Here is a 71,788-nt window from a genome sequence, read left to right as displayed (position 1 = left end):
ATACAAAAAAAATTAATATTTAATTTCAAGGTTTAAAACCTAGTAAATAGAAAAAGAGTGAATAACTTAGTCTAAATTGTTTCATCTTGCGAGGGACTAGTACTAATGAATTTTTGTTTAGTCCTACTTATTTGTTTATTTATTTTTGAATTTGCTGACTTCATGATTAGATATTTATTATAAATTGGTTGGCTAAATCGTCAAAGTTCTCCAAGATCATCTGTAGCCCAAAGTACAGCTGTTAAATAAACACACATCTGAACATGGTAATTTTCCTAAAATGTGCAAATTCACATGAACGATATTTCACCTCAAATCCAGCAGCATCATATTGTCGTCTTTTTTCTGGATCTGACAAAATGGTGTAGGAAAAAGTGACTTCCTTAAACATTTCAGCAGCTTTGGGATCGTTTGCATTCTTGTCAGGATGATACCTGGTTTTAGAATTAGAGTTTCATGATCTATCAACATATTTAGTAAAAGAGGATTAAAAACCAAAAAATTTATGAAGACCACCTTGATATAATAACATGTGGCATGAAGCAATACTAAAAAGAGCCATAATTTACCATTATAGGATGTAACATATCACACTGTAAGCATGCTTATATTACCTGATAGAGTTTCATCACTCATTATGCAAGGAACAGATTAACTAACGAGCACATTGGTGCATCACAAGAAAGAAGAGATAATGGGTTTCACAGGAAATTGTAATCAAGAATCAACGGATATGATACTTCATAAATGATATTCCACGCAAGAATTATTTTAAGCATAGAAAACTGGTTTGGGTGATCTGGAATAACAATGGTGATTAAACTATCATAAAAGTTGCTTGAACGTACAACAGATGAAATTCACTACTTTCTTTTGGAAATTCTTGATACTTCCTAGGCAAGCTATCAAGACAAGGAAAGATTATATTAGTGTTCTGATAATTTCAGACATTTCTGGACTATAATATAAGCCCAATCTACTTTGAGGATGCTAATTGTATAAACACCATCACCTTGTATATGACAATTGTATGATAAAATTAAGATTTTCCATTGCTACTAATCCCCCTAACTTGACAACCTCGGGCTGAAAGTCTAACCAAGAATTAACAAGGAATTCTTAAGATTGTTAGCACTCATTCCCACTTGTGTTGGGAGGGGCAGAATAAGCAATTCACAGTGCTACAGTTAGGTGTCGGTAAGTCACAAACCGATGCTCTGCCGTTTTGTAAAGGGTTAAAGTGCAGTAGTTGGGGAACAATCTAAATATGACTTTACATGAAATCCTATCCTACCGGAAAAAACAATAATACCCTTCCATGTCTCCTGAGAATAAAGCTTAGGAAAATTGATAGCAAACGAACTCAATGTTCCAATATGAAAGTGCTCTTTATAGCCATAAAAAAATTGAAGAAAACAGAGGTAAAACATTTGATATTTAGAACGTACTTGAGAGCCAATTTTCTGTAAGCGCTCTTGATTTCCTGGTCCGTGGAGTTCCTGGAGACACCGAGTAAATCATACGCATCTCGACGGTGCAACACCGCCGCATCTGGTTTCTCAGATTTGGATCCGTGCACCGGCATTATTAGGAACGATAGAATTCTCCTTGAAGAATAAGAAGACGAAAAAAAAAAAACCCTAAAACCGTCTGAAGCTGGGATTTCTTTCAGATTCAAACAGGAGCTCGCAACAGCAATTTGACCATGGAATTTGTTCTCAAACGACGCAAACAACGTCAGCTCGTGTTAACAGAGAACAAATCCATGGACATTGAGCCAAAGCTGTTGGCCTCTGAATCAAATAGCAGGAGGAGAGAGAGAGAGAGAGAGAGAGAGAGAGGAGAGAGGAGGGGGGAGATTAGGTGTCGGATCGTGCTTGCTTCGGTAATCGACAAAATGAAATTTGGAAGTTCAAACCATTTGTGACAGTGCGAAGTGCGGCATTCTTTGTCTGATTCAGTTTCAGAGAGCACCGCCCGCTACGCTATTAGCCACAAGCTTCACTGCCTCCACAATCATAGGACTAACCACGGAATGTTCAAAATTTTTGTACCCCCAATACGGAATGTTCAAACTTTCTTAAATTACCATTATACCCTTCTCCATTTTAAAAATTATTTTTTATTTTTTTCTTTTTTTTATTTCATATCTAATAAATCAATAAATTTTAAAAATAATTAAAATTTATTTCACACTTTTTATTTTTATTTTTGTGTATCTAACCCTATCCATTTTTATTTTTATTTTTATTTTTATTTTTATTTTTAATAGAGGTAAAAGGTTAGTTTATAAAACATTTGTTTATTTATTTTTAAATATTTAATTAAATTTTACGGAATGAATATAGTAATTAAATAATAATTGTATCGTACCCAAAAATGCATTTTTTAAACTTAACCATAAATTCGGGTTAGTTCTGTTCAATCCAATTTAATTTTAAGAGAACACGTGAACCAACTTAGTCCTTTATTTGAACCAAATTCAACTCAAATCGTACAAGTTGGGTTGATTGAATTTTTTGTATCATCGAATCTTTTGAACACCTTTACTAAATAGTCATAGATGTATCAATTAAAATTCTAAATAAATAATTGTATTAATTTAAATTCTAAACTTTTACGAGCGAATGTAACGTTAATTCACATGCCTACAAACTTATAAAATTTCATTTGAACTCTCAAATTAAAAATTATTGATGCATAGGGGTGTACATTCAACCTGACAATCCAGACTCACCCAACCCGAACTATAAAGGTTGGGTTGGGTTGGATTGGATTAGTTTTTCGAGTTGGTTTTGGTTCATTTTCCTGAACACGAACTGACTCAGTTTGATTCCGGGTTCATGACAAAACCCTCGAGTTGACTCGAGTCAAATAAAAATACATAAAATATACTAAAAAAATTTACATTAATGAGTTTTGTGGTACTTCCTCACACTTACACCCAATTTTGACCAATTTTTTTATTATGGTAGGATTGAGACAAGTAATTCTAGTTTTTTTGTTGGTGAATTTTTAATTATTTTTTTTATTTAAAATTTATTAAAAAATATATAAAAGGTGGATAAATAAAAAAATAAAATAAAAATAATTTTTTTTGAACCACCGGAATCCAACCCAAAAATAGAGGGTTGGGTTGGGGTGTGACAATTTTTTGGTTGGGTTACCAATTTAACTAATCTGTACTTTTGAGTTGGGTAAAAAAAAAATCTCTCAACCCGACCCAATCTTGACTATGTACACTCAATTGATGCATCAATTCTCACACGTTTTTCAATTTAAAATATGAAAAATGCACGTGGAACAATAATTGTTTTTAATGGAAACAATGAGACATGTGAACACCTTTCTCCAACCCCAAAAACATTTATTATTATTATTATTATTATTATTATAATAATAACATTATTGTATTGGGTAGCCTCCCTATTAGGACTTGGTACTCACCCAAATAATAATAGTATTAATTGCTTTAATTACTCCTAAATTCATTGTATGTTTTGAGATTTTATTTAAGACATGGTTTGGTTTAAAAATGAAGGTTCGAAAATGAGATGTTTGGAAATCATATAATTGTGTTTGGTATGGTAGGAAAAATGTTATCACAATACTTTTGATACTTATACTATACTACTTTAATGTTCTGTTTATGAAAAAGAAAAGAAAAGTGGTCGTCGGAGCTCGAGAATTCTAGTGAGGTGCTGGAGTTCTCGGGCAATGCACTGGAGAAGCGCATGCACGCTCCACGAATCGCCAAACGAACACCCATGCTCCAACCAACCCTCACAGCATTCCTGCATGAGAGAAAGCGAGAGAGAGATTCGGCGAAGTTTTCTGGCAAAGATCAAACTCACAAAACGAAAGGACCACGACACGAAATTGATCATCGACATCTGTATGCACACCAAAGGTACGTCTTTGGAAAACGAAATTTGAGTTTTGAGTTTTTGAGGATCTCATGAGTTGTTGTTTTAGGCACCTACAAGTCATAAAACTTCGTGGAAGGGAAGAAGAGAGGCTAACATAGAGGTAGAGGAAGAAAAAGGACGAGAAACGGCGTTGGAAACGATGTACAGAGGAGAGACAAACATAATCGGAAAATGCAAGAAGTTGGGCAAGGAAGACGAATCTGTCAAATCCGGATTCGGGTTGGATTTAACCCACAACCTGTAACGCAACCAGCCTCGCCCTAGAGTCCACAACAAACCAATCCAACCCGTGATGCCTACAGTCTGAGAGTCATTCCAGCCCACGCCTGCCGCAACTGTGACCCGCGCGCCCATTTCATCTGACCAGAACCAGCGCCTCAACTTGAGAGATAAGTCGCAATGTGTCCCTCTCCCATTGCGCCACGTTTCGGCTTGAATCGGCTCGACTCGGCTCCAACCTTACGTGCAAAAAACCTGTTATTTAGTTCGGGTTGTACAAAATTACACCAATCCTTACGTTTTTTACCTTTTCGAAGCTAATTTTGATCCTTATGAAGGTAATAGAGGTATTATAATGTCTTATTTCACAAATTTAAATTGCATTATATTAGGATTGTGAAATACTAACAAAAAGCGATGAACGACATAATAGAAAACGGTCTCTAGCGACATTTGGAGCAACTTCGAGGAATGGAAGCTTAGCAAACTTGAAATTAGGAAAACGCCAGCTAAGGCCAAACAAGTAAGTGGTCTTACCGTATGTCACGACCCGATTTTCGAGGCATCGAAAACTCGAATCGTGGCTAAAAAGACAAAATCGAAAACAAAGAAAAAGAAAATAAAAGAAAAGAAAAGTGAAGTAAAATAAGAAAGTACCATTTATTTCAAACAGAAGAGGGAGAAGATTTGTTTCGAAAATAATACAAAGGAAATTACATATGTAAAATGAAATACAAAAGACTCAAAAAGACCGACAAGGGACTGACGCTCCGGAACGACCCCCTCTGTGACCGCACAGCTCTCAAACGCTCCTCCACCTCGACCGGTATCTGGAAAAAAAAGTAGAAAAGAATGAGTATAAAATTTATACTCAGTAAGCCACCTACTTGTAGGCTCTTATCGCATCCAAATTTTGACAAACTTCCACGGTCTTTTTCTTTGGCTCAGGACTTCTGGTTCAAGTCTTAGCTCTTTAGGTCTTGCCCCCTTGGGACTTGCTTCTTGGGGCTTCTTTTGTCTTCGTCCTTTCATTTATACCCCTAGAGTTCCTTTTATGCTAACCTGTGTTGGACTGGAGCCTTGCGAGTGGCTACCTCGGTATGGGTATGAGATTACCTGGGGTCTCGTCTAGGAAGTGAGCTGCAACCCCCTAGTCCCATGATAATCCCCCTGTATTTGGGAGGGCTACCTCCCCTTTTCCATCCAGCTAAATGGTCAATTACGACGTGGGTATCCCGTTTCCCATACTAAACGGCTATCGAGCAGTCGAGTCCTGATCAGGAACCCGCTGGTCCCCCACGAAGCTATAACACCACCCACGCACAAGTAGCCTAATGGTACTCTAGAGGTGGTTTTGCTTACCGTGGAAGTTTCTTATGCTTCTAGGGAAGGTTAGGTCTATGCTTAGTGACTGGTCGCTCTAACCAAAAATCCCTAGACTTTAACATTCTTGTGAGTAGTGGAAATTAACTGAGTGTGCACACAACTATCATCCAGTATCATCATACAAAATTCATGCAAAATAAACATGCATGCTCAACGGGGCGATAACATCTCGGAGCTTTCAGAGTTCACAAGTTTTCATTCTCCTCTAAGCATGAATTAAACATTTACATATAAAGGCGAAGCTTAAAACATAATAGCAACACTCAGATAATTCCCATAATACTTCACACAATACATCCATACTCTTAACAATCAAATTATTTACATTCAATCATGGAAAGCTACCACCTAAGGTAATTAAACTAACATGCATGCATAACCAAGCGATTCCTACAAGTATTTCTTCCTAAAGTTCAGTGTGGTGACTTACCTGATTGACGCGTGTTCTTCATTTAGCGCTTCTATACCATTAGCATGTCTACAAATACTGATTTTCTCTATTTAAGTCCTCACGCGCGTGCACGCGCCTGGGAAGGTGTTACACGCGTACGACGCGCATGAGGCAGGGAAGACGCGCGCTGTGACACAATCGCGCTTTCGAAGGCAGCGGACTAGCGATTGTGCGGCACTCACTTTCTAGCGACAAGCGAGTTCAGCTTATTTGTTCTTGCGTCGCCTACGGCCAAGCGACGTACGGTCAAGCCTCTAGCCTCGGTTTTAAAAGAAGGTTTTAGAAAACGAGGAGAGAGAGAGATTTTAGAAAGAGAGATTTTAGAAAGAGACGTTATATAAGCAAACAAGAGAAAGATAACAATGGCTTAGCATATATAACCTTGGGTAGGGAGAAGTTGACGACTAGTCATATCCCCCTATAGTACATTCTGGGCCATTTTAGTTCTGGCAGGCCTAGACATGATATTTTTGAGGTGTCATACGCTTTAGAATTACAAAAGGAAAAACACTAGAATGAAAAGACATGACAAGGGTTTGGCTTGTCATGGGCATGCGGCCATGGGCAATATGCCCTGGACAAGCATGACCGTGACATCCTCCCCCACCTAATTGGTTGACGTCCCTGTCAACCGACTACTTTCATACCTTGCGATGTGGGTGGCGGCGGAGTTCAGATCTTTGGCGCGTTCCCAGCTTGTTTCCTCCATAGGGAGATTCTTCCATTTGACAAGGAATTCACGAATCGTCCGTACAGGTCTTCCTATCTTCCTAACCCTGTCGGCTAGGATCTCTTCCACTTCCTTTGTTTCTTTTTGCTTCAGATCGATGTTCGGTCTTGTGGTTGCATTTCGTTGGTCGTCGTCTGGATCAGGGTGATAAGGCTTCAAGTTGCTCACATGAATGACGGGGTGGATTTTCATCCACGCGGGTAGTGCAACTCTGTAGGAGGTAGCCCCGATCTTTTTAAGGACTTCAACCGGGCCTTCGTACTTACGAACTAGTCTCTGGTCCTTTCGGCTACGAAATCTGATCTGTTCCGGTCTCAGCTTGATAAAGACTTGATCTCCTACACGGAAATGAAGGGGGCGACGCTTCTTGTCCGCCCATTTCTTCATATGTTTGGAAGCCTTCTCTAAATATGCCCGGGCTATATTCGTCGTCTGCTTCCATTCCCTTGTAAAGTTGTGAGCTTGAGGGTTTTTTCCTGCATAAGGATGATCAATAATATGGGGTAAGGCCGGTTGTCGTCCACTTACAATTTCGAAGGGACTCTTCCCTGTAGATGAGCTGGTTTGACAATTGAAGCAAAATTGGGCGACATCTAACAATTGTATCCAGTTCTTTTGGCGAGCGTCGACGAAGTGACGTAAGTATTCTTCGAGCAAGCAATTGAACCGTTCTGTCTGTCCATCGGTTTGAGGGTGATAACTCGAGGAGATGTTTAAGGTTGTTCCCAAGAAAGCGAATAACTCAGTCCAGAATGTCCCAATGAATCTGCCATCCCTATCACTGATGATGCTTGACGGAATGCCCCATAACTTTACAACGTGTTTGAAAAACAGTTGGGCTGTGAGTTCCGCTGAGCATAATTTGGGAGTGGGGATGAATGTCGCATATTTGGAGAATCGGTCTACAATAACCAAGATGACGTCATATTCCCCGACCTTTAGGAGGTGTGTTATGAAGTCCAGGGATACACTTTCCCAGGGTCTTGTTGGCACAGGTAGAGGTTCCAAGAGTCCAGAGACTTTGGCTTTCTCGACCTTATCCTGTTGGCAGATGAGGCACGTCTTGGTGTATTGCATGATGTCGTCTCGCATGTTTGGCCAGAAGTACCCCTTCTTTATTAGGGCGTATGTTCTTTGCCACCCAGGATGTCCAGTCCACAAGGTATCATGACATTCCTGAACGAGCTTCTTCCTCAGCTCCCCTATTCTTGGGACGTACAATCTGTTTCCTTTGGTTATCAGGAGGTCCCCTTCAACCCAAAACTGCCGTGTCTTTCCAGCCTTAGGCTAGTTCGACAACAGCTTTGGCCGATGGGTCTTTGTGTAAATGTTCCTTGATGATGTCGCGCATCGATCCATCGATCTTACTTGAATGAATATGGGCTAACATGCACAGGGCCGCATGTTCGCCCTTCCGACTCAGCGCGTTGGCTGCTTGATTACTCTTTCCTGCTTTGTGTTCGAACTTGAAGTCGAATTCGGCTAACGACTCCTGCCACCGGGCTTGTTTTGCTGTTAATTTTGGTTGATCAAAGAAGTGGCAAGTGGCGCTGTTATCAGTCTTCACTACGAACTGTGATCCTAAGAGATACTGTCTCCAGACTCGAAGGCAATGGACTACGGCCAACATTTCTTTCTCAGAGACAGTGTATCTTCGTTCGGCATCGTTGAGCTTTCGACTTTCGTAAGCGATGGGGTGGCCTTCTTGAATAAGGACTCCCCCAAGAGCAAAGTCGGAAGCATCGGTTTCTACTTCAAATGGCTTTGTGACGTCTACCAACCCGAGGACAGGACTCCTCGTCATGGTTGTTTTCAGATTTTCAAAGGCCATTTGACAATCATTCGACCACAACCAAGGGTGGTCTTTCTTCAACAGCTCTGTCAATGGGGCGGCTCGTCGTGAAAACCCTTCGACGAACCGCCTATAGTAATTGGCTAGTCCTAAGAAGGACCGCAACTCAGATACGGAAGTAGGAACCTTCCATTCTTGGATAGCTTTTATCTTGTCGCTATCCATACTAATTTCTCCACATCTGACGACATGTCCAAGGAAGTTGATGCATGTTTGTGCAAATGCACATTTCTCTTTCTTCACATACAGCTGGTTCTGCCGGAGCTTGTCAAACACTAACTTCAAATGCACTTTGTGTTCCTCGAGGGTTGTGCTGTAAACAACAATGTCGTCGAGGTACACTATGACGAATTGATCCAGATATTCGTAGAAAACCTGGTTCATCAACGTGCAGAACGTAGCTGGGGCGTTTGTCAAGCCAAAGGGCATTACTAGGAATTCAAAGGCCCCATATCTAGTTACGCACGTCGTCTTGGGTTCGTCCCCTTCGGCAATGCGTACTTGATAATATCCTGATCGTAAGTCCAACTTCGTGAAGTACTTGGCCCCGTGAAGTTGGTTGAACAAGTCAGATATTATCGGCAGAGGATATTTGTTGCGTACTGTCACCTTGTTTAAGGCTCTATAGTCTATGCACAGACGCAACGTCCCATCCTTCTTCTTTTGGAACAGTAAAGGGGCTCCATAAAGGGCCTTTGCCGGGCGAATGAATCCCGCCTTCAACAACTCATCCAGTTGTTTCCTCAATTCGGCTAGCTCGGGTGGAGCCATCCGGTATGCGTTCTTTGCTGGCGGCTTAACCCCGGGAAGGAGTTCGATTTCGTGGTCAATGCCTCGACGAGGGGGTAGTGTTTGTGGTAGACTCTCCGGCATTATGTCGGTATAGCTGTCTAGTACTTCCTTGATTTCCTCTGGGACAGTCTCTTCGGTGGTTGCTTCTTCTATCAGTGGTATGGCCATGAATGTAGGTTCCTCTCGTGCAAGTCCCCTTTTCAGTTGTATGGCCGAGATCATTCGAAGACTACCTGGTTGCTTGATGCTTGCAGGTATTACTGTGGGATTACGTTCGGTGATCACCAAGCATTTTGCCAATGGCATTGGGATGACCTTGTGTTCTAGGAGGAACTCCATCCCAAGTACCACGTCGAAGTCGTCCATGCGAACCACGACAAGGTCTAGCTCTCCAGTCTAATCCCCTATTTTGAAGGGGACTCTCTTAGAAACTCCCACAATAGGCAAGGCCTCAGAGTTGACAGCTTTCATTTTCCCCGGGTCTTTTCCTATGGTGAGTCCCAATCTTCTGGCTTCTTGATCGGCAATGAAGTTGTGGGTTGCTCCAGAGTCTATCAAAGTGCTCTTGCTCGGTTGAGAGTTTATTGTGGCATCCACGAACATGAGCCCTTTCTCTATTACCTCCTTCGGTTCGACTTTCCGTTGGAGGGCTGACAAGAATTTGAGTGCGCCCATTCGGGGGTTGTCGTGATCTTCCTTCTTGTCTAGCAAAGTCTCGACCCTTGCTTCATTGCTCTCTTGAATGGACACTTGAAGTGCAGTGAGAGAGGCCCGGTGAGGACAGTAGGATACCTTGTGGGGGCCTTTACACAGCATGCATTGCAAAGGCGTCGTCGGGTGGTTCCTTTGATGGTAAGGCCCTCGAGATGTCCCCGCTTGATTGTTCTGAGGAGGTCTATCCGTCCATCCATTCGGTCTGTTGGGGCTTCCATTTCGCTGGCCCGGTGGTCTGTATGGTTTGCCCCCATTGTTTGGGGCTGGTGTCGCTCTTCTTTGGGATCCTGCTTCGTTCCCACAGTCTACAAGTCTCTCGGCGCAGGCCATTGCGGCAGCTAGGGTTTGGACCCTGTTCTCATGTATCTTTGTTTTGGCCCACGGCTGTAGACCATTTATGAAGAAGAACACCTTGTCCTTCTCTGCTGTGCCCCTGATATCCAGCATCAGGGTTGAGAATTGTCTGACGTAGTCCCGTATGTTTCCAGTGTGTTTCAGGGCTACTATTTTCTCCATTGCTATATGCCCTGCGTTTTCGGGGAGGAATTGTTCCCTCAACTCTCTCTTGAGGTCCTCCCATGAGTCGATGGTGCACAATCCATCCTCGATGTCTTGCACCTTCGTACGCCACCACAGTTTGGCGTCGTCTATGAGGTACATCGCGGCTACAGTCACCTTCTTGTCGTCGGTACAAGCCGTTGTGGCTTTGAAGTACTGTTCGACGTCAAAGATGAAGTTCTCCAACTCTTTGGCATCCCGATTCCCTTTGAAGGCTCTAGGGTCTGGGAACCTTAGTTTGTTGGATCCTGTACTAGTTTGTCCAGCCGCGACACCTTCCACGGCTTTCATGGTAATTTCAATTCGAGTGCTCATGGCGGCCATCCTTTCTTGGAGGTCGTCGACTGTTGTTCTGAATTCATCAGCCAATCCATTGAACAAACTCATCATTGTGTTTTGTAGTACATCGAACTCTTCACCACGTCCCTCTTTGTGTGCGACAGAGCTATCCGGACTATCAGACGGTTTTGGGCTGCTCGTAGGAGCAACTCTTTCTTCGAGCGAGGTCACTCGAAACAACAGTTCTGCGATTGGCAACCCATCCAGGCGGTTGCCCATTGCGTCGACTTGGACGACTTTCTCACTCAGTTCGGTCACCCGTGTTTCCAGGAAACGGAGGGTGTCAGGGACTTCTTTGAGGAACAGCATTTCCTCCTCTATTAGCGTAAGCCGGTCGGCTTGTGCTTTGGGTGTGGACTTTGTCGTCGACATGGTCTCGGTCTGTATGACGTTACGGAGCTAACAAAGCTCTGATACCACTTGACACAATCGCGCTTTCGAAGGCAGCGGACTAGCGATTGTGCGGCACTCACTTTCTAGCGACAAGCGAGTTCAGCCTATTTGTTCTTGCGTCGCCTACGGCCAAGCGAAGTACGGTCAAGCCTCTAGCCTCGGTTTTAAAAGAAGGTTTTAGAAAACGAGGAGAGAGAGAGATTTTAGAAAGAGAGAATTTAGAAAGAGACGTTATATAAGCAAGCAAGAGAAAGATAACAACAGCTTAGCATATATAACCTTGGGTAGGGAGAAGTTGACGACTAGTCATATCCCCCTATAGTACATTCTGGGCCATTTTAGTTCTGGCAGGCCTAGACATGATATTTTTGAGGTGTCATACGCTTTAGAATTACAAAAGGAAAAACACTAGAATGAAAAGACATGACAAGGGTTTGGCTTGTCATGGGCATGCGGCCATGGGCAACATGCCCTGGACAAGCATGACCGTGACACGCTGCGGCATTGCCACGTGGCGCCCGCTGTACGGTCAACCGAGGTCGAGGTCGTCGGTTCGAAACCGGAAGAACGCGCTGAAAATCCGAATTCTTTTACGCCGACGCATGGCAACGCGAAGCTGGGTCGGTGGTCCGGGTTTTGCGCAGGTCATCGGGTCGCGGGCAGCCGGTCTTCGAATCCTGCCCGACGCGAAGTATTTCTTTGATTTTCTTCTCCAATGGACGCTTGACACGTGGCCCTTCTTCTCCAGCGAAGCGCTGCCTTCCTCGTCCTTCTTCCTCTTTGACGAACGCCGGAACTCCCATTTCCGATCTGAATCGATTACAACTTCCTTCCCAGGTTTTGAGCGTAGTCTTCTTTAGATTTTTCCTCGTTTCTTGATGGTTTTGGACAATCTAAAAGTTGAGAATGTTCTCCTCTAAGTTCGGTGAAGATTTCAGGAAGAAGACTCGGCCGGAACCGGACCTCTCGTCGCCGGAGCGGCTGTTACCTCCTTCTCTCTCCAGAACTTTTCTTCTCTCTCTAGAATTTTCTCTCGCTCCCCATTTATATTCTTTTCTTTCCGCCATTTTTCCCTCTTCCTTTTTCCCTCTATTTTACTCTCTTTTAATCGAATGTTACTAAAAGGGAGGGTATAATGACCAAATTACCCTCCGGGATTAACCTTGACCTTCTTCTAATTTTCTATCAATTTTTTTTTTCTTTTTATATATTTATATTAAGTTCTTCTTTTATTTCTCATCCTTTTTCTCTTTTGTCTCGTCTTGGATTTTGGTCTCTAAGACCCTCAATAAAATCGAGAGAGTTCGACTTTAAAGGTAAACTTAGATTTTTTTTTTAACTTTCCATTAAGGCTCGGGTATTACACCGGATAGGCTAGACAAATGTTTGATGTATGAAGACAAGTGCCTAGTAGCACCGGCACGGTGCTTTATGCTTATGATGCCTTGATGACGAATTATGATGTATGACATATGATATATGATATATGATGTATGATGACATGTATGAGTTATATGATGATGTTTTATGATTTTTTACGATGATTATGATATGCTTATGATGATGACGATGCATGTTAATATGATGATGTAGGATGTTGTTATTTCCTTAATATGACGTTATTTTCCATATTAAGTTGAGAAACATGTTGTGGATGCCATATTGTATCGATAATTTTGCCTAGGACAACTCTAGATGATGATAAGATGAAAAGTTAATGCGCATATATTACTCATAGTAATATAAGGTTGGAATTAAGGTCGTGCCATAAAGATGTTTTGAAGACGAGAAACCATAGGGACCTCAAGCATTTTTGTATGTACATAAGCATCGGGATACTTCCCCTTTTATGATGACGAGTACGGATGCATATGCTACGATGATTATAGTGATCATGTCATGCATGACATTCAGGGGTCTACTGACCTTCGAACATCGTTACAGACAGCTAGCTCGACATATATATAAAGTTAGAATTAGGGTCGTGTCATAAAGATGTTTTAAAGACAAGAAACCATAGGGACCTCAAGCATTTTTGTATGTACATAAGCATCGGGATACTTCCCCTTCTATGATGACGAGTACGGATGCATATGCTACGATGATGATAGTGATCATGTCATGCATGACATTCAGGGGTCTACTGACCTTCGAACATCGCTACGGACAGCTAGCTCGACTATGATGGGTCCAAGCGGTGAGAACCGCCTAGGGATTCACGCTCGCACGTGTGAATCGTGTGTAGAGAAGTACTGCACATCCAATTTAGTTTGGACTAGAGGCCACCCCCTAGGATGTTTTAATGATAGGTCCCTAGAGCATCATTGCATGTGTTTGCATTTTCACGTCCCCTATAGTGGGGTCATTTACTGAGTATTCTTCGAAATACTCACACCGTGTGCAACCTCATTTTTCCGGTAAAGGCAAGGCGCCTTTGTACGGTTGACAACAACATCGCAATCAGAGATCATGACACGCATATAGGCTAGAAGCATATTTAAATTTCCTAGACTTAGGTTAGAATAGGTTGTTTTGCATTTCATGTTTTGAATTATTTATTTTTATTGTTTTAATTTATTTCTGAATTATGTTTCTGAACACGTAAGACCATGGAGGTGTTTTCAATGATGACATTATGCTTACGTTGAAATTATGATTTTAAAGATGATATTTTAAGAGTGATATTCTGCATATGAGCTTAAGCTAAGATGACAGTAGCGACTTTAGGAAGTTGAAATCTAGGGTCGTTATAGTTGATATAAGAGCTCTAGGTTATAGATTTTGTAGACTCGCCTACGAGGAAGGCTTGACACGTTCTATGGTCCCACCGTCGATGCCCCGTCACCATCAGGTATGCCTTGTGTAAGATAAGAAAAAGAAACGTCCTTTAATCACATGCACTTTATTTTTATGTGATATTACTTAATATGATGTGATATTGTATAGGTTAAATTAAGAATACGTTGTTGATTGAATTGTGATATGTTTGCATTATTGTATGAATTTATGTTATGCAATATGCTGTTATTTATATTAGCCTGCCTTAGTCCTAAGGAATACTATCTTGGTTTCTAGAACCATGTCACACAAAGGACGTGGAAGAGGAAGACGAGGAAGGGGACGACCCCTATTAGAGGAAGAGGAAGATGTGAGTCTGAAGCAAGCTCACCTTGAGAAGGATCAGTAACAAAGATGGATGCAATTGCACCGCCTTAGGTTGTGCCACCACAAGCTGCACCACCTCTAGCAGCACTAGCAGCGGGAGTAGACCCCACCACTAGACTGCCGTGGGAGTCGTTTTAGGTCATGATGCACACCATGATGGTCACCCAACAAGCCAACACTTCCCCAGCTGCCAGAGGAGCGAATTGGTTACAAGACTTCAAACGATATGATACCCACCTATACATTGATACTACGAGAGATCGAATAGAAGCACATATGTGGATTTTGTCTATGGAAACCATATTCGAGTTGATGGGAGGCTGGATAACCAGAAAGTCTCATGTGCGTCATTTGCACTGCAAAAGGACGCAGAAGTATGGTGGAGGGATAATAAGGACAATATCGACTTAGGAGGGGGAATTATGGAGTGGGATCAGTTTAATGAGGCCTTCCTCAAGCAGGACTATTGCGAAGCAGAACAACTTAGGAGACGATAGAATTTTGCCCCATTTGACTTAGGGTGGACACTCGGTGGAAAGATATGATAGAGATTTCATGAGATTAAAGAGGTTTGCGCCGTCCTTCGTAGATACTAAACAGAAGATGACTGAGAAATTTGTCTTAGGCTTGGACGTAGAGATTCACCGCATGGTGGAAGCTATAGACCCGAAAACATATGAGGAAGCTTTGAGAACTACAATGGCCTTAGAGAATCCCAGGGATGAGGTACAATAAGAACAACCAGTTACTATTGGACGCAAACGGCCTTACGACTCGTGGAACTCAGACCATCGACCACTGGCGCGTAGGCCCTACTATGCCAACTGACCTGTCCTGCGACAAGTTAAAAGGCACCCTCCTTGACATATGGACAGACACCCCAAGAACTAGACTGGGGCTAGAGGTAAGGAGAACTAGAGTGCAAGATATGTGGAAAGTTACACGGAGGAAGATGTATGGCTGGGACGAGAGCCTGTTTTCGATGTAGCCAAGGTCATATCGTCACCAACTGCATGGCCAAGGACACCGAAAACAAACCTAACCCACCCAGCGTAGTGGAAGAGGCGGACAGGCCGGTGCAAACTCGTGCTCAAGCTAGGGCATATACATCCACCAATAGAGACACTGAGAGGTTCGACACCATGGTGACAGGTACACTACCCGTTTTAGGTCATTACATTTTTACCATACTTGATTCTGGTTCTACGCATTCTTTTATATCTGTTGTTTTTTATACACAAGCAGAGTTCGAACTAGAACCCTTATTGCATGTATTGTCTGTAAGTACCCCCGCGAGGGTACACTTAGTAGCTAAGAATAGAGTAAAAGATGGCCAAGTAACCGTAGTCGATTGTATCCTAAGCGTAGATCTGATAGTAGTTAGCATGAGAGACTTCAATGTAATACTAGGCATTTATTGGTTAGCTGAAAACCATGCTAGTATAGACTGTCATAAAAAAGAATATTCTCACCATTGTGAGGACCCAACTTTAAGTTTAAGGGTACATGCACGGGGACTACCCCAAAGATAGTCTCAATGATGAAAACTAAGAGACTAGTTCAACAAGGGAGTTGGTTTATATTAACATGTGTTGTAGGTGTAAGAGGAATGGAAAAGACCTTAGACATTGTACCAATAGTGAACAAATTTCCATATGTTTTTCTTGAAGACCTACCACGATACCTCCTTCTCGAGTTGTAGACTTTGCCATAGAACTCTAGCTGAGAATTGAGCCTATTTTCAAAGCACCCTATCGCATGGCGGCAGCAGAGTTGAAAGAACTCAAGGCGCAGTTACAAGACCTACTAGACAAAGGCTTCATCCAACCTAGCATATCTTCTTGGGGTGCGCCGGTGTTGTTTGTCAAAAAGAATGATGGATCAATGCACCTGTGCATCAATTATAGAGAACTAAATAAGATGACGATAAAGAACAAGTACCCCCTCCCTCGCATAGAAGACCTATTCAACCAACTTAGGGAGACGAAGGTATTCTCCAAGATAGACCTCCGATCAGGGTACCATCAAAACAAGATTAAAGAAAGGGATGTACCAAAAACAACGTTTAGGACAAGATACGAAGAGTCTACCACAGAGGTTCTATTTCTAGATGCGCTTGCTTAATAAACCCCTTAGAAATGAAGGATGGTGTGGAACCAGAGTTGAATAGGATGAATGCTAGGTGTCCAAGGACGAGTAACGTACCAATTACCATTGTGTCAGGCTCATCGACCCTCTTAGTCATGATTGCATGGGCTATAGCATACCCCTATTGCTAGCAATGAATTTCCCAGCCTCCCTAATTCTGTCGGATCGATCTGTTAGCCTCTAGGTCATTCTTATGCAGAAAGTCGACTACACGGTGGCTCAACATTCACTCACCTTCATGGTGACAATTTCCCTAGTTTGCAACCTGTTTGCGATGTCCTGATCACCCATGTGTTCGTCTATCGGTCTTGGAAGTATGTCTATCTAATTTCCTCTTTTGTCCTAATGAAGTGGGGTGGGTTGAACGGTCATTTACTGCTTGCTCTTTAGACTGTGCAAGCCTACTAACATAGAGATCCACAGGGTTGTAGCATAGTCTAAGCGAGGGTGGGCCATAATTGAACCCTGATCTCATCCGCATATAGGTAGGCAGTGCACCAAGTACTCCCTCGATAAGTTCATATAACTATCCATATAACATAAGGTTGTCTCAAGACCTTCCACCAACTAGGACTCAGCTGCTACTGGATCGATCTTACCGAAGGCACGTTATGTTTCTAGAAGTTTCTCAAATAGTGAGACTCAATGGTCAATAATTTTATTTTTTGTCGCCGTAGTAAATAAGAGAGAAAGGAGAATTTTTTTTCTTCGTCTTTACTTTACAAACAAAATAAAAAAAAAATTAATAATAATAATAATGATGATGATAGGAGGGAAACTCATTTATCTTATCAGTTATATATTTATATGGGCGAACGACGGGAATTGAACCCGTGCATGGTGGATTGATAACACCTTTAAAACGACATAACCAAAGACTAAATAAAATAAATAAACGTTTAAATTAAAAACATCCTATCCTAGCCTAAGCCTAAGAAAATAAATGTGACTACCTTATGTATGGAGCATGAGCTCGATTTGCTATGTCTTCGTCAGTTGTACGGGAAAGTCTTGCTTTAACCTGAAATAGAAGTAGCACGAGGCTTAAGCATTTAAGAATACTTAGTAAGCGACCCCTTATTGGGGTTATGATGCAAGAACATGTGAATACAATGACGGGACCTATCATAATGGTCTATTTTCCTGCAGTACTATCCTATCGGGCAACTTGGATGTGTAATTTATATCTTACACACGGCCTACACGTGCGAGTATCGACCCACCAGTTGGTTTGCACACCGTTAGGCCCCTTTTGCTTGTCGGGCGAGCATACTATGGTAGCTCTCTATGTCAGACACTCATCAGAAATAGTAGTCATCAGCATTATGTAAAATAGAATGGTCGTTCTCGTGCCTGGTAGTGTATGTGTCTGTACCATCGTGAAGGAATAGGGATATCTCCCAATGCATGAGCACATATTAATGCATGAGGTCTCAATATTTTTCCATTTTCAACATTATTAAAGATAACCCCGCTATCATTTTATTCATATCATACCATTTCTCATATCAATTATCATATCATTCACACTTATACAAGGGTTATATTTCATGTTATTTACCATCCTTCATGTCATTTATATCATGCTATACATGCAATTCACAAGACATAACGTAACATTTTCATGCTTCCAACATAACAGTTCATAACGTGCAAATCATAACAATCACATAATACATAACATTATAACGCATATCAATTCATCTAAAGACAACATAACGTTTACCATAACATTTATGTATTAAATCATAATGGTTTAAATATACAATTTATAACACGTGCAAAATCACAAGCACGTGCCAACATGCAACATACATTCATAGCCTACGATGGTACGACCACTTACTTGGTTGGCCTTAACCGACGTTCTATCCTATTTCTAAGATTAGCTTGACTTATCCCTAAACATTTAACGACCGGGTAAGGGAGTACTATGAGGAATCCTCAATTCAATCACCAAAATTTATGAAAAAGGAAAACAAAAGAAAGACCCAACGAGGAGAGATTTTGAAGGTCCAAATGGGGAGATGAGTCCATTATCAAACCATCTTAGCATATGCTAACACTTAATTGCCATCACTCATTTTGCAAGTTATTCACGTATTATATACAATATATAAATCCTTACCTTAAACTCTTAAAAGTTTATTATACAAGATAACTTACTTGGCCACAACGAGGTGTGTCGGCGAGTTAAGCCATATAGATATACAATTCTCTATCCTAAATGTTTACAAGACCTAAACTTAACGTTTTTAATACCAATACACACCCAAAAGTCATCAAACACCCAACCCAGTGTAAGTACACAAATTTTCATCCACCTTTTGGTACAATTATGGGTAAGCATTAACTAATAACTAATGAGACTAATCCCATGTTAGCTCACATGAAGTTTGATTTTTCTAGCCTACTTGCCATATATCCAAACGATCCCTACGTGTATTTTACTACTTGTCTAAATTTCGAAGGAAACTCCCTAAAAGAACACTCGTTGCTCACAATTTAGAATCATATTACAAACCGAAAAGACTCAAGTGTCCAATCAAATAAACATCCATCTATTCGATTGCCATTCCCCTCCCTTTTGATTACTGAAAATCTCTACTGTCTCTCTCTCCTCCCTTCACACTTCCTCGCATGGTCATTCTTCCCCCTACAATAGCCAAAATCTCTAACTCTATTAACTCAACACAAACCATTCATTGACAAAAACGATTAAAAATGGCACAATAATTCGATTTTTGCCCTAAAATTAATAAATATTTGGGCAAATTTAAATAAATCAACGGTAATATAGACCAAATAAACAGTGTTAGTGTGAGAGGGGGCAGTAGAGAGCCTTTTATATCCGTTCTTTTCTTTTTGATGCTTTTGGTGAATCTGCCTGAGAAAGCTGAGAGAAAGAAGAGATTATCAAATAGGGAAGGGAAGAGTGCTTTTTATAAGCCCAAAACAGTTGATAAAAGCACATGAAATCACATAACCTATTAGGCAAAAGAAAGATTAAAACAACAAATCCTGTGCATGAGATATTGGCGATGATCCAAACCATGGCCACAATCTTCTTCTGCAAAGACCCAATGATCCCAAGTCTTTGCTCCCATCAGGCTACCTGAATCCTTGCTAAAATTGAAGAGACTGAGGAAATTAAGCATTTGGAAATATACAAATCTCTCTCGAACATCGCTAAACCAGGCTTTATCATCTACGAATGCGAACAGAGACTATCGATTGTAGTAAACAAACATGTTTAGTGAGTTTTGACTTCGCAACAATGTTTATGATGGGGAGTGAAAAACAAAAGTTATACCCCCCAACAATATTAGAACAAAGATAGGACAGATCCAAAAACCACTCACTTAGCACTAAACATCTAAAGAACATACATATCGAGTCTCGGGTCTTTGAGATATAAGGGGCGGAACTAAACCAGCCGATGCAAGAGGTGCTCTATCGTCGTCAAGGTTGTCGCTCGGAATGTGGAGCAATTGCAAGAAGAATTTTCTTTCTAGGTCCCTGAAATGAAAAAATAAGCTTCAGGGTGACAGTTCAATAAATAATTCTGAAGAACATGAACTGCTAGCGAAAGTTCATTCCTCGGTGATGAGTTGATTGCAAAAGGAAAAAAACAGCCTAACTTGATCTCTGGTAAATGTTAATAAAAACAGCTGTGAACTCTCAAAGGCTTCTATCACTCAAAAAATTCATTTTTTTCAAGTAAATTGCCAGGTTTCATTGACCCCAGTACCAGCTTGCCACTTACTAATAATACCAGGGGAATTCCTTACTAAGTGAAGGTCCGAACCAACTGATATTGAAGAATCAGCGGATGAGTTGTAGTTCGGGGTGAAATGCCACTCGAACCCAGAGCTAGCTGGTTCTTCCCGAAATGCGTTGAGAGAGAGGCACTTTCACATCTTTTTAACTCGAAATGGAAAATGACTAGGGAGAGGAAAGGTTTCTTTGTATAGGGTACCCCCAAGAATAGATCTAGTGGAGACAGGGTGGGGCCTGTAGCTCAGAGGATTAGAGCACGTGGCTACGAATCACGGTGTCGGGGGTTCGAATCCCTCCTTGCCCACAACCGGCCAAAAAGAGAAGGACTTTTCTCTCTAGGAGTAGGAAAATCATGATCCGGATAGTTACCTAACCCTATGCCTCCTTGACTCAGCAAAATGTTGTTCCATTTAAAGTTACCCAACCCTTTAATTGACCACAGGTCACTATAAGGTTTCTTTTGAAGGCTATATATAAGTTTATAACCATCCATGATGTTTCTTACATTCCGATTTCAAAGATTTAAAATGAGCCTAGAGCTTTTCTTTTAGCCAAGAGATAAATCAAACTTTGCAATCTTGTGATAGTTTGCAAGTTTAAGATCATTCCATTCAAGTGAGATATGATTGATTCTCCTTATAGAGTGATTAAGATCTCAAAGAAGGAATAAGTTTTCTTTCTAAAAAGAAACTTGAAATTAATAAAAACAAATTTCAAAACGGAAAATTACATAAAAACTCCCATAAATCCAAAATTTAAAATCTTCAGTTAGGCTTTGTAACCATCCAAGAGTAAATGCACTCCACTTGATATAGTTTGAAGTAGCTTGATTTGACGAAGATTGACTTGTCTTTTGTCAATATCGATATCTTCGTTGAAGTCCCTGTGGCTTTGACTAAGGTACCTCAGTTTATATAGCTATCTTGTTAGACATTTACAAATAGAGCTTAGGCTACAATTAATTTGGAATTTTTGGCATCCGTAATGGGAACTTATATCCCCTAACCACAGACATGATGGTACAATAACAATAAAATATAAGCAATGAATTGACAAAACATAATAAAAGAGAGAAAATCACTTGATACAAAATCTATATTGATTCATTTCTAACTCAGACTACGCCTAGTATTCTATAGTTGCAAGTTGTACCAGTAAAGACCAAGTTTACAATGGGATCAATAGAGAAACACACTCACCTATGCTCATACAGGCTTTACCTTATCTCTAAGACCAACCCTCTCTAGAGGATTCTCGTAGTGGCAGCCTATTTTTCTCTGTATTATCCTCACGAATAACCTAACAAATAAGGCCATATCTATAGGGAGCCACAAAAAGGTCATCTAGCAACAAGGGTTTTACAAGGAAAAATTGGGTTAACGCCATGGCTCTAGAAATGAGCTTGCTGTATTCCAAACTCGAAACTTTGCCTCATGTAAATGCCATACTGCTCTAGGAAGCACCTAGGCGTCATGCTTTCTATCATCTACTGTCAGAGATACTACAACAAAAATGTTGTAGCATTACACCTCAATTCCTTTTCTCTTGGACAGGCTTTAAAGAACTCTCAAATTGACTTGTCTTTATAGAAGACTTTAATGTGGGTGTTAGGGTGGAACCACAGATATACTTAGTCAAGCATAGAGAGAGGGCGTGACAAGTCTTGTAATGGGTGTTTTAGGGCAGGTGTATGAAGGAATGCCACTTATATGAAAATCCTTTCTCTATACTTGAGAGCATGTAAAGGTTGGGAGAGAGAGTTCCCATATGGTTAGCTTCGTTTGAATGTGGACGCTTCATGTGTGTGCATGTGTTACATTCTTGATGTACTTCACTTGAACAACAAAGGGTGGTATTGTGAGTGGGGGAAGTTCCCATACAGACGCTAGACCTATCAACAAGAGGATATTCTCACAGTGGGGGAAGTTGGCAAGCTCTACTATTGTTGCTCTTCTTTTGGTTTTCCTTTATTAGTCATTTTTACATCTTAAAGCATGAATTTTCACCTTTTCAACTTTTTAGTAAGTTTATCTCGTCGTGTTTATCTTTTTTGTAAACCCAATAATGGGCCAAGCTTACTGAAACCCAGTTGAAAGATAAAACTCTACTTTTTCAAGTTGTAACTTGCCTCTTGTTCTTAAACCTCACTCAGTTTAACGAAAGTGCTCGTCTCTCATTGAGAAAGAAAAAGAAACGATTAATCAAAAACCTAAAACCTCAATAGTAATTAGAAAGCGTATAGACCATAGACATAAGACAAAGGACACAAACAACTGCCATACCATAGGTATTCCAAGCTCTTTGAGGTCATTCTCCCCCATTTGCTTCAAGGCAGTCATATCAACCTGCATCATAAATTCAATAAACCACTAACTTATACATGATTAGGAAAAAGTTGGTAGGAGTGTTAAACCACCAACCAATCTAAAAGCTTAAATGGATGGGTTATGGGGTTATGGTAAATTTTAATTATACCAATTCTTGTAACACTCCTTATTTGTGCGCTTGAAAATTTGTAGAAGACCCAACAAGTAGAAATCAATATTAATAGGGGAGGAAATGATATTACACGAGTTTGAACACAAGACCTATGGTCTTGCGGTGATACCATGTTAAATCACTCATCAATCCAAAAGCTTAAGCTGATAAGTAACGGGCTATGATAAATTTAATTAAATCAATTTGTTTAACAGTGAATTAGAAAGGAGTAAAACCAATGCCCTGTGTCACTCAAGAAAAGGTTAAGTGAAAAGGGAAATTTTAACATACTTCCTCGGCCTTAAAAAGAATGGAAAATTTTCCCAATCCTAGAGACTGCAAGAACCCATCTATGCTTTGAAGTTCGTCACCCTGTAAATAACAAGCCAACAGAAAACAACAAAGCTTAAAGCTAAACATTTATAAATAAAATAGTAATCAGTCCGACAAAGTTAAAAAGATATCTTCGTTCAATAAAACATTGTTATCCTCCAGAAAGATTTACAAGATCCAAAAAACGCCAAGAAATGAAAAGGTAAATTAATGATATTCGGCACTTTATTACCTATAATTCATCAAAATCGAGATTGAGAAACCTAATAATGGGTAGTATCTTTTGACGTTGAAAGGTTACTCATTATAATTGCTAACTAAATGTCCCTAGTCATTAATGAAAATCATATTTTCGGTAGAACCTACATATATATACCAAAGAGGATAGTTGCACTCTTGCATCCAATGCCAAATAGCAAGGGAGAATGCCTCGAGCAAAAAATTGACCTTCAACATTCTAATCTTCCTCAACAAGGAAAAGCAATAGGGGCAAAAGGGAGGATTATCACACAAAACAGAGAAAAGTGAACTACAAGAGTACCCATTCAAAGGAGGGGAAATCCACAAGCTTCTCTATCAACAAGCGTTGAAAAACAAAGTTGTATGAAGTGGAATATCTTGAGCAATGACGGACAGATGCCACTGACACAAAGTGAGGTGAAGCTTTTTATCTCTCTCTATAAGGTTGGTGAAATTTTTTGTGTGGCAAGCTTTACTTGGGAAGGTTAACATTTTGGATCATGATCAAAGACATTTGTTCCTAGTTTTGTACCCGCAATGGGGTATCCTTTGTAAGAGACATGAGGAGGACCTGATTCATATGTTTGGGGAGTAACAATTTGATAATGACATTTGGGATGAATGAAGGAGCTCATTTGGGGATAGTGCGGTGAGCAATAGAGATGGGCAATCTTGATTGTATACTTTTGTATTCTTTCATTTGTTCAATGAAAATTTGGTTTTTTGCAAAAAAAAGAAAGAAAAAAAAACCTATAACGACATACAATAATTGCAGTAATTAAAATTTACATATTAGAAAATACGATAGCAAACCAAATCATTCAACGCAGGCAACAGCTACTTCTTAATCAGATTGGAAAAATCAAGTTATAGAAAAGACAAAAGCCAAAAGCCAAGAGATTTTAAGGGAGAATAAAAAATAGATCATACCGGATAGGGAGTTTTGTGCGCAATGCCACTTGGCGGAAGATGTCGTGGAACAATAGGCGCCACAGGCTTTGCAGACGTAGGAAGCAATAGAGAATTAGTCCTAAAAGTTGCAGTACTGACAGAACCTGAAGCATTGAGAACATCTTTGGCTACAGAGCTCACTGATCTTGGGTTCTCAAATGAAAGGTTTGTTGGTCTTCTCTGTAGTTTCTCATCATCTCTTTGTAGAGAGTAGCGCCTTGAAGGTTCTACAATTCTAGCAGGTGATCGTTGTCTCAAATTTTCCATGGTCCACGTGGAATAAGAACTTCCTAACGAGTCCTGAGGTAAATCATCTACTGCTCTTGTTAAAAGGGTTCGGCGTACGATATTAGTATTATGCAATGGTGGATCTCGACGCCGTGAATCAAGATGTCGAATAGGAGTTTGATCTGCCTTAGGTAGCTTCTCCCGAAGGTCTAAGCATCTCGTGTTGTCACTTTGAGCACGTCTAGATGCATCTTTTTGCAAGAGTTTATACCGAAGGTCATCTTTACCAATGTGTGATACTGATTTTAAAGATAACAGAAATTAAAGGGTGTCAGAATTTCGTTAGCATGAAGGACAATAAAATTAGATCGATTAAGCTCATTACCACCCAACCCATTAGAACTCCAATTTGACATACCATCTCCTCGTGATCTGCCAAAGATAAATAAGGCACGTACATTCAGAAAGGAAGCAAAATAATTTAAGAAACAGAAAAAAGAACCGAAAGAATTGATCTACTGTCAACACTCCAAAAATGAGGACGCATATGAATAACTCAACATTCCTGGTAATCACTAACAATCCGAAGTATTTTGCAAATAACAATTTGTTTTCCAAACATGAATAACGTCCCTTTTTCATGCATTCAATCAAAAATACACCGATAACTGCAAATAGATTTTAAGACGCAATCATTAATCAAGGTGACTGAGTGATCGAAGTACCAAAAGTTGAGCAAACAAGACAATTCTAAGTTATAACGAACCAAAGCAGATAAAACGTAAAAGGAACGAGCGACATACCGTTTGTTATTAAGTTGGCTTCCATAAAACAGATCACTATCAGGGCTATTTCCCAATCTATCTCTCACAGATCTCTTAGTTCCAGAAACGAGCAAAGAATCAGAAACAGAAACATCAGTTCCTGGTCCAGCCTTTTTTACTACCTACAAAGTGATTGATAAATGTATAAATAGAGACAAAAAAAATCAAGACGGCCAGACAGACAACTATCAACAACGTTTCAAAATTCAATCAATAAGAACATGAATAAACAAAAAGAAAAGCAAATTTTCTTTCCATTTTGCCATCTTCTAGGTAACAACATTATGCAACGACACTTATACAGATCAATCTTTTCAAGCAAGAAACAAGAATCAAGTTCATTAAGCATTAAGAGAAACCATTCCCAGCAGAACCTGAAACATGACTAACTACAAGTCAACCGAAGAAGAAGAACAGTCAAACAAAGTGACAACTGACAACCAACCTGTCCGCTACGGCCGAGTGTAATGGTAACTCTACCCCTCGAAGCAGCTGACATGCTGAAATCAAAAAACCCCAGGCGAAAACTGCGGCCGTATGCTTTCAATTACACATTAATTCGATGAAGCGAATGGCAACGAGCAAGTACAGAATCCCTAAAATGAAAGCGACAATGGCAGATAATAGCAGATAGATTAAACGCTTTTGAAAGCAGAGAAAATCTAAAACCCCCAAGGACCCTAACAGCGTATAAGTTCGCTCACGAAGAATGGGTAAAGAGAGAGAAATGAACACATAGCGATTGCTTCGGATGGGGATGAAAAATACGAACGCGAGAGAGTGGGATTTGGATGGAATGCAATGTGCTTGAATATGAGCGCCGGCGTTTACCTCCTCACTTGCAATGGAAATTGAAAATTTGTAGCACTTTCTCTACGAGCTGCTCTTGATTCAAAGTTAATCGGGGCGTAATTTGTGAATTGTTAGCTAAAATGACAAATCTATGCAAGCAAAGAGCTAAACTATGTATGCATCGGCTACTCATGTCAACAATGTATATACACTCATGAAGTCATGCTCATTGATCCCATAGGTGTCTAGGGCTATGTTTAAGTGGAGGAGATCAATGATCCCAATGATCCCAAGTCTAGTCAAAGAAAATGGGCAGCATCCTACTTCAAGTCATTGAGAGATTAGTGTCTTGATATGACTAAGAAAGACGGTGTATTAGCTAAACACGACAAGAGAAGATATGTAAACGAGTTGTACAAAATAGCAAGCAGGAAAAATGTTGGTCTACAAGATCTATAACCTAGAGCTTTGATATCAACGATAACGACCCTAGATTTCAGCTACCTAAAGTCACTACTGTCATTTTAGTCTGAGCTCATATGTAGATTATACTCTAAAAAAACATCATCATTTAAGTAATAAATTTCAAAAGAAAACATGCTTCAACATTGAAAACACCGTTCGTTGAATTCGTCTTCTTCAGCCGACTCAGCACGATTTTTTGATTCCTTTCTCTCTCCTCCCCGCAGTCATTTCCGACGTCTTTTCTCGTTCTTTTCTTCCTCTATCTCTATGTTGACCTCTCCTCTTCTTTTCCACGAAGTTTCGTGGTTCGTAATCACCTACATTGATAGATCCACAAGATTTCTAAAAATTGAATCTATCTCTTGTTACCGACGACAATGGACGTTGGAGAGGCGTGGAAACATACCTTAGGTGGTTGTACACTCGTCGGGGATCTCTTTCGTGGGTGAGTTGGTCGTTTCAAGCGTCGTGATGCATGTTTCAAGCTCGCCAAAAAACTTCTTCATTTCTCTCTCTCGTCTTCTTCCTTATGTTTTCTTCCTTGCATGCGGCTCTGAGGATGTGTAGGCGTCGTGGGGAAATTTTGGCGTGTTGTGGGACGTGGGCACGGTTCTCTAAGTGTTGCCTCAGAACTCCAGCACCTCGCCGAAATTCTTGAGCTCCGATAACGTCTTTTCGCAAAAAAAAATTTCTAACAATACGTTACAACCAGTCTTTGACTCTTGTTGCTTTGATATTGGTGTTAATCTGACCTCAACTTGATCAGAAATCTCTCTCCTCCTTAAACTATCATGGTCAACACTTCCGACCAACTCTTCTCCTCCTCTGTCTAGATGGTACTTCTATGTGACCATGTGTTGTTTCAAAGGTTTATCTGTCTCTCCCCTTCAGTGGAGGTGTTGACTTGGTGTCTCTCCCCAGCCCTTAGGTGATCACTAACAGTGGTATTAGTGGATTTAATGAACCCAACTGTTAGCAAGTCATTTAGTTGCTCGTAGAATTCAGCTAACTTGGGTTGAGCTATATGGCGATCATTTGTGGCATGCGATTTTGCCCCCGATATGACATAAACCTCGATTTTGCCCCCCTTAGGTAGAGATAAATACTTTATATGACTTTCTTGTCTTGTGTCCCAGTGTTTCTAAATTGACCGCGAGGTCTTTGTTGGGATTGGCTTGTTCGAGCTTCCCTCTTCCAATACAGTAATGGCAACGAGCATAGGTTCATCATGACTTAGATCCTGTCTCAATTGTACTGCTGACATCATTTTCACCCCTCTTGGCTGGCGAGTTTTTATCTGGATAATCGTCGGGTTTGACCCCGTTATTACTAAACTTTTTGTTAGGGGCATGGGAATGACTTTGTGTTTTAGTAGGAAGTCCATCCCTAACACGATGTCGAAGTCGTCCATCTTGATTATCATAAAGTCGGTTCGTCCAGTACAAGTTCCCAGCTTGATGGAAGTTCTCTTCGCAACTCCTAAGACAAGTAAGGCTGTCGAATTGACGGCCTTCATCTTTCCTGCGTCTCGAAGCCAAGGGATATTCAGGCGTTTTGCTTCGATCTCCGTCATGAAGTTGTGAGTGGCTCAAGTGTCGACGGTAGTGTTTCTGGCTGCTCTATGATTTATTTCTTCCACTCTTCTGAAGAGCAGACAAGTACTTTAGCGCCCCCACGCGAGGGTGTCCAACAGTCCTAGCTAACAATATTTCTTTTTCTACCATCTCATACTCAACTTTTGAATTAATTTCAAGTTTTGCTTGTAAGACGCATAATGTCTTCTGCGCGCACTTAGATACTTGATGAGCCCCCTATATATGAAACAAGAAGGGGGTCATGACTTTGACTAGTCGGGCTATGAGGTCTCTGCCATGGAGTCCAACCTCTCTATTTGGAGGATTTGTATCCCTCCTACCTGCCTTTGGATCTATCACTTCCTCCACCTCTGGGGAGTTTGCTCTATTCCGCCTCATCTCTTGAGGCTCTTCGCTATCAAGATCAAACAACCGTTCGGCAATAGCATAGGTTGTGGAAAGGGTTTGGATTCTTTATTTATAGAGCTTGTTTTTCACCCACGATTTCAGACCCTCGATGAAATTGAAGATCTTGTTTGTCTCGGACATATCACGAATATTTAACATAAGTCCAAAAAACTGCTTAATGTAATCTTGAGTATTGCCCATATGACTCAGTTCTCTTAATTTCCTTGGGGTCGACATTTCGTGTGAAGAATTGAGAGTGGAGTTCTTGTTTCAAGCTATCCCAAGTGTCCACAGTACATCGACCATCTTGAATGTCCATGTACTTGGACCTCCACCATAACTTTGCATCGTCAGTTAGATGAATTGTTGCCAATGTGACCTTCGCTTCCTCTATCACAGTACTAGTGACTCGAAAGTATTATTTGTGGTCAAATATAAAGTTCTCTTGAGTCTTGGCATCTCAAACCCCACAAAAGGGTTTGGGCTCTGGGACCTTTATCTTGTAAACTATGCTACACCCCTAGTTGGGATTTGTCGCCACCGCTCTCACAGTAAGGTTTAATCTGGCTCTTAGTTCCGCCACTTCAGCCTTGACTACTCCAAAGGCTTCTCTAAAGCCATCAGAAAAATTTGAGACCATCTGAACGATCGCCAGTTGGACATTGTCTAAGCCCTCGGTGCGCTCCTCTATTCGGGCAATCCCCACGCTCGAAGCTAGCTCTTGTGGCCTTGTCTTCTAGGGCCTCGACCCTAGTCATTAATTCGCGGATAGGCATTGCTTCAAGGCGCCCACCATCTCATTGAATCTGTTGGCTTTAGCAGCAATCTCATTCATGTGAGATAACAAAAGCATCATTCCATCAGGAACTTCACTCATGCAGAGTAACTATTCTTCGATTTTAGCTAATCAGTCTATCTAAAACTTGTCCAGTTGTTTTGCAGCGGACGTGTTTGTGTAATACTTTCTAAAGAACCTACTCGGCTCTAATACCACTTGTCACAATTGTATTCTTGCGATAGCGGTACAACGATTGTGCGGTACTTGTTCTAACCAAGCGAACAAGTCCGCCGTGAGAAATTCAAACGTCATAAACAATGTCGGTGCATGTTCAAGCTTCGAGTCACGTTGCGAGAAAAGGTTTAGAAAATGTGAATGAGGAAATACATTTGAAAATGATTTGAAGAATTGAAGAAAGCAATATTATATGACTATAAGCAAATTAAGAAATATCACGGCCTAAATAGTATATAACTTAGAGTAAGAAGAAAGGATAAATAGTCATATCCCCTGTAGTACATTTTCGGGCATTTTAGCCTGGGGACGTAGACATGGTTTTGGTGAATGGTCATACACCCCGTATTGACCCAACATGAAATGGTAAAGGCCTACTAAGATGAAAGCATGTAAAAGGGGTTTGGAACAGACATGCTACCATGGACAACACGTCCTGGACAAGCAAGACCGGGACATCTGCCATGCAGCCACAAGCAACACACTTTGGACAAGCATGATCGTGACACTTGGCATGGTGCACGACGGTCGATGTACCTTCGGGCATTCGACTACAAGCCAGAAGAGCTAGCCTAACTAGCAGGCCTAGGGGGTGCGCGAGTCCGCCTAGTGGGTTTATGCTCGCACGTGTGAATTGTGTGTAGAGAAGTATTACACATCCAACTTGCCCGAACGAAGGCCACTTAAAATAATACAGTTTTAAATGATAGGTCTCATTTATGTTGATGTGTTTGCATTCCCTGACTCTCTCAATAGTGGGGTCAATTACTTAGTGTTTCTTAAAATACTCAAGCCAAGACACTATTGCATTGAGATTTATGCCCCTCGGCCTCTTAATTAATTATTAAATTTTTAATATTTTATTTACATTTTAATATTATCCCTTATATGAAAGTTCAAGATTATTAATGTAATATTGAACCGTATATAGTTGACATATAAGAGGATCGTGTTCAAGTAATAACTTAGAGGGTATATAGTATATAGATAAGTTTAGATGTCTAATCGTGGTAATACTATTGATATGACCCACTTTGTAATCGTTACAAACGATTTGATCCAAATCGTTTGTGGAGACATGTGAGTGGGAGTATCTTATACAATGAGTTTGTATAAGATTGGACCAAGAAATATTTAATCTCTCATTGTAAATCCGTTAATTGAGAAGATTAATATTTCACATGATAATCATATACGACTCGATCTTAATTCTAAGTGAGTTATGAACTCTTTCCTCTAAAAACTTATCTTTTAATTTGCATGGGTGAGAATGACCCTTATAGCCGATTCAATATGTCTACCATGTTGGGAACTTGACCAAAGAGGGAGTTGTGACATAATATCATAAGATGAAATTCCATCATTTTCATAGGGAAAATAAATGAGTTGTTCTCTTAAGTACTGATTTCAGGACTTGGATAATGGGACCTCATCCTCTTATTTGTTTAGGATTGGATCATAAACAAATTGTTCATGGGACCTCATCCTCTTATTTGTATGGGAGGGACTTGGTTTATGATTAGATCATAAACAAATTGTTCATTATAGAATTAGTAAAACGGACTTTTGGCCCAATTATAATTATGAACAACTCGTTAAGAGATTGACTTGTTTGTAATGATTATATCGAACACGATTTGTCCTATCGTACATAAATGCAACTTTAAATCTATAGTCGAATAACCTATGAATGGAAATTGATTAATTAAAGAGTTTAATTAATTAAATTTGAATCATTGGTTTAATTTGTATTGCAAGCTCATAATTTAATTTAATTGAAAAAAATTTTCAAGTATTTAAATTAATATTTAATATTTAATATATTAGCTACGTTAAATATAAATAGAATATATATATATATATATACACTAATTTGAAGAATTCAAATTAACCATATATTAGAGGTATTAAAAGAAAAAAATATTTTTATTTTATTTGATACATTAAATATTAAAATAACTCATGTAGATTGATATATTAAATAAAAAAATATTTGAAATTTAAATAAGAAGCAAATATTTAAATATAATTTGAATAAAATATTATTTCATTAAATTAGATATTCAAATATATTATTTAATAAATATTTTCTAGTAGTTGCTTTAAACAGACTTTGTGTACTCATCTCACACTTATACTAGATTATGAAACTCTCTCTTTAGAGAATTCTATCGATTTTTTTTTTCTAATTTCTTCCGAAAAAAATTTCAATAGGCTCGACGAGCTTTGACCTTTTCGAGTCATTTTTTTACTATTATCTTACAAGGATTTTTTTACTTTTAGATTCTGTCTAAGTTATAAATCTTCTTATCAACACTATCTTTTATGCCATGATTAATATAAGTTTTTTTTTCTTCTAATGTTATATAGATGTTTATAAAAGATATCAGAAATATTGATTAAAGCCTTGAGGGGAAGCCCAAACGGGAAAACCCAAAGATAATATCTACTAGCGGTGGATCTGGACCATATTACAAATGGTATCAGAGCCAGACACTGAACGATGTGCTAGCCTTCCCACTGTTCTCTGAAGGAGGGGTAAACACAAGGTGGTGTGCAAGTAAAAACGCTGGGCCCTAAAGGGGGTGGATTTGGTGGTGGTCCCATATCGGTTGGAGAAAGGAACGAGTGCCAGCAAGAACGCTGGGCCCCGAAGGGAGGTGGAATCAATGTTCAATGAGTCATAGAACCGACCAGCTCAACTACTCTTGTTCGATTTTTTCGATCTTGAGCTCCAACTTTTATCATTTTTTTTCTTATGCACAAAAAATGGGTTTTCCATTGAAATCCATTTGGCCCAAGCTGGTAATTTAGTTTTCATCAAGCTGTGAAGAATTACAGTAAGTTCTCTTGGACAGCAGAGAGGCAAGGCAAGCCTACACTATATGATTACATGAAAAACTAAATCTCTAGCTATACAAAGAAGAAATCAACACCAATTCTATGATGGAAAGAACTAAGAGAGTTCATCCCCACCTAAAAATGGACAGTGAAAGTTAAATTGTTCTGCTTTTTTCACTTTTTTGTTCTAACCTGAAAATCAGTCAACATGATGGCTTTAAATTTAAAGCTCTATACTACAAAAATTACCTCCAGTCACTTCTCTGCTCAAACTTGAATCACGCTCTTCCCCCAGCATCCGCTCTATACACGATTACAGCCACCGCTTGGTTACCTGGGTCGACTGACGGATCGGAGGAGGGGTCCTTGCATTTCTAGTGTCTAATACTTTTTGAACATCTGCAGAACACAACATCAAGCTCAACATTAAGCTCAGAGCCTCAGAGTCCAGTTTTAACAAATTGAGTTTTACTAACTTGAGTCGGTTGGTTTTCCTCCAAGGGATGATCTTCGAGACGTGTTCGACCCTGTCATTTGGATGCCAGTTAGTGATTGCCTCCTTTGCATCCTCGAATTAGTTGTCAATGGTGATATGTCAAGATTAACATTACAAGTAGATGTAGCTTGCACCGGCGTATGCAATTCTGTCACATTCTGTCGGTTCCTGCAACATTGCTGGGAAGAGTTAGTTAAAAAATTCATATCTATAAACAAATATTACTCTTCTCCTTTTAGTAACACAGCTGAAATTGACGATTGCCTCAAGGTTGGCCTAGCATGCATTGTGTAAAGCGCCAAATTATATCATCAAGGAAAAATAATTTAGATAGAACCTGCCTCTTCTCAGAGCCATTAATCAGCTTCCCAATGGTCCTCATGGATCTTCTTATTCGAGACCCTTTTCCACTTGCTGTACCATTCAGATTGGGTGTCTGGGCGTCGGTGGGAAACATTGCATCGCTTTGCATTTGATTCTGGATGTCATTTCTAACATGCTTTGGTGGTTCAGGAGTCTTTGGCAGCTGAAGGCTAGGGATTCGAGTACCTTTAGTGTCGATCGTACGCTTCATATAACTAGCACCTTGAGGACTTCGAGCAGGAGCCTTATGGTTCATCTCCAATGCAACGGTGCCGTTACTGATGCTGTGAGAAACTCTAGAGATAGGTACTGAGTTTTGAATTATGCTACATTTCTGGAATTTCAGAGCCTGATTCTTACTTCCATCTTCTAATAGCTTCGTGGATAAACCATCGTTGTTAATACATTTTGGACCCTCCAAACTCGATCTTCTGGTGCGTATAGAGGGCGTCTTTGAGCCCTTTCCCATCGCTTCTTTGGACAGTAACTCGGTCTTAGCACTGCTGCAATTTTCAATGCTCAACCTTCGAGGGCGTGGAGGAGTTCTCTCAGCTACTTGTCTTGGTGATCTAGGTGCCTTTGACTTATTTGAGGCCCATTCAACTTCATTATTAGCCAGAGCTTTCTTAAGATTCTCAACCTGTATAGTGATAAGAAGAAATAATCTCATCAAAGGGATTTAACAACATACAATGGGCAAAGACATGCATAACAGCGGCCATTGCCCTAATTGCACTTCTACATAATAGAATTTTCAGAAAGAATCAAAATATGCGGAAAGTAATATCAAACAGCACTTTCACACATCCATGTAGGTGGCCACTTGTTGGAGAACAAAAATTCAAATATATAAACAAACCTTTGATGAAAATTATCCATCTCATCACTGAAACATTATGGTCGTATGAATTTTGTCCTTGCAATTTTAAAAGTTATATTTCATCCCTAAACTTTAATTTGATATCCATATTAAAATTTTGTTAATGTATAAGATAAACCACGTAGCATCACATAGTTTATCATTTAGACTCACTTAATAACAGTATGAGAGACTTCCATGGTTTGTTCCATTCCCACTATTTTAATTATGTTTAAATTTGGTACCGAACAAGATCGACCCCGTGGCTGCATTAATTTTACATGGATACAGTGTTTGGAGTAAATCATTTTTTTTAGTCCCTCCTCTACTAGAAGTAACATGACATCTAAATAGACAATATAAGCACTATGTCAATATCTTGCAATAATACCATTTAGTAGGATGGTAAAATACATTACTGGTACAGGGACCAAATAACGCATAAAAAATAAAAATAAAAGATAAAACTTAACAAAAAAGAATACGCGTACAAATAATCCAACCATGAGAGAATTGAAGTACTTCACTGAATAAATTTACACGCAATTAAAATGATGAAACAAAGAATAAAAAGCATTAGATTAGAGGTAGTGTACATTGTGGGAATTAGTTGCATTGAAGATTACCTGAGCCTTCAGTTGCACGACTTCACTGCTTTCCTTGTTCAAGCAAGCAGAACCAAGTTCAACGGTCGAAACATTTTGAGCAAATTTCAAAGTGCTTAAAGTCTCGCTGAAAGAATCTTCTTCTGGACTTACATGCGCAAACATTACTGTTTTGGCATGTCCACCTACAGAGAAAATTTCCAAGAGAATCTTTGTCAATAGATTAGATCAAAGGATCATCATACAGAAACTTCTCAAAGGAAAAAGTTAATTTAGAACGTAATAGAAACCATTAGAAATGGTAGCCTTGAAACACTAATAAAGCACTTTAGAAAAAAGATAAATTTAGTAGTATGTTTGATGTTTGGTTGTACACATTTAAAAGTATTTTTGAAGTACTTGATTGGGCAAAAACAGTATAGTGTATAAGGATTCGATAGTACTTTCCGAAAGCATATTTATATTACTTATGACTATAAAATTTCAAGGACCAAATGTAATATTTCCAAATGCACTTTTATGTTAATCCCCACTTGTTATCAATTCTCTCCAACATGGAACAAATGCTATATTACTCTATCTAATCCAATGTCATTTGATATTAATCATAACTAGAAGACCGAAGGCAACCTCCATCACTTTATAATATTAAAGAAAAAACCGTAAAAGAAAGTGGCAATCAGAGCAATTACTGTACCTAGAGAATCCTGCAAGAGAAGTGTGAGTTTACTATTTCTGTAAGGAATATGAGAATTCTTTTGAGCTAAAGCCATGATCACATCTCCTAAACAAGAGAGAGACTTATTAATATACTGCGCCTCCTTAAGCCTATCTCCTGTAACCTCAGATTTGTCGATCCTTTCGCTTCCTGCAAGATCTACCAAATGTAGGCAGCTGCGAATGGAGCTCCCAGAATTGTCCTTTCCATGAACATAAACAGTCAAAATACTGCACACACATGAAAAATCATCGTCACACATCCCAATCATGATTTATTTAGATAACAAGCTAACACATCATTTAACAACAATAATGCAAAAAAATCTAGCTATATTAAATTGTCAGGATATGAAATAAGCTATGACTAAACAGGAGCAACATATACTGAATATTACAATAGAGAAGGGTGAGCATGCCACAATAATAGTTGACCTGTGTGAACGGCTACTTTGATTGTTCATAGAAGTGAAACTCACTGCACGATTCAACTCTCCAAGTTTTATTAGATTGAGAACATCAGCAGTTGATTTGACAGAATGTCGGGTTGCATCTGGAAGGCTCAATCCAGTGTCACTAGTACAACTTCGAATCTCTAATTTATAATTAGTTAAAGATATAAAGTCAAACATAAAGAATATTCACAAAAAAAATCTAAAAGTTAACCTGAGCCCATAGATAAGAGAAGTTTTCACAATAAAATAAACGGCAGGCAGAGGTATTAGGTAGTTCTATTTTCATGAAAACAAAGGTATATCATAGTGACGAATCAAATGTAAAGAAAAGATACAAATTCATATATAAGGACAGCTAACGAGAAATCTGTTTTTTAAAGAAATAGAATCTAGGCAAATCAGAATTTTGACAAAAATAAAATAAAATAGAAAGTAGGGCAAGGATATTTGGTAATTGATGATTCTGCAACAAGAAGGTCTCGTACTTGTTCATTGTAAATTTCAACCATTTGGACATTGATTTCATAATCTATGTCCTTCCTTACATTCTGGATCTGAAATAGATCATTAAGGGCTAGATAATTGATTCCAAAGTCTTTGTCAGCTCCACCAGATGGACCATTCTGTCAAGATATAATATATTTAGGAGGGAGAACTAATCAAGGAATGCATAATCATTAGTAAACTAATTGCATATTGTATTTCTTTTTTTTCTATCGGGATGGGGTTGACTTCTGCAATTACTTTCTTTTAAGATACTTCATTCTTTGTTACGAAGCATTAGTTATTTACAAAGGGAAATGCTTGGAATGAGACGAAATCTGCAAACGTGGATATCTTCTTACCATGGTGTGCGTTTTTCCTGATCCAGTTTGACCATAGGCAAATACGCATACATTGTAACCGTCCATCACAGATCTAATTAATGGTTGAATATCCTTAAAGACATCATCTGAACAACATAAATAAAAGAAGCACTTGTCAGCAAACGAGTAGCGGTAACATTATAAACTACCATAAAGGATATACCTTGCTTTGCAGCTGGGCCAAATACACGATTAAACCGAAAAACCTTTCTTCCGTATTTTTTGGGTTTTAATGGATCCAATAGCATTAATGAACCATCCTCCCCAATAAATTCTATCACATCTTTTGATGAACAATTGAACGAGGGCCTTATTCTGCAGTAAACTCGAATATTGCCTAAATAAAATAAAGATAAGAACATTTTGATTATTTGAGGATCTCTGATCAAATTGGTAGTCAAAAGATTTGTTTGTACGTCTGTATCATTAGGCATACTAACCCTTTAAATCTTGGACCATGTTATACAGGCTCCTATTCTCCTGAACCACATTATGATAACCAAGAGCAGCATTTGATAGCTCTTGCACTTGATTTTCTGAAACCCAAAAAGAAACGACTTGAGAATTATCAACAAAGTCAAACCCTGAAAGAAAGTATGAGGAAAAAGGAGACTAATATTGACAATAGGTTCATGAAAAATATAACTTCAGGCACTTCAAGTGCCTTCCCTAATTCAAATAAAGGAAAAATGTTGTTCTAATTGCAAAATTACCTAGGTCCTTTAAGTCTCTTTGTAACTGAGACTGCAAGTCATAAAATTCCAACTTTGTTTTAGATAGAAGAGCTTTGAGATCCTGTATGATAAAGAAGATATTATACAACAATCCAGCTTCATAGAGGCACATACTCGTGATGTCTCTATTTCATTTATGCATCATTTGGAGTTTCAAATGGAACCCTCGTACTTAAGAATTTGAAGCAATAAAAAAGCTATAAGACTACAGTCCAACTAAACAGAACAAATATAAATGCATTTTCAAAATCATATTAACAAATTTATATTTGAAGGGCAATATTTAAACAATGAAAAAACATATTCAAGTCATCCATTTTCAACACAATTTACCAATAATTCAGGCCTCTCCACTATTTCCATGCGTCTGACAAAACTAGTTAACATCCAAAAAACAATGCATACAGATTAGATGAGAAAGACAAGAAATTACCAAAAGTTCCTTCTCTTGAGTATAAAATAGTTCGCCGTGATTGCAGCTTTTCTTTTTGTAGCAAGCTTTGCATCGCTTCTAGGAATATGCATAAGCTGACGTTAGCATATTTGATGAAGTTGAAAATAAATTATATTCGGTATATCAATCTAAACTAGTTATATTAGTATTAACATTGTGAGTATTAAATCAGCATGCATATTGATTAGTATGAGGTAATATAAATACGTTGTGTGTACACAAAATGTCCAGCTATTACAAAACTAACTACCTGAATTAAAAGGTAACTAACCAACTAACTCAATAACTAATACGACAAAGGTTAAATTAATTCACTTATGAAAATTAAGAGCTTTAACTAATACAATTAATTCACTTATCAAAAACAGTTCGAGCGGTAAACTGACTTTATGATCGAGAATATAATAACTTATCCATTTGAACTATGAATTGATACAATTATTAATATAGAGCTTTAATCGATCCAACCCACAAAGTTTAGGGGTATAAAGTGATTTCTCCCTTATTTATGTTATCAAATATGCACTAACCTAGTTTTCCATCATTTGATGGGTTTAGGTATTCAATTGTCAATTTTGAAATTGAGCAACCAAATAGACTCTTTACCCAAATCTTAAAGAATTATTTACATTTGAAGAAAGAAAACAATATAGTTCAAGAAAAGCAAAACAAACAAAATATGCATACCTGTGAATTGTCAAGGGTCGTAATGTCATCTAAAACTATATCTGAACGGGCTAGGAAGCTGCTTCTTTCTTTTAATTCATCTTTTAAACCTGTATCAAACTTTTGGAAAAGAAAAAGGTAGATACTTTTCAGTTATGATAGAATTTTTATGAAAACATACTTGACAAAGGAAAAAGAGATATTCAGATGAACAAGATCCAATTTTCAAAAGACTTGCAGTTGAGCTTTCTGGTTGGAAAGCAAATAAAGAAAATGGTTGTATAACATAAATCTTCTATAACTAGATGAAATTTAGTGTCATACGATCAGGATCATGTGCATCATTCTTAATAATAAGGATACTGGATTAATGTAGTAGTATACAACAATACTAGGTGGATGGATGGATGTCCCTTTCATTCATCACAATTCACAGTGAGTCTCACATTCCAACTGGTCAACTTTTACTTTTATAATAGTAGGAACTATGGGTTTTTAGAGAAAATAAGTATAGTGTAAGTCATTTTCTCAATCTAAAAAACTGACCTCTGAAAAGCTTTCTTGAAGCGATTTGTCTGAACAAATTGATACAACCTTTTGGAATAACCTAACTGGATCCTGTATATAAGCTAGGAAGTCATAAACGAAAGAAAACAAGTAAAAACTAACCTTAAAATTAGCAATAAACTTATAATCAACCTTATCTCCATTTCTTAGAGAAACAAGAAGGTCCCCATCAAAATTTTCCTTTTCTTGAACCAGGCAATCAACGAGTGACTTGACAATTAGTTCTAGACAAGTCACAGAAAACACAGTGTTAGAGTATGATAAAACCAGTGCTCAATCATGATAGAGTACCATATAATTGAAAAGGCTGACTTTCAATTCTATCTCATATCATCTTTACATGCATCTTCTAGTCGACTTAGCATGAATGTGCTACAATACAAGCATAAATAGAGGAAAGGCTGCTCAAACCTTCAAGTTCTGCATTTTCGCTTCCAACAGGGTGTCGTTTCTCACTCATCGCAGACATATCCAAGCGTCTACAAGAGCCCAATGAAACTGTGGACAAAGGTCTTGGAAGCGTCTTCTTAGCAGAATGTAAAACCAGAGGAGATGATTTCACGTGTTTGTGAAATCCATTTTCATTACTCATTTGTTTGGACTCATGAAGAGATTTCAAAGCCAAAACACAATCCACTACCTTTGCCTCAAATGTATCCTAAGGGAAAAGTCATGGTTTCAGGACTCAGTAACATATAACAGAAAAGCTCACATACATTCAAATTGAAGAAAAATACCCTTTCTAAATCTGAAGCTTCAAAAGCAGGAAGATTTAGCTCTCTTGCAGCAACCAAAAAGTTCCGAACGTTCTCAAAGTATTGATAGGCAGGCAATGGCTGACACTCCCACGTAAGTGATTGTAAAGGGCATGGGTTATCAACCACCTTCAATTTATTAACAAGAATATAAGTGATGGTCCGAAAATGAAGTTGGCCACACAAGTTTCAAAAAGAAAATCAATAACAATTACAAAACCTTGGGCACTGATCCTGGTTGAATCTTGTTAATTGCATTACACAAGACAAGGCCATTTCTCAAGCAAGAAATAAACTCCATCTCTGATGGCTGAGTAGGCAGGCCGAGTGGGCCAACAAAGCTTTCAAGCCACCTAACAGCTTCATACCGCCTCCAAGCTGTAAAATTAAACAATTAGACTTCAATTACCCAATGGATTCTCAAATACAAACCACCACATCTATCAGAAATCTAGAAAAACACAGGAATCAAGATCAGACTAGGACAAGATTGGTAACCTAAGATTACTTACTTCACAAGTAGCATAAAGGAGGGGGAAAAAAGGAACAAATGAATAATGAATAGATCAACAAGATTCCAGAACGGAAGAAAAAGAAAACCAACCAGCTTCTTCAGCTCTTCTTGATGCGAGAGTCAAACCAAAATTATGGAGTCCATTTATTGAAGAATAATCCATTGAAACGCAACCTTCTTACTTCTATTCTATCAAACTGAATATGAATAAGCAATGCAGTTCTACTGTCCTAGGACGTATGGTTTCAGGGGCAAACGCAGTTCTTGAGGCCGTAATTGATGAGTCGTCTTCCAAATCGAATAAACAAAGAACCCCCACGGGGTAGTCGGAAAATGGCACAGTCGAAATCGCCGGAGAGACTGTAAAAGGAAGAGATACAGTTGTGGAGATGAACCCTAATATGAGAAATCAAGCCGTTGGTGCACAGTCCTTTTGAGGGAATTTTAAAAAATGGGCCCAACAAGTTTCAAATTTGAAATATAAGGTCTTCTTTTTACCTGCCACGTGAGCAAGAAAAAGCCTTGCATGCCAAATTACTTTTATGCCCCCACTTTATTGATAATCAAATATTTATTCTATAAAATAATTTTTTAAAGAAAATTTGGCGAAGAAAAGTAACATTTTAAATATAATTTAACCTATAATTTAACATTTTTGTTACTTAATTGATCTTTTATAAACTCATATTTAACAAATTAAACGTATCATAACTTAGATTTATATTGATTTGTAGTCTTATGGCTCGTGCATGCCCTTGTCTTGATTGTGCTATTGCTCGAGTTCTATATAAAAAACAAAAGTAGTCTAAATGAGTATAAAAATATTCCGTAAATAATTTACTTACAGGCTTTTAATTCATTTTTAAGTTGAACCATTCATCGTCTTATTTCATACCCAAAAACCATGTATCTAAGCAATTAAACTCATTTTCGGTGGAACTCATCATTTCTCATAATCCAGCTAGGTGAAGCCCATCGATAATAACTCCTTGGAGTTCATCTATCTCATTAGGATTACTCAGGGTTCTTAGATAATCTATGTAAGAGCTCAATCTTACCGTTACCAGATATTGTTCGTTTTGACACATTACATATAGTCGTCAATCTCATGATTTTAAAACACATCTAATAGGGAAAGGTTTCCACCTCCTTTTAAGGAATATTTCATTCAACTCTCAAACCGATATAAGATCTCACAATCCACCCCCTTAGGGGGCCAGCGTTCTCACTGGCACGCCATCTAGTGTTTGGCTCTAATACCATTTGTAATAGCTCAAGCCCACCACTAATAAGTATTATTCGGTTTAACCTGTTACGTATCGCGTTATCCGCACGGTTTTAAAACGAATTTACTAAGAAGAGGTTTTCACACCCTTGTAAGAGATGTTTCGTTCCCATCTCCAACCGATGTGAAATCTTACAATCTAGTTAACTCTTTACTATTCTTTTCAATCGTTTTTCAAATCATACATAAACATATAAGTGAGAGGTTGACCTCGTTATCACCGCAGCTCATAACTCATAAAGCATATATGGACACTGTCTAGACAAATTCTCGATTAGACATTAGTTGACAACTCTCTAATAAGACCTATATAATGTCCTCGTCATAAATAGAGCTGTTGGTCCATTTATTGTTCTATGCACGTTACTTGCAGCTTTATTATCAGAGATGAAGGAATTTTTAGGTAATAAAGAAGAAAAATGAATATTTTTCCGCCCCTTGCTATTAAAAGGGTCTATATTGTTAGAAATCACGGATCTTCACAACTGTATGATATTGTCCACGCTAACTATAAGCTCTACCTCATACCAATGGAGATGTATTCCTTTACCTATAAACTTATGATCAACCCCTTAATTAGCCGATTTGGGACTCCTCTCCCAATAATCCTCAACAATCCTCCCCTCGAACAAAATACACCATAAAGCCTCTCCTGAGATCTATAGAGCCCTCGAACAACCTCCCGTTAATCGAGGCTCGACTTCTTCACTGGAGCCCTCAAACAAAGTACACCATTTGTTCGACACTTGAGTCACTTTTGATTACACTTTCGAGCCTCACAACTTCTTTGTTCGATATTTGAGAATTCTATTGACATGACTAATTTAAGGGTATGGATCTGATACCATGTTAGGAATCATTGATCTCCACAATAGTATGATATTGTCCACTTTAAGCACAAGCTCTCATGGCTTTGCGATGGGCTTCCCAAAGGCCCTTATATCAATCCCTTAATTAGCCGATTTAGTATTTACCCTAGCATGAACTTAATTGATCGGGAAGAAAGAAAAGGAAGAAGAAAAAGGGAAAAAAAAAAAATTAGAGAAGAGGTTTAGTTTCTTCGAGAAAAAGTGTTGGAAAATCGTGAACCTTCATATCTGACATTTTTGGAGCGTTTTTTGGTTGAGCATTCTTTATAGAAGTTTCTAAGAGATAATCTCTGTTGATACGGACTTTAATTCATTAGAATTGATCTAAAATTGAGAAAGAATCGAAAGTATGATTTATGGATTCAATAATACATTTCTTCCATTTATTTCAACATTTAGGTGTGTCACTTCTAAAAATATTTATTCTGTTTTAAGGGATCATTTTGAACAAATCTTGTCAGAGAAGACGTAAGGTCCAAGAACAATAAGAATTTAAGAAACACCGACTTTGAATGCGTTATGATAGTACAAACACATGGAAATTGACAGTGGGCAGAAGATAAATAGACGACCATGTATGTTCGAGAGAAATTCAATGGTAACTAAAACGCCCAGCTCTAGAATATCCTACTGGACTTATAATCACGTCAACAATAGATGTAATGATCCTATTTTTTTAAACAAAAATAATAAATAAAGCTACTACTACATGTTGAACACAACTCTCTGTGGGAAACACTCGCACTCTTTATTAACACCAATCGAGGAGAGAATACAAGACACTCTGTAGAATACTACTACCCTTTATTGTTTTTGGATTTCTTGGATGAATAACCTAGGTAGGGTGGAGGAATATTTATATTGTAGCCTACGCAATGTAAACCTAACAAATCTAAATCTAGACCTAACAAATCTTTTTCTCCTAAAATCTCTACTAAAATAAATATACGATGGGCTCGTACAATTATTGGGCTAGTGATGATATTTCAACACTCCCCCTCAGCACTAGTTCTCATTCGCTGCACCATGTTGAGCTGACAACGAAACCTCTCATGTTTGCCAGTATTCAGCCCTTTTGTAAACAAGTCTGCCACTTGGTCATCTGTCTTGATCTGCTGCATTTCTTCCTTTAAGACTTTCTCTATAATGAAATGGTAGTGCACCTCCACATGCTTTGTTCTAGCATGAAACACTGGGTTTTCTGCTAGGCGAATCGCAGATTGATTGTTGCAATGAAGTGGTATTGGATACTCAATTTTCTGGTGTCAATCTTCCATCAAAAGTTTTAACCATGTATTTTCCTGAGCTGCTCCCGCTGCTGCTCTGTACTTTGCTTCTATAGTTGACAAAGATATTGTTGGTTGTCTTTTGTTACACCAAAAAATTGTTCTTGAACCGAGCTTGAACACATACCCAGTGATTGATCTTCGGGTATCGTGGTCTCCTTTGACATATCTCAAGGTCTGTCGAGCCGCATCCAAATGAGGCTTCTTCGGATTTTGCATATATTGAATAAAACCTCCAACTTCATTTTTGAATTTCTTCGGTTGGTCCATGTAGAACTCTCTGTTTAACTCTCCCTGCAAGAAAGCATTATTCATATCCATCTGCCATAATTTCCAATCTTTATTTACGAGGAACTTGTACGATAATGATCTTTTCCACTGGACTGAATGTTTCATCATAGTCTAGTCCATATTCTTGAGAGAACCCTGAATCTATAGTCTGAGCTTTGTATCTCACGATTGATCCATCCGGGGACACATTATTTCGTAAGCCCATTTGCAAGAGATGAGTTTGGTATCTCTTGGTTTTGGCACTAATTTCCAAGTCTGATTTTGTTCCAGGGTTATAGTTTCTTCCTCCATCCCTTTCTGCCAAGTTGAGTTTTGTGATGCTTCTTCATATGTCTCCGGCTCATTAACTTCGCCTTCTACTGTGTTGGCATACTCTGGATTTGCCTTTAGGATTATTTCTAAATGTCTGAGTTGTTGAGATGACATTTCATTTTCACTAGGCTCGATTGGTTGAGTCACTTCTTGCTCATCAACACTAGTGTCACTTGAATCTTCAGGCACATCAACACTTAAGCAAATGTGTACAATCTGCTCCCACATCTTTTGTGGAAGAATCTCTTCAGTTTGCTCCTCTGTGTTCTGTAAAAGAATTTCTTCAGTTTGCTCCCCCGCGTTCTGTAGAAGAATTTCTTCAATTTGCTCAAGGCCTGGTAATACTTTCTTCTCTGAGGGCCACCCCTCTTCTATTGCACCGGTTTGATCGTCAATCATGTGGTTTAAGCATCGTGAATCAATGATCCAGTCATCCTCATAATCGATATGCTCTTCCATCATTGCCATGAGTGCTAGCTCGTCTTCTATTATTAGACATAGTACCTCTGCATCCCATTCATCCTCTATCTTCTTTTTGGATATTGCCACATTTCTTTCAACCGACTTTTTCCTGGACCAACAATCTTTAGACATGTGGCCTTTTTTCCCGCAATTATAGCAAATACCTTCAAATCTCTTTCTTTGGAAACTCTTGTTGTCGTTCTTTTGAGCTCTCTCAGGTTGTGCAGTTCCTTGGTGGTTTCTTCTTTTGTCACCATTGTATCCACGTTTGGTAGACGGCCTATTATTGCTCCGACTTTCACTTGTGTAGAGTGCTTCTTCTTCACCCTTCAACGTGAAGCCTCCCATTTGTTTAGCCATGACTTCTTGGCTGACTAACAAATTTTCAAACTCTACAAGTGATGGTTGAGTAGGCCATCCTTGTACAGCAGTAATAAAGCTTCTATACTCTGGTCGCAATCCATGGATTATAATCCTCTTCATTCGAGATTCTACAATGGCAGACTTTGGGTCTAGTTTAGTAATCTCCCGACAGATTGATTTGACCTTGTGGAAGTACTGAGCAATCGTCATGTCACGTTGTGAAATTGACAACAACTCATTCTCCAGAAGTTGTAGCCTCGTATCGTTCTTCTTTGAGAACAACATCACGAACGTGTCCCATGCTTCTTTTGGGTCTTGTCATCCCAAATATGTTCTAACATCTCTTCTCCGATTGTGGTCTTCAAGGAAAACATTGCTTTGCATGCTTTGATTCTTCATTTGCGCAAGGCGCCGTTCGAATCATCCTCTGGCGGCGTAGTTTCGCACTCGACAACGATCTCCCAAAGATCATGTCCTTGTAAATAGGACATCATGCATGTTGCCCACGTGTTGTAGTTGTTGTTGCTGAGTTTCTTGATTCCTCTAACGATTTGGAAATCACCTATCGTGTTGGTCATACCTCAGTAATACCAAACAAGCTCTTTCGACACAAGACTTGCAGAGTCACAGATTTCTCACGACACAAAAGAAACTCACTCACTACTAATCTCAAGAAATCGTTTCTGATGTGGAAGATCAGACAAAGCTGCAACCACAGAGCATACTAAGGATTCTAAGAGATCAGATAACCTACACTGACCTCGCTCTGATACCAAATGTTGAACATAACTCTCTGTGGGAAACACTCGCACTCTTTATTAACACCAATCGAGAAGAGAATACAAGACACTCTGTAGAATACTATACTCTTTATTGTTTTTGGATTTCTTGGATGAATAACCTAGATAGGGTGGAGGGGTATTTATACCGTAGCCTACTCTCAATCTAGATCTAACAAATTTAAATCTAGACCTAACAAATCTGAATCTTTTTCCTAAAATATCTAGATCTTTTTCTCCTAAAATCTCTACTAAAATAAATATATGATGAGCTCGTACAATTATTGGGCTTGACTCTATTGGACTAGTGATGATATTTCAACACTAGATGTATGTTATGACAGATTTGCACGAACAATTTATATAAAGATCATTTTTTTTTTATGGATTTAAATATGAAGTTCTTGCACGGCCTCTGTTGGTGCAATCGTCCGTATATGAAATTCTTGCATTTACCTGAAAAATGTTGAACATAGGATGAGTATTTAAAATACTAAGTGACTCGATTGTTCAAGTTATAAATGTATTCACACACATTGTATCATCATTGGTGGAACCTAATTTTATGTTTGTTCCTTGAGCTCTACTTCATTTTCCAAGTAGAATTGAATGCATAATACTTCTAGATTACACACGTGCATATGGATCCACTATTCCAACTACTTAACGTACCTCTTAGGCCTGACTATGGACTAGCACACATTCATACTACTGAAGACCGACAGAAAAGAAAGAAAGACGAATAATATCAAATGAATGAGCAATGAAATGATGGATGCAATACTTCCATGTTAGTCATGTTGTAAATTCTATACAAGACGTACATACATATTCATGGTATTTCATTCATTCTTATCATACATGTTACATCATAGTGTCTCGAAGAGCATGAACATGGTCACATCAACGTATCAGTCATAATCAAAGATAAAAGAAAATGCATACATACATCACATAAATTATTCAGGATCACATAACATAAATAATAGCATTGAAATAAGGCCAAAAAGTACGTATTATTCATGCATAAACAAATTTCATCAAATTCTAGTTCATTGACGGTTTAGGTTCTCCTTGGTACTCTTAAGCTCGCTTTGATAGACCGTTCCTAGGTTCAGTTTCACTTGATTTGATTTAACCCATGATATTCATCCATTTAGAAGAATGAGCTTAAATATATTAGAAAACTATAATTACGAGCTTTAAACAATATAAAAGATGAAAAAAAAAATACAGGTCTAAGTTTTATTTTTATACTTCTATATATAGATATATTAGAAAAATTAGGTGTGATCCCAGATAAAAAAGATCGAAAAATACTCTAGATCCACAAATATTGTCGGATTGAAATTGATTTTGAAACTTAAATAATACTAAAAATAGAATCAAAATTAAGTATAAAATGTGAGGATCACTCAGGGAAGGAAGGAAGAGTCATCGATCAATTATAAAGTAGAAGGAGAGTGATAAGCGTTTGAACGGGAGAGTAGTTGTGTTTGTGCACATAGACACAAAAAGTTATCCATTCTTTTAAACAAGAAAAAGTAGCTTTTAGTTCATTTTGTGTCTATTTACACCGACACAAGGGGTCAAAATGGTTTTGCTGAAACTATCAATCTTGTTGTGTATGATATTGTTTAGCCCTTCCCTTTCAGGGGCTACTTCTCCCACAAACATATTCATCCTTGCCGGTCAGAGCAACATGGCAGGGCGAGGTGGGGTAGAGAAAAATCAAAATGGGAAACTTGCGTGGGATGGAAAGGTCCCATTAGAGTGTCAATCCGACCCATCCATCCTACGGTTGAACCCTGAGCGCCAATGGGAGATGGCACATGAACCTCTCCATTTGGGGATTGACATTAGTCACACTCCAGGGATTGGTCCGGGGATACCGTTTGCTCACCAGTTCAAAGAAAAAGCTGGACAAAAGGCTGGCATTGTGGGTTTGGTTCCTTGTGCTAGAGGTGGCACTTTAATTGAACAATGGATGAAAAACCCTAGCAATCCTAGTGCAACTTTTTACCAGAATTTCATTGAACGAATTAAAACATCAGAAAAAGAAGGTGGAGTTGTGCGTGCTTTGTTTTGGTATCAAGGAGAAAGCGATGCGGCTATGAATGACACCGCTCAAAGATACAAAGACAACTTAAAGACGTTCATCACTGACATCCGCAATGATATAAAACCTAGATTTTTACCGGTCATTATTGTTAAGATATCCCTTTATGACTTTTTTATGAAGCACGATACTCATAACTTGCCGGCAGTGAGAGCAGCTGAAGATGCAGTCCAAAAAGAGCTTCCAGACATCATTACTATCGACTCTCGGGAGTTGCCTGTAAACTTTACCACATTTGAAAGCTTTTCGTGGGATCATGGTCATTTTAATACGGAAACAGAGATTGTTTTGGGTAAATGGTTGGCCGACACATATCTCGCCCACTATGGTCATTTATTTTGATCTTATTATCTGTCATTCTCTAATCTCTATGGATTGATCTATTATTCTATCTTAATAAAATCATTTAAATCATTTCTATCTAAACCTTAACATACTTAATACAAGGTAGAAGTGGTTGATTGCACCAATTAAAAACAAATAATACCAAATTTAATATTTGGTCTTGAAGTAGAAAGCGTTCCATCGGTTCTTGAATAGTAGAAAGCGTTCCATTTATATCATCATTTATAGTCCTTATCTTGGTGGAAGATATTATTTCTTGAAACTGAGATTTATTTGTTAAGTACGTAATTCAACGAGAAATTATCTTACTTCTCAATTTCTAATGAATCAAGATAACCATTGGTTCGGAGAGGTATTTATAAATGAAAATGGTTTAAAATTTTATTATAAAGTAAGAAAAAGGATTAAAATATAAGGACTATAAATCCTAATAAGCAAAATTTTTAGTATAAAACAAATGACAAGACAAACTATCAGCTAGGTTATTATTGTGTATTGCTTGACATCGGTGAGTCAAGACCCTTAACCAATCGATTTGCTCTTAAGTAACTTTATTTTCAATTCATGATATAAATGACCTCCAAATATCATGTAACTTTATATCAGAGTCTAAACCAAAAATTAGGGAGAAATGACCAAAATGTCCTTAGAACTCTTTATGATATTAAGGCTTAAACATCTTCCAAATGATAACTTTTTGTAATTTGTAAGGCCTCTTTGTAAGGAAATAAAGATATATTCAAAAATTTTCAGTTGTTCTAAGACAAAGATGGAATCTAAACCAAGTTAGGGCATACGGATATATTCAAGATTTTCATGAACCTTCTAAAATTTTCTAAAAAACAAATTAAAATTAATTTTCTAAAAAACAAAGGCGGGTGAAACATCAAAGGCGGGTAGCTCTAGGAGCACCCTAATTGTTGAAAACATGTACAAGGACAGGGATCCCGAGGAATTGTTCCCAAGAGGAGTATGTGGTTTGATACGTCTTCATCATCCATAGGTTGATGTGTAACGAGCGGATGTTAGTAGTCATGGGTCGGTAGAATTACGAGAGAATGTAAGAATAGAGAGAAAATCGGAAATATCACAAGAATTGAGAGAAATCTCTCATTCTATGAAATTGACTATTATATAGCATTACATAATACACGGAACACAAGGAAATCTAAATCAAATAACTAAAATCTAAATCAAACCTAACAATTCCTCCCTGAACACAAATAGTAATACTCAAACCTAACAATTCCTCCCTGAACACAAATAGTAATACAAATAGTAATCTATTTATATCTACGTCAGACTCCTCAAATTCAAGAAAGCATCTAATTTTAGTGGTATGGTCATCACATCAGCTAACTGTTCCGGTGTGCCACAATGCACCAACTCCACAGTGCCAGCCTTTGTGAGCTATTGAAGGAAATGGAAACGCACATCTATGTGCTTATTCCGACCGTGCATTACTGGGTTTTTTGAAAGCTTGATAGCAGAGCTACCATCACAACGAATAATAGTTGACTTGTCTTGATTCTGACCCAGCTTTTCCAACACCCTTTTTAATCATAGCCTGACATGCACATGAAGCTGCAGCTATGAATTCTGCCTATGTGGAAGATAGACTTACTATTGGTTGTTTCTTTGACGACCATAATACTGCTCCAGAACTCAATAAGAACACACAGCCTGAAGTACTCTTTGTCTCATCCAAATCTCCAGCGTAATCACTGTCTGTGTATGCAACAAAATCATCATCTCCTCCCTTCCGATAGAAAATTCCAAGCCCAGATGTTCCCTTCAAATATTGTAGTACCCTTTTTGCTGCCGGTAAATGAGGCTCAGTGGGATTCTCCATATATTTACTAATCAAACTCGCTACAAACATTATGTCTAGTCGAGTTGCTGTGAGATAATTAAGACTGCCTACAACTTGCTTGTAGTAAGTTTTGTCCACGTTTATTCCATCTTCATCTTTCATAAGTTTGCATCCCGGGACAATAGGATTATGAACACAATTACTTTTGTCCATTCCAAACCGTTTCAGCACCTCCAAAGCATAGCTCTTCTGACTTACAAAAATATCACTAGAATTTTGTAAGACTTCAAGGTCAAGAAAATACCTCATCTTATCAAGATCTGTCATGTCAAACTCATTTTTCATGAAATTTTGAACTCTGTAAACATTAATTCATCATTTCCAGTAAACGTGAGATCATCGACATAGAGACTTACAATTAATACTTTGACTTCTTTTCCTCTTTTGATGAACAAAGTATGCTCATAGTCACACTTCTCAAAACCTTCCGTCATAATATAGGTTTCTATACGGCTGTACCAAGCACATGGAGCTTGCTTAAGCCCTTAGAGTGCTTTCTTTAACTTGTAAACCTTCTGCTCATGTCCCTTTCGCACATATCCACAGGGTTGCTCCACAAAGACCTCTTCATTTAAGTCACCATATAGAAATGTAGATTTCATGTCCATCTGATAGATGGACCAGCCTCTTTGAGCTGCAAGTGCTACCACCAAACGAATTGTCTCCATGCGCGCAACAGATGCAAATACTTCAGTATAGTCTACCCCATGCTGTTGAGTATACCCCTTTGCTACAAGCCTAGCCTTGTATTTGTCGACTTCCCCATTTTCATTGAATTTCGTCTTATAAATCCATTTTACTCCAACCTTCTTTCCGCCCTCAGGTAACTCCATCAATTCCCATGTGTCATTTCTGTTTATTGCTTTCATTTCCAGATTCATGGCTTGCCTCCATTTCTCACTCTTCAATGCGTCTTCAAAGTTTACAAGATCAGTAGTGGTAGACATGACCAAGTGAGCTTCATTATCTTCTTCAGAAAGATCTTCTCCTGTTTCATAGTCTCTCATCCAAACTGGTGGTTTCCTATTCCTCCCATTATTCGAGCTAGGAGAGCTTGCTTCAGCCAAAGAGCCAGAGAAAATATTTTCCTCTGCAGCTTCTATATCAGATTCGCTCCTTTCTTCATTTTCGTCACAAAACATCTGTTGCCTCCTCTTGATCACCCCATTCTAGATCCCACATAATGGATTCTTCATAGGTCTTACCCAGTCCCAACTCTTATCTTCCTCGAATACAACATCCTTACTTATTATGATCCTTTGTGAAGTTGGATCATAGAGTCTGTAAGTCTTATACTTTTCACTAACTCCCAGCAAAACACAACTCAAACTCTTATCATCCAACTTAGTTCTTTTACTGTCAAGCACATGAACATGAGAAATACATCCAAAAACTCTAAAATGCTCAACCGAAGGTTTGACTCCACTCAAAGCTTCTTCTGGAGTTTTATTTTTAACAGCCAATGTTGAATTTCGATTTAGTACATGCACAGTCCAGTTGACTGCTTCAGGCCAGAAACTTTTCGAAATTTTCTTTTATAAAATCATACTACGAACCATATTCATAATAGTTCTATTTTTTTGTTCCGCAACTCCGTTTTGCTGTGGTGTGTATGCAGCTGTCAGTTGTCTTTGTATACCATTTACATCACAAAAATTGGTGAATTCTTGTGATGTAAACTCTCCTCCTCGATCAGTTTGTAAGGCATTAATAAATGAGTTTGTTTCCTTCTCAACATGAATTTTAAAGTTTTTAAATACAGCAAAGGTTTTTGATTTTTTATTAAGAAATAAACCATGTTTTTCTGCTAAAGTAATTTGTGAAAGTAATCAACTCCCTTTTCTTGTGGTTTGTTTTTGTTGTTTTCCCACCAGACAATTTTTACATAGTCTCAATGTTGACTTGAGTTGTGGTAAACTATCCACCATTCCTTTCTGAAGAGTCTTTAATCCCTTAAAGCCCAAATGTCCATATCTACGGTGCGAGAGTTGCTCAATATCTTTTGTGATTGTATTGAAACATGTGAATGCTACAGGCTGAGATATAACATGCAGTACGAACATTCGATTCGAAGACATCTTTGTCTCCATGATTAAACCTCTTCTAGGATGAAACACCTTGCACGTTCCATTTTGAAACAAAATGGTAAGCCCCTTTGCTTGCAATTTCTCGATACTCAACAAATTGTTCTTCAGCTTGGGCACATTGAACACTCCTGTGATTATCTGTATGCTTCCATTCCCTTCAGCCGTACATTACCCTTTCCTGTCACAACCCTACTTGAGTTGTTGCCCAGCTTCACTGAATCTCTGAAGCTTCCATCAAAATCTGAAAAATATTCCTTCTTCCCACACATATGATTGCTACATCCCAAGTCAAGGAACCACATATCTTCTCTATTGGCCCTTATTCATATTCACGTAAGCCATCAGCAACATCTCTTCTTGAGTCTCTGCATAGTTTGTCTCCTTCTCCTTGCTTTGACATTCCCATTGAAAATGTCCTAGCTTGTGACAATTATAGCACTCCACTATGGCTCTGTTGAAGGTTTGTCTGTCTCATCCCCTTCTTCTACCTCTAAAACTTTCACGACCTCGACCCCTTCCTCCAGATTGTTAACCATGAGTGATCTTCAAAGCGTATTCTTCTTCAAAATGAGAACTCATGCGTTGTTCATGCACAAGCAGGCTGCTTTGCAACTCATCAATGGTTAAGATGGTTGTATCCTTGGACTCCTCAATGGAACACACAATATAATCAAACTTGGCAGTCATAGATCTCAGAATCTTTTCAACTACTTCAACATCTTCTTTGTTCTCACCATTTAGATTCATCTTGTTGGCTATGCTAAGGGTCCGAGCAAAATACTCATTCACAAAGTCTCCTGCCTTCATGTGAAGCATTTCAAACTCCTTCTGAAGAGCTTGCAAATGTGCACGCTTTACCCGTGTCGAACCTTGATATTTCTGCTTCATAGAATCCCATATGTTCTTTGCTATATCCTTGTTGAGGATTGTCTCCAAGATCGAATGATCTAATGCTTGAAATAGATAATTCTTTGCTTTCAAATCTTTCAACTTCTGATCTTCAATGTGCTTCTTCGGGACATCTGTGAAAACGATGTCTTTTGTTGCTACAAGAATCCCATTCTCCACCAAACCCCAGTACTCTTTTGAACCCAAAAAGTTTTCCATGAGCATCGCCCAATGATCATAGTACCCATCAAATTTTGGAATTGCAGACTGCACAAATGAACTCTCCATCGACATACTTTTATTACGACACACGTAGAAGACTGTTTCTTCTGGTTTTAAGACTATTGCTTCTGGTTTTAATTTGGCTAAGTCTAGGACATGGCAAACTGGAAATATGGTAAGAATGGGGAGAAATCTCTCCTCCTATCCTTTTGAATGAAATTGGCTATTATATAGGGTTACAGAATATACGTAAACAACTAAATCTAAATCAAATAACTAAATCAAATCTAATTCAAATAACTAAATTAAATCTAAATCAAACCTAATAGAGAACGTCATACTCTTGTAATTGGGCATTAGAACTTTTGAGAACGAAAGTTTTTAAGGAGGGGAGAATTGTAACACTCGATACGAGAAATTTAAAACCTGATTTTTCCTTTAAAGTCGAACTTCTGAGATTTTATTAAGATTCTTAGAGACTGAATTTGTAGATGAGGTAGAAGAGAAAAATGCTTACATAAATCTTAAGTGACCCGATTGTTCGGGTTAGAAAATGTATTCACATATAACATGTATCATCATTAGTGGGACCTAATTCCTTGGGCTCTACTTCCTCTTCCAAGTAGAGTTGGATGCATAATACTTCTCTACACATGGATTACACACGTCTGCATGAATCCACTATGTCAGCTAGCTAACATTCCCCTTAGGCCTGACTATGGACTAGTTCACATTCACACTACTGAAAACCGACAGAAAAGAAAGAAACACGAATAATATTGCATGTATGAGGTCCCATTAAACATGTACGAGATCCCAATTAAAAATCATCGTTCAATGAAACGATGGATATAATACTATTGTATTAGTCATGTTGTAAATTCTATACGAGACGTATATACATATTCATGGTGTTTCATTCATTCTTATCATACATGATACGTCATAGTGTCTCAAAGGGCATAAACATGGTCACATCAACATAGCAGTCTTAATCAAAGATAAAAGAAATTACATACATATATCATATTGTTCATTCATATCACATAACATAAATAATAGCACATAAATAAAGCCACATAGTACATGTGATTGATGCATAAAAAAGCTCATCAAATATAGCTCGTTGACGGTTTAGGCTCTCCTTGGTACTCTTAAGCTCGCTCTGGTTGAATGTTCCTAGGTTCAATTACTTGGTTTAAGTTAACCTACAATCTTTTATTCTATTGAAAAACCCTAATATATTTTAATGTCAAAAGATCTCATCTTTTATTCTATAGAAAAAGGCATGTGAGACAAGATTGATGAAAAAAAAAATGGTTGAAGTTTTATTTGTATGCAACTAAATATAGATATATTAGATAAATTGGGTGTGATCTAAGATAATTAAGATCGAAAAATACTCCTATTCACAAATATTGACTGATTGAAATTGATTTTGAAACTTAAATAATACTAAAATTAGAATCAAAATTAAGTATAAAAAGTGAGGATGGAAGGAATGAAGAGACATAGATCAATTATAAAATAGAAGAGGGAGTGATAAGAGTTTTACCGGAGAGTAGTTGTGTCTGCAAATAGACGCAAAAAAAGTTATCAGCTTTTTATTCATTTGTGTCTATTTGCACGGACACAAGGGTCAAAATGGTTTTGCTGAAACTATCAATCTTGTTGTGTATGATATTGTTTAGCCCTTCCCTTTCAGGGGCTACTTCTCCCACAAACATATTCATCCTTGCCGGTCAGAGCAACATGGCTGGTCGAGGTGGGGTAGAGAAAAATCAAAACGGCGAACTTGTGTGGGATGGAAAGGTCCCATTAGAGTGTCAATCCGACCCATCCATCCTACGGTTGAACTCTGAGCGCCAATGGGAGATAGCACATGAACCTCTCCATTTGGGGATTGACATCGGCCACACTCCAGGGATTGGTTTGGGAATACCGTTTGCTCACCAGTTGAAAGAAAAAGCTGGACAAAAGGCAGGCACCGTGGGTTTAGTTCCTTGTGCTAGGGGTGGCACTTTAATTGAACAATGGATTAAAAACCCTAGCAATCCTAGTGCAACTTTTTACCAGAATTTCATTGAACGAATTAAAACATCAGAAAAAAAACCCTAGCAATCCTAGTGCAACTTTTTACCAGAATTTCATTGAACGAATTAAAACATCAGAAAAAGAAGGCTAGCAATCCTAGTGCAACTTTTTACCAGAATTTCATTGAACGAATTAAAACATCAGAAAAAGAAGGTGGAGTTGTGCGTGCTTTGTTTTGGTATCAAGGAGAAAGCGATGCGGCTATGAATGACACTGCTCAAAGATACAAAGACAACTTAAAGAAGTTCATCACCGACATCCGCAATGATATAAAACCTAGATTTTTACCTGTCATTATTGTTAAGATAGCCCTCTATGACTTTTTTATGAAGCACGATACTCATAATTTGCCAGCAGTAAGAGAAGCTGAAGATGCCGTCCAAAAAGAGCTTCCAGACATCATTACTATTGACTCTTTGGAGTTGCCTATAAACTTGACCACATTTGAAGGCTTCTCCTGGGATCATGGTCATTTGAATACCGCAACTGAGATTGCTTTGGGTAAATGGTTGGCTGACACATATCTCGCCCACTATGGTCATTTACTTTGATCCTATTACGTGTCATTATTTAATCTCTATTGATTGATCTATTACTCTATCTCAATAAAATCATCATTTAAATCTAATATTTGTGGAGATTTCTTATTTAAATAATTAAAAGTAATCAAATTTTGTTTGAATAACGAAACAAAATAAAAATTTGATAAATAATTAAATTTTGATTGAATATCGAATGAATTCAATGCATCCTCTTTAGTAGAAAGACGGACATTCCTTGCTCATTATGAGACAATCAAAGACGGACATTCCTTGCTCATTATGAGACAATCAAAGACGGACATTCCTTGCTCATTATGAGACAATCAAAGACGGACATTCCTTGCTCATTATGAGATAATCAAAGACGGACATTCCTTGCTCATTATGAGACAATCAAAGACGGACATTCCTTGCTCATTATCAGACAATCAAAGACGGACATTCCTTGCTCATTATCAGACAATCAAAGACGGACATTCCTTGCTCATTATCAGACAATCACTTATTCACAAACATCGTGTGAGGCTAATAGTTTGAATTTCCCATCTCATGGAAAAAAAAAATTTCGCTCCGCTTAGCCCTATTCCCCGTAGGTGTATTTTAGTGATGTGATAGGTTCTATAGCAACTTAGGTGACAAACTATCAATCAACTATCTTGCTTAATTCACTTAATAAAAGAAGAGCAAAATCCCTATTTCGCCTTATGGATTTTTCTAATATTTTCAAAAAATTGCGGGTGATTCTCAATAACCAACCAAGGGTAAAGAATTTTTTGATTTTTTTTTTTATTTTCTGAATAATAATAATATATTTAGAAAATGGAAAATTACTAAAATACCTTGGAAAATTAGATCCAGTAAAATTCTAGTGTCTTTTCGTTTTCGATAGTTGGATCTTCACCAACCTAATCTTCGAACCACTTAATTAAAATTGTGTTAATATTTTTTCAATTTGAATTGAATTTTTAAAACAAATTAAAATAAATTGTGAGTTTGCATGTTGATATTTTTTTAATCGCATATTGAATATTTAACTTTGGTAAAAGTTTTGACTTATAAATATTTGATATTTTAATTATATGAGATTTTAATTATTAATATAATATATGTAATCGAACCCAAAAAATAAAATGTTAGATTGAGTTGGGTGGTGAACTCGATTATTCAGGTCACTAACCCAATCAACCTAAAATCGGTTATTTCGGTTGGGTATCATGCCCCACCAATGAGTTGCCAAGTGCCCCTAGCCTATGTTAGATCTTTCTTTTTCTTTATCAAATTTTTTTTCCTTCATTATTTCCTTCATAATTCTTGAGAGTAATATATTGATATGAATGTAACGGCCCAAACCCACCGCTAGCCAATATTGTTATTTTTGGGCTTTCTCTCTCGGGCTTCCCCTCAAGAGATGAGCATGAGACATTAGTAGCAACTTTGAGTATGTGAAAATTTAGTGTCGGTATTAGAGCTCTAGGTTTTAGATTCTGTAGACTAGCCTATAATGTAGGTTTGACACATTCTATGGTCCCAACATCGATGGCCCGTCATCGTCAAGTACGCCTTGCACAAGATTAGAAAAGAGAAACATTTTCGAACTCTGCATGCATTTTTCTGTTGATATTACTGAAATTTTTGTGATATTTCATGTATTTATTATAGAGTATGATGTGATTTGTTGCATGTTGAGTGATTTTGTTTGCAATATAATGTGACTTTAGTATATGTATTTTTAATAGTATATATGCATAGTGATGAGCCTTAGACTTAAGAGATACTATCTTGGTTTCTAGAATCATGCTGCCTAGACCACGGGAAAGAGTAAGACGAGGAAGGGGACAACCCCTACTAGAGGAAGAGGATGAGGTGAAACTGAAGAGGGCCAGCCTCGAGGTTAGAGACCGGGTTCGAATTAGAACCCTAGTAATTAAGGATAGAGTAAAGAATGACCAAGCAATATTAGCAAACCAAACTCTAAGCATACACCTAATACTAGTAAAGATGACCGATTTCGACGTAATACTAAGCATGGATTGGCTAGCAGAAAGTCGTGCTGGTATAGACTGTCATAAAAAGAAAGTGGTATTCTCACCACTGGAGGGTCCTAACTTCGAGTTTAAAGGCACAAGTACCGGGACTACTCTAAAGGTAGTCTTGATGATGAAAGCAAAGAGATTAGTCTAACAAGGTGGTCGGGCTATATTAACATGTGTCGTAGAGGTAAGAGGAAAAGAAAAGTCCCTAGGAAACGTACCAGTAGTAAATGAGTTCCCGAACGTATTTTCGGAAGACCTACCAAGAATACCCCGTCCCCAAAGCCTTATAACATGGCATCAATAGGATTAAAGGAACTTGAGACGTAATTACAAGGCTTATTGGGTAAGGGCTTTATCTGTCATAAAGTCCCTCCTTGAGTTGCGCCGACATTAATGGTCAAGTAGGAAGATGACTCGATGCGTCTGTACATCGATCATAGGAAACAGAATATAAGGACCCTAGCTTAAATGAAATTTTGGAGATAAATTAACGGAAAGTTCAACGGCATATAGACTAGTACTACCTGACAGACCTCGTTCACATAAATGGACTGTGAACCCTATCAAATTAACAAGGACTTAAGTTACGAAGGGAAGCCTCGTAAGACCCTAATCCGCGAATTGAAAGCCTTCTCAAGAAAGAGATTGTCTTGATTAAAATAATGAGACGAAACCGGTATATGAAGAAGATTACATTGGAACATGTGATATGATAAGAGAAAAGTTAGGATAGAGTTTTACCCTTTCCAAAGTTGTTTTTAGGGGTATTTGATGTAAGGATTAAAAATAAATAAATAAATAAAAATATATATATATACATAAAAATAAAAGACTCATTTATGATATTAAGAGTTGGTATGCAAGATATTAAGGAGATTAGGACAACTTGGCAATGTGAAGCAAGAGAAAAAGTACGAAACTACTGGAAAGAAAACCCAAATTTTTACCAATCACGAGAGTTTAAAATATTTTTTTCACTAGAAAGAGTTAAATATGAGGTAGAGAAGATGGTTAAAATTGGTGAAGGATTACGATGTAAATATACAGTAGCACTCTGGAAAAGCAAATATGGTCACAGATGCCCTAAGTAGAAAGACGGTCCACTCGTCGGCCCTTATTACTAAAGAAGTAAGGGTAAAAAAAAGATTTCGAGCGGGCCAACATAGCTGTAGTGACCGAGGGAGTTATAGTGTAGCTTTCTTAACTCACAATACAACTTACACTTAGACAGAGAATTATTACCTCCCTCCCAACAAGAGGATCCTAAGTCCTCAGATGAAGGATTATTGTGCGAGGGATGCTATGTGCCCGACAATAGAAGAGTTAAAAAAAAAAAAATTAACAGAGGCACATAACTCGTCATTTGCCATGCACCCAAGAGGCACTAAGATGTATCAAGATTTAGAAAAACACTTCTGGTAGAGGAGCATGAAGAGAGACGTAGCCACGCTTGTTAGGGTGAGCTTGTGATCTAAACAGATGGTCAAACAGAACGCCGAATGACATCAGTTGAGGCCTTGTATGGGAAATGGTGCAGGTCCCCGCTATGTTGGAAATGAAGTAGATGAGAGAGAGTTAGTAGGACCCGAGCTGGTTTGTGTCATTAATGAAGTTGTCTAGAGAATTCAGTAGACAGAAGAACTACGTCGATTTAAGGGGTAGAAGCTTAGAGTTTGTGATAGGGGACATGGTATTCCTAAAGCTGGCACCTATGGAAGATGTCTTGAGGTTTAGACTTAAGGACAATTTAAGTCCTAGATTCATTCGACCTTTTGAAATTCTTGAGTGAATTGGTCCATAGCGTATAAGTTAGCCCTACCTCCCTACCTCTCAGGAGTACACGAGGTAGTTCACATATTGATGTTGAGTAAATACATGATTGACCCTATACACATAATAGACTACGAGCCCCTCTAACTCCCGTGGTCAAAGTTACCAGACATTTGGGTGAAGAAGAAAGGATCTAATGGATCTGGGTCGGACCTAGATCGGGTACCCGAATCGAATTCCCGTGGCCAAAGTTTCCTAAGACCGGTCCACTACAGTGGCCCAATAACCAATCCGTTGTCCAGCCTGCTAAACTGAGGCCCAAAACTTAGCTCGGCCCAATAGCACAGCCTACAACCAAAGCTTGCGACCCGCGAAACACGACCCAAACTGAACTTAAACCCGTGCCTCGACCCGAGACGCATGTGCCGTCGTGGCCTTCTCCGATGCTGCCACGTGTCAAGTCACGGTGCAAGCAGCCGTTCGGCTTTCCGACGGCTTCCTGGCAGCTTTCCCGGCGAATGTTCTGACAGTTTTCCGGCGGCTTACCGGTGACTGTTCCAGCGGCTTTCCAACAATTTTTTTGGTGAATTCTCAGTTTGCCATTTTTAGCCCAGTTTCCACCATTCCAACCCGGTCGGACCTGTTTTCAACCCCGATTAAGGTAATTGAGGCTATTTTGGAGCCCTATTTCACATTGTTAGTTGGATGATTGGTTAAAATGTGAAATACTAATGAAAGGTGACGAACGGTGTGATTGAACGTGAACCCCGATAACCTTTGGAGCAGCTCCCGAGAAACGGGAGCTTAAGTTTAGTTAATTAGGGAGTACTTCGGCTAAGGCCAACCAAGTAAGTGGCAGGGGTAGCTGTAGGAGCACCCTAGTTGTTGATAACATGTACATGGACAGGAAACCCGAGGAATTATTCCCAAGAGGACTATGTGGTTTGATACGTCTTAATCGTTCATAGGTTGATGTGTAATGAGCGAATGTCCATAGTCATTTGTCGTTAAAGTTACCGCCGAGACAATGTAGCAACTTGGGTAAGAAAAGTAGACAAGAGGATGTCCTACTCTTGTAATTGAACATTAGAACTTTTGAGAATGAAGTTTTGAAGGAGCGGAGAATTTGTAACACTCGAGCCTCGACGAGAAATTTAAAACCTGATTTTCCCTCTAAAGTTGAACTTCTGAGATTTTATTGAGAATCTTAGAGACCAAATATCTAGACGAGGTAGAGAGAAAATTGCTTACCTAAATCCGAGACATTCAAGAAAAATATAGAAGAGTGAAAATTGAGAAAATTGGTTAGAGTCAATCTTGACTCGTAAAATTTACAATCCCTTCCTTATTAGGGATATGCGTGAGCCTTAGATTGCCAACGATGAACAAAAAGAAGAAAGAAAGAAAAGAAAAAAAGAGAAAGAAATAGGAGATGGGGTTTTAGAGTTCTGGAGAGATAGAGTTAGAGAGGGAAAGTCAAAATTTGTTACAAACAGACATTTGAAGTTGGAATTTCGCCGGAGTTTCTCACAAGACTTGCTTAGTAGGTTATAGGCAACCATTCTTTGTGGTTGCATTTACCTAAAAAAAAATGTTGCTCAGTAGTTTAAGGGCAACCATTCTAGGTCGTGACACCTGTACATGAAGCTTTTGCATTTACCTAAAAAATGTTAAACATAGGATGAGTATTTCAAATAATAAGTGACCCGATTATTCGGGTGAGAAAATATATTCACATACAACATGTATCATCATTGATGGGACCTGATTTCTTGGGCTTTATTTCCTCTTTCGGGTAGAGTTGAATGCATAATACATCTCTACACATGGATTACACATGTCTACATGAATCCACTACGTCGGCTAGCTAACATATACCCTAGGCTTGACTAGCCTACCATGTATGAAATTAAGTATCTTTACAGTTGATATCAAAGCTCTAGGTGATTCGTGGAACGGTTAAGTTCTCTCTGACGTTCTTTTCATGGTGAGTGCATCAGTCCTACCCGACGTTCTCCGAGCTTGACTCGGGTATTCGTGGGACGATTAAGTTCGGCGACGGCTTCGTCGTCGAGATCGAAGGGCGCGACACCATCTGTTCGTTGGCAAGGGAGGTAAGCACCATAAGCTGACCGGCGTGTACTTGATCCCGAGGCTCAAGGCTAACCTTGTGAGCCTGGGTCAACTCGATGAGGCTAGCTGCCACATTTCCATCGAGCACGGGCTACTCAAGATCTGCAATGATCGACGATAGCTGCTCACACAAGTTCGGTGCACGGCAAACCGCCTTTACATCCTGGAGTTGGAGATAGAGCAACTAGTTAGCCTCTCGGCCAGAACCGAAGAAGTGTCTTGGAGGTGGCATGCAAGGTACGGGCACCTAAACTTTCCTGCCCTACAAAAATTACATATGGAGAAGATGGTGCACGGTTTGCCGACAATCAAAGGCGTGAACAAGCTGTGCGACAAGTGTCTCATCGGCAAGCAAAGGCATACCCCCTTTCCATCTCAGGCATCCTACCGCGCTGGCAAGCCGTTCGAGCTGGCGACCCCAGGCGACAAGACCCTCTTCCTCTGGCTGGATGACAAAAGCAGCTTCATTTGGCTGATCCTACTGTAAGCGAAAAGTGAAACGACAGAGGCAATTAAGCGCATTCAAGCGCGAGCAGAGGCGAATGAGGGAAGAAGATGCAAGTTTTGCTCATGGATCAAGGCGAAGAATTCACCTCGACGAGTTTTAGTAAGTACTGCGACAAGCTTGGCATACAGCAGCACCTAACGGTGTCCTACTCCCCCTAGCAGAACGGGGTGGTGGAGCATCAAAATCAGACCATCGTCGGGACAGCAAAGGTCATTGCTGATGATGACCGGGATGCCCGAGAGGTTTTGGGGAGAAGCGGTAATGACAGTCGTCTACCTTCTCAATTGATCACCAACGCGAAGCCTCGACGGGAAGACACCACACGAGGCCTGGTACAACAAGAAACCAGCGGTACGTCATCTTCGAGTGTTCGGCTGCGTCGCATACATGAAGGACGGGCGTCACCATCTCGCCAAGCTCGATCCCAGAGGGCTGAAGGTCGTCTTCATCGGCTACGAACCTAGAAGCAAGGCGTACAGGTTCTATGATCTTGCGGAGGGGCGAGCTCACGTGTCGCGCGACGTCATTTTTTACGAGACCACCTTCTGACAATGGAACGATATGACCGCGGTAGACCAAAACCCAAATCAATTCACACATTTTCAATATTTTGTTGTTAAAGATCCCTATTTTTTAGATTAAGCCACACATTCCCTATTTTGTGGTTAAAGGATCCCTCCTCCTTAGATTAAGTGACACAAATTAAGTCAAGTGAGTGGAATAGGCACGTGGTGAGGGGCATGAATTCAGTTGCCATTTTATTTTGTAAGCCACACATTCCCTATTTTGTTGTTAAAGGATCCCTTTTCTTTCATTAATTGACACAAATTAAGTTAAGTGAGTGGAATAGCCACATGTCAAGGGGCATGAATTCAGTTGCCATTTTCTTAGGATAGATGGATAGATGGTTATTTAAATTTGATAATTGAATGACAAACAAAACCGTTTTCTTCTTTAAAGAAGTTTTCGTTCGGCCATCTTTTACTCGATCGACGATTTCTTCTTGATTTCCAGAAATAAACAAAGAAAAAGAGCATTAAAATCGAGAGAGAGAGAGCATTCATAGTTTATCCAAAAATGAAACCCACGAAACCCAAAACAGACATCAAAATGCCCAAGTTACACCGCAAAAGAGGGATCCCTGACGACTGCCAATCAACCCAAGGTACGTTTCGTACCGTGTTCATAAGCGTCATCATTGGGAAGTGAGGTGAGTTTTTGGGTTTTCTAAACATCCAGAGATTTGTGATTATAGGTCGTTTCAAGCCACGAAACTTCGAGTAAGGAAGGAGGGGAGACAAATAGAGAGGAAGAAGAAGGAAAAGGGTGGAAATCGGCATAAAAAAGGATGAACAGAGGAAAGGAAACATCATTGAAAATCGTAAAAAATTTGGGTGAAGAAGAAAGGTTCGATGGATCCAGGCAGGACCGAAATCGGGTACCCGAATCTGTAATGACTGGATTGACTCGATGGCTCTAAAGGGCGGGTAAATTTTTCCTTCTTGATAAAACCATTAAAATTTAAAACATAATTTACATTATATCAATGTGCGCACATTTGTCATTTAAAATACAACATAATAGTTAAAAGACATAATAAGGAATAGACGCAAAACATTTTAAAACAAAGGTTTGTGGACAACAGGTGAGGTTAGTCTATGGCACCTGCTCCAGAGTCCGCTCCCGACCTCGACCAGCTCCTTATCACCTGGAAAAAAAATGGAGAATAAGGAATAAGTACAAGACTCAGTAAGTAGCCTACTTGTAGGCTCTTAATCGTGTTCTTGATATGCTAGGGTACCACATCCTTTGTTCTTGCTTGTTCTTTATCTTGTTCTTGTTGTAAGTACTTAGGCCCTTTTAATTCTTGTTCTTGAGTTGGGGTTCTTATCTTGATCTTTCTTGAGGACCTTGGTTTTCTGTAAGGGCCTTAGTACTATGGTTTTTTGTTCTTTTTTTCCTAGTTCTTGTCCTTAGAACTAGGATCTTGATCCTTGTTCTATTCCTTAATCTTTCTCTTATTCTTGGTACTTTCTTGGTTCTTGTTTTTTTCTTGGTTCTTGTTTTTTTCTTGATTCGTTCTCCAAGACACTCTCCCTAGGATTTATGGCACTAGACATGCACTTGACAATCCTGTGTTCAAGGCTTCATACGTTCCCAATGACACAGCCTTAACCTACGTCCAAGGCTTCATGCGTTCCAAGCGACGTAGTCTTACCGCATCTTAGGGCTTGCCCTTCGATACCGTCTGCTTAATCCTATGCCCAAGGCTTCATGCGTTCCAAGCGGCATAGTCTGAAAACCTGAGGCATGACATCTTGCAAAGGAAACATGGTGCAGGGCATCCCACCTAGAAGAGGAATTCTTGGGCACCGCTTGGTGGGAGGTCATGGGTCACTTTGGACATGACTAGAGTACTACCTAGCATTCTTAAGTTTCTATTTCTGAGTTTGGGGACCATGGTCCCTCGTCCTTGAGTGGTACCTAGCATTCTTCTTACTTGGGTAGTTGTAAAGCTTGTGTGTTGTTGTTCTTGGTTCTTAATCTTGTAAGTTTCTAAGGTCCTTGATTTCTTGAGGTATAAGTTGTAACTTGTATTTGTAACCGTATGAACCCATCTTAGTGTGAGTTGTTCTAGAAGGTCATAGATTCCTTGGGAGTTCTTTAGAGGGTTCTAGAGGAGTCTCGAGTCTTATGGCGTTTCCTTTAGGTGGTTCTTGGGTCCTAACTTGGTTTAGGTACCAAACTTGCTCTAATCAACTTGAAACCTCAAACTTATCTTCATGTTCATCATAATCGACCTTATAAGAAGTAGCAAATCATTTGAAGCACGTATAAACCTTGAAATCTCCAAAGTAGTCCTAGGGGCATTTTGGTCATTTTACACCTAAATTCTTGGTTTTGCTACTTAACGTGTTCCAATGGCTTTTCAAACTTTATAAAATCATCAAACATCATAATATAAGATCTACTTCAGGGTTTCATAGCATTTGGAGGTCATCTAGGTCATGAACCGTAGGTAGATGTCCTTAGGGGCATTATGGTCATTTTGCATCATTTCTTGGTTTACCTACTTATCCTTATCCAATGACTACCAAACTTCATATATAACCTCAACGTGCTATAGTATCCTCAGCATTACAATTTCATAGGTAGCGGAGTTCATCTAGTGGGTTATTTTAACGTTACCTAAATCTCGAGAAATTTGTTCGGTTCAAGGTCTTAACTTACGGTTCCTAGGGTTTTTCTTTCATATGTCCTAATTTCATACTTGGTTTAGGGTTCATATGGAAATCCAAGCGATTCCTACAAGTATTTCTTAACCAAAAGTCCAAGGTGGCTATTTACCTCGTTGTCGACGTTCGGGACCTCTTTTCTTGGAGCTTCCAGTACCCGAATTACTTCAACTTTCCTTTCACAGACTCCTTATTGTGTCTACTTTCTGGAACCATAGAGTTTTTCATGAGAACTGGTCTGGAAGGGAGTTAAAATTAAGAAAAACCGAGGGAAGGTCGAGTTTATGGGTTGACATGGCCGGTTCAACTGAACCGACCACGACATCGTCTTCTTCCTCTAGACGGGAAGAAGACACGCGCGACCGTTCACGCTGCCGTCTGTAACTCGCCCTCCCCAGCTTCTATCACGCCGTTTCTCCCCCGATTCCTTCATGAAACTTAAAGAGGGTGTTATAAGGAAGAGCTAGGAATAGATTTCGTACCTTTTCTTGGATCGTAGCCTAAGATATTTGCTTCCAAATTTCGTCCAAAATATGATTTCTCGTCGGAGTGAAAACAGAGGATTTCTTATTGGGTAGCCGATTCGAGGGGTTTTCGAAGCTCGATTTCTTCACGAAACCTCTTCCTTATTCTTCCTTCAAGATAAAGGAATTGGTTTGGAGGAACGACTTTGAGTGCAGGATCTTAATTTTGAGTAACCACTCTCGGTCTGCAAGTTACCCGACACCTCCGATTTTTTATCTCTTGGGTATCTTGTTTTACGACGTTTCAGCTCTCTATTCCTTCATAGAACTTGTGGGTAATCGTGTTTAGAAGCTTTAGGAACAAGTTTGAAAGGAAATGGTGGAGAATTTCTCTCGAATTTAGAAGAAACCAGAGAGTAGGAGACCCAAAATCTACACACTTATTGCCAACGACTGGGAGCTCGAACTTGCTCGATTCTTATTCCAAACGATTGCCACAACTTCAGAATTTATAGGCGAAACTTAAACCGACATTGGGAGCTCCAGAATCTATCGTAAATTGTCGGTTGAACTTTCTGAAATCCGTCAAAAATATCTACTCCGATCAGAGACTCACCGACTTTGGTTTTGAATAATAGCCGTTGGATGTGATGATTTGTCCATCTTCTAGATCATATCCAATTTTGGGGAAGATCCAACGGCTGATATTTGAGTTTCGAGAGATTTTTCTTAGATTGTCACTGTAGAATCTTTTATTCTGATCAGAGTGACATTTTCGTAATTATTCGTTCTTCCAGGGGTATTATGGTAATTTTCCACTTTTCGAATATTTTAATATTATTTTCCTGAAAAATCCATAATTTTTCTAAAAATCCTTCGTCTCATGTTGTCATTCTTCCCTTCTTGAGCATCTTGAATTTCCTTCTAGATAAGGAATTAAAAATCTAAGATCTTTGATATTTGGAAAAAATGACCTTTTTGTCCTTTTCACTTACGCTTTCATTCCCAATCCTTCTCCAAAGGTTTTGAGTCCTTAAGATTACTTCTTATGGTTTAGAAATGACTTACTAAGACCCCTTTCTTGCTTAATCCTCATAATTTCCTTTCTTGGATCCTTTGGGTCTTGCATAGGTGGCTTTCCTTCGGTTTTGGGGTGTTACAGAACTAAATACCCGTGGCCCAAGTTTCTTTATGTTAGTTCACTGCAGTGGCCCATTAACCAATCCGCGGTCCAGCCTGCTAAACTGAGGCCCAAAACTTAGCTCGATCCAATAGCCAAGTCTACAACTAGAGCTCACGACCTACGAACCACGATCCAAACTAAACTTCGACCAGCGCCTTGACCTGAGATGCCTGGGCTATTGTGGCTCACTCAGATGCCGTCACATGTCAAGCTGCGACGCAAGCAACCCTTCAACTTGAACGATTTGGACGGTGCAGCGGTTTGTGGTAACAGGCAGCAGCTTTTGGCTTTCTTTTCCAGCAGCTTTCTAGTAGCTTTCCCAGTGATTGTTTTGACAACTTTTCGATGACTGTTTCGGCGGCTTCCCGGTGACTGTTCCGGCATCTTCCGACGACTTTTCTGGTGACCTCTCAATTTTCTATTTTTAGCCCGATTTCCACCATTCTGACCCTTTTGGACCTGTTTTCAGGCCTGATTAAGGTAATTGAGGCCGTTTTTAGAGCCGTATTTTACATTGTTAGTTGAATTATTGATTAGAATGTGAAATACTAACGAAAGCAGATGAACGGTGTAATTGGAAGTGAACGCCGACAACATTTGGAGTAGCTCTCGAGGAACGGGAGCTTACATTTAGGTAATTAGGGAGTACTTTGGCTAAGGCCAACCAAGTAAGTGGTCTTACTATAGGATAGACTAAAAATTATATGAGTTATGATGATGTATGAACTGTGTTGTATGATGTCGTATGTTAGTATACGATGATGTATGAGTTATGATGATGTATGAGTATGATGCTTGATGATGTGCGTAGTATATATATATTTTGATGAATGACCTACTTGATATGCTTGATGCACTTTATGGCAATATGATGAGTATGATGATTGCACGACGTTTACCTTAATATGATGATTGCATGACGTTTACCTTAATATGATGATGTTTTCCATATTGAGCATGTTATACGATGATGAGTGCCATGTTGCATCATGTCATTAGATCGACAGACGACACAACCCTAAGAGCATGAAAATGATATTAGTATAAATATCCTCGAGTATGTGTTACCTTGAATAACAAAGAGATGAGACTAGAGGATTTTGTTAGAAGAGGCACAGTATGATGATGAGTGCGAATGTGCAAAGTATGATGATGAGGGTGTCCATGAGGCGCATGTCACTATGGGGTTCTGCTAACCTATGGACGTCGCTATAGATTAGCTTGACCAGAGGGTCTAGGGGGTGTGCGAGCGCCCTGTGGAGTTTAGCTCTCCATACAAACTGAATTAAATAGAGGAATTCGCATCTCAATCATGTAAAATTGATGGAATGAGAAAAGAGAATAAGGAAATAGAGAGTTATCCCGGTTTGTTGTCGTTCGTCAATGGAAGTTCCCTTCCCTTGAGCTCTCACGTCCACCTCTTTGCCCTAATCAATCCTTGTTGGTCTTCTTTTCCTTGTGCTGTCAACAGTTGCTAGATTAAGATTTTCTTCTTCTTCTCTAGTTTCATAGTAGTTCACAGCAGCGGAAGCTGCTGCTATCTAATCTGGTTTCTCTCCCAAAGTGTGGCTCTCCTCTATTTTAGGTATCCTTTTCCTTTTATAATGTTGTTTCTTCTCATTTAGGGTTGAGAAAGGATAAAATCGTCCACCTAGGATGTTTCTAATTTGGTAGTCAATGACCAACGTGGACTGCTAATGTGGATTAAAATTTCCATGTCATCCCCGAAAAGTTTGCGTTCCGAATTGCTTCAGCATTAGCGTCAACAATTTATTTCCAGATGCAAGCAGTGTTGTTTCTCGATTTGCTACAACATCATGGTTCAGCGTGAATGTTCTAAAATTTTACCAAATAACTCAATTACGTATACAATTAAGCTCGATTTATGCAAATTGAAATTCTTTTCATATTTTCGCAATTGACTATTTCATGTATACTAATTAGAATAAATGGAGTAATTAATGAGAAAATAGTGAGTATGAGTGCAAAATTGTAATGACCCTAAATTTTATCTATTTAATCTAAGGTCATTACTATACCTTGAAATGCAGAATTTACATCAAATGGGCTCTTATCATAAATGCGACTTACACTTGTCTTTTATTACCTCGTGAAAAAGAAAACGAATACAAGGGAAAGAAAGAAAAAAAGAACAATACTGAAATAATTGTCTTAAACTACCCTATGGTTTATTATGCGATTACAATTCAACCTATACTAACCTATACTAGGAAATGGAAAATAACTACCCTATGAATGTGCCACGGTCCCGAGGTGTACAATGCCGCCGTCGATCTCACATGGGTTCCTTACCTTTATCTGAAAAAGTAAAGTAGCACGAGGCTTGAGTATTTCTAGAATAGTAAGTGACCCTGTGAATGTTTGCTGAATCCACCACACCTAAATGGGGGTGAGAGTTCTCTTCTTTATAATCATTTACAGAATACAGAAATATGGTAAATTACAAATAATATGGAAATAGCAATAAAAGGAAAAAAATAATAAATGAATACAATATATTTGCCTTTAATAAAAGGGCAAATATGGTAACCCGTAAGGCAAATATCTAGATATTTTCCTTATAATGGACGGTCAACTATCCTTAAAACCCCCCGTAAGCTGAGCGTCGGATTTGAACGAACGTGAAGTTTGGATCTGAAAAATTCAAAGAGAGGTCGAGAAATACTGTTTGTGAAGATGTCAGCAACTTGGAGATGAGATGTTACATATTATGTGCGAAGTTTGCCAGCAATAACAAATTCTCGAAGGAAATGATAATCTAGTTCAACATGTTTGGCCCGCTTGTGAGAAACGGGATTAGTGCTAAAAAAAATAGCAATTTTGTTGTCACATAAGAGTAAGGGCTGCTGTGAAATAGGGACCTTGAGGTTATGCAAAAGATGCGTAACCCAAAGAAGTTTAGCAGCAGTTGTGGCAAGAGCACGATACTCAGATTCACAGCTGGAGCGTGAGACAGTAGGTTGCTTTTTGGCACTCCAAGAAACGAGATTGTTACCAAGATAAATAGAATAGCCGGATGTAGAACGACGAGTATCGGGACAACCAGCCCAGTCAGCATCCGAATAAGCGACTAGCGTACTAGGAACAGTGGATGGACGAAAGGTAAGACCAAAGTGGAGTGTTCCTTTGACATAGCGAAGAATACGTTTGACAGCAAGAAAGTGATTTGCAGTAGGGCATGCAAGAATTGACTGACAGAATTGACAGCATAGGCAATATCTGGACGCATAATAGTCAAGTACTGAAGGGTGCCGACAAGAGATCTGTAGAGAGTAGGATCAGAGAAAGGAGGACCATCAGCAATCAGGTGTTGAGAAACAACCATCGGAGTATGAACTGGTTTGCTATCGAGCAACTGAGCACGAGTAAGAATATCTCGAGCATATTTTAACTGACTAATAAAGAGATCATCAGGAGTGGGTGAAGCTTCAAGACCAAGAAAGTAATAGAGAGAATCCAAATCTTTGGTAGCAAACTCAGAATGAAGCTTGCGAGTAAAGCTTTCAATAAGAGATGAGTTGTTGCCGGTAACAATAATGTCATCAACATAAAGAAGCAAATAGATAAGGTTAGATTGCTGATGAAAGACAAAAAGAGAAGTGTCAGCGCGACTGCAAGAAAACCCAAGTGTGAGAAGAAATGAGCTAAAATGCTGAAACCAAGCATGAGGAGCTTACTTTAAGCCATAGAGGGCTTTCTTTAATAGACAAACATGAGTGGGAAATCGAGGATCAATATGCCCAGGAGGTTGTTCCATATGAACACGTTCAATAAGAGTTCCATTGAGAAAAGCATTCTTGACATCAAGTTGTCGAAGAGACCATTTATTTGTGACTGCAATAGAAAGAAAAACACGGACAGTGGTAGCTTTGACAACCGGACTGAAAGTGTCAGTGTAGTCAAGACCAGGAACCTGAGTATAACCTTTGGCAACAAGACGAGCCTTGAAACGCTCGACGGATCCATCAAG

The 71,788-nt window shown here is 38.8% G+C and overlaps 4 protein-coding genes, 1 long non-coding RNA gene and 1 other non-coding gene across 10 annotated transcripts in view; 1 reads left to right on the top strand and 5 right to left on the bottom strand.

Moving 5' to 3' along the window:
* Positions 1–1,992, bottom strand: part of LOC111454066 (chaperone protein dnaJ 16-like) — a 6,728-nt gene extending 4,736 nt beyond the window's left edge. The window contains exons 1-2 of one of the 2 annotated variants that reach the window (XM_023095357.1): positions 1,449–1,992; positions 311–434 (exon numbers count right to left, since the gene is read on the bottom strand). In XM_023095357.1, the coding sequence (XP_022951125.1) occupies positions 311–434; positions 1,449–1,585 (261 nt within the window). In that variant the 5' untranslated portion in view covers positions 1,586–1,992. The remainder of the gene's footprint in view (positions 1–310; positions 435–1,448) is intronic. The other variant, XM_023095356.1, reaches the window with a different exon arrangement.
* A 2,797-nt stretch (positions 1,993–4,789) lies between these two features.
* Positions 4,790–5,998, bottom strand: LOC111454468. Its single transcript, XR_002712427.1, has 2 exons — positions 5,965–5,998; positions 4,790–4,978 (listed from the first exon to the last, which is right to left on the bottom strand). It is a non-coding gene; the product is annotated as an uncharacterized LOC111454468 (long non-coding RNA).
* Positions 5,999–19,597: 13,599 nt separating this feature from the next.
* Positions 19,598–26,566, bottom strand: LOC111454386. Of its 3 annotated transcripts, none has more exons than XM_023095862.1 (8): positions 26,342–26,566; positions 25,956–26,010; positions 25,490–25,632; positions 25,072–25,118; positions 24,438–24,985; positions 23,226–23,306; positions 22,739–22,801; positions 19,598–20,195 (listed from the first exon to the last, which is right to left on the bottom strand). In XM_023095862.1, the coding sequence occupies exons 2-8, from the start codon at positions 26,007–26,009 to the stop codon at positions 20,139–20,141; spliced, it is 993 nt and encodes a 330-aa protein (XP_022951630.1). In that variant the 5' UTR covers position 26,010; positions 26,342–26,566; the 3' UTR covers positions 19,598–20,138. The 3 variants fall into 3 exon arrangements, with proteins under 3 accessions (XP_022951630.1, XP_022951629.1, XP_022951628.1); XM_023095861.1 differs by having other exon boundaries at positions 25,956–26,106; positions 26,342–26,564; XM_023095860.1 differs by having other exon boundaries at positions 25,956–26,564.
* Positions 20,687–20,760, top strand: TRNAR-ACG. Its single transcript has one exon. It is a non-coding gene; the product is annotated as a tRNA-Arg (tRNA).
* A 5,986-nt stretch (positions 26,567–32,552) lies between the features above and the next one.
* On the bottom strand, positions 32,553–41,078 carry LOC111454385 (kinesin-like protein KIN-14L). Of its 2 annotated transcripts, none has more exons than XM_023095858.1 (20): positions 40,744–41,078; positions 40,360–40,517; positions 40,122–40,268; positions 39,796–40,042; positions 39,517–39,608; positions 39,364–39,435; positions 38,839–38,937; positions 38,131–38,208; positions 37,677–37,758; positions 37,404–37,499; positions 37,127–37,300; positions 36,943–37,049; positions 36,545–36,720; positions 36,078–36,242; positions 35,623–35,873; positions 34,947–35,110; positions 33,440–34,101; positions 33,079–33,266; positions 32,801–33,001; positions 32,553–32,762 (listed from the first exon to the last, which is right to left on the bottom strand). In XM_023095858.1, the coding sequence occupies exons 1-19, from the start codon at positions 40,814–40,816 to the stop codon at positions 32,916–32,918; spliced, it is 3,117 nt and encodes a 1,038-aa protein (XP_022951626.1). In that variant the 5' UTR covers positions 40,817–41,078; the 3' UTR covers positions 32,553–32,762; positions 32,801–32,915. The 2 variants fall into 2 exon arrangements, with proteins under 2 accessions (XP_022951626.1, XP_022951627.1); XM_023095859.1 differs by having other exon boundaries at positions 38,131–38,205.
* Positions 41,079–53,252: 12,174 nt separating this feature from the next.
* LOC111454387 lies at positions 53,253–53,741 on the bottom strand. The gene has a single exon (XM_023095863.1). It carries the CDS (start codon positions 53,610–53,612, stop codon positions 53,253–53,255), a length of 360 nt encoding a protein of 119 aa, XP_022951631.1. The 5' UTR covers positions 53,613–53,741.
* Between the last annotated feature and the right edge of the window lie 18,047 nt (positions 53,742–71,788).

Source organism: Cucurbita moschata, unplaced genomic scaffold (genome assembly GCF_002738365.1).
Source record: "Cucurbita moschata cultivar Rifu unplaced genomic scaffold, Cmos_1.0 Cmo_Scf00016, whole genome shotgun sequence".
Classification (NCBI taxonomy): Eukaryota; Viridiplantae; Streptophyta; class Magnoliopsida; order Cucurbitales; family Cucurbitaceae; genus Cucurbita; species Cucurbita moschata.
Note: the sequence above shows the minus strand (reverse complement) of the source record. Positions and strands in the feature narration are given on the sequence as shown.

Excerpts from the sequence above, each read along its gene's own strand:
- LOC111454386 (XM_023095862.1), bottom strand. The coding sequence starts at position 26,009 with ATGTCAGCTGCTTCGAGGGGTAGAGTTACCATTACACTCGGCCGTAGC. Across the intron at positions 25,633-25,955 it reads CACTCGGCCGTAGCGGACAG|GTAGTAAAAAAGGCTGGACC; the intron begins GTTGGTTGTCAG and ends ATCACTTTGTAG. Across the intron at positions 23,307-24,437 it reads CGCACAAAACTCCCTATCCG|GGTGACGAACTTCAAAGCAT; the intron begins GTATGATCTATT and ends TGTTATTTACAG.
- LOC111454385 (XM_023095858.1), bottom strand. The coding sequence starts at position 40,816 with ATGGATTATTCTTCAATAAATGGACTCCATAATTTTGGTTTGACTCTC. Across the intron at positions 40,518-40,743 it reads AAGAAGAGCTGAAGAAGCTG|CTTGGAGGCGGTATGAAGCT; the intron begins GTTGGTTTTCTT and ends TTAATTTTACAG. Across the intron at positions 40,043-40,121 it reads AAGCTTCAGATTTAGAAAGG|GATACATTTGAGGCAAAGGT; the intron begins GTATTTTTCTTC and ends CTTTTCCCTTAG.
- LOC111454387 (XM_023095863.1), bottom strand. The coding sequence starts at position 53,612 with ATGAAGCAGAAATATCAAGGTTCGACACGGGTAAAGCGTGCACATTTG.